Source organism: Rosa rugosa, chromosome 3 (genome assembly GCF_958449725.1).
Source record: "Rosa rugosa chromosome 3, drRosRugo1.1, whole genome shotgun sequence".
Taxonomy (NCBI): domain Eukaryota; kingdom Viridiplantae; phylum Streptophyta; class Magnoliopsida; order Rosales; family Rosaceae; genus Rosa; species Rosa rugosa.
In genome coordinates, this window is record NC_084822.1 from 15,922,482 (window position 1) to 15,993,934 (window position 71,453).

The 71,453-nt window shown below is 42.5% G+C and overlaps 6 protein-coding genes and 2 pseudogenes across 6 annotated transcripts in view; 4 read left to right on the forward strand and 4 right to left on the reverse strand.

The window, feature by feature from the left end:
• The first annotated feature begins 1,076 nt into the window (after window positions 1-1,076).
• Window positions 1,077-2,414, forward strand: LOC133737310 (uncharacterized). The gene has a single exon (XM_062164898.1). It carries the CDS (start codon window positions 1,077-1,079, stop codon window positions 2,412-2,414), a length of 1,338 nt encoding a protein of 445 aa, XP_062020882.1.
• Window positions 2,415-8,365: 5,951 nt separating this feature from the next.
• On the forward strand, window positions 8,366-10,966 carry LOC133740533 (uncharacterized). Its single transcript, XM_062168495.1, has 4 exons — window positions 8,366-8,480; window positions 9,993-10,101; window positions 10,208-10,332; window positions 10,409-10,966. The coding sequence occupies exons 2-4, from the start codon at window positions 10,020-10,022 to the stop codon at window positions 10,640-10,642; spliced, it is 441 nt and encodes a 146-aa protein (XP_062024479.1). The 5' UTR covers window positions 8,366-8,480; window positions 9,993-10,019; the 3' UTR covers window positions 10,643-10,966.
• Window positions 10,967-11,080: 114 nt separating this feature from the next.
• On the reverse strand, window positions 11,081-15,706 carry LOC133740532 (transcription termination factor MTERF2, chloroplastic). The gene is made up of 6 exons (XM_062168494.1): window positions 15,037-15,706; window positions 14,487-14,895; window positions 14,093-14,308; window positions 13,700-13,807; window positions 12,544-12,818; window positions 11,081-12,128 (listed from the first exon to the last, which is right to left on the reverse strand). Exons 1-6 carry the CDS (start codon window positions 15,663-15,665, stop codon window positions 11,720-11,722), a joined length of 2,046 nt encoding a protein of 681 aa, XP_062024478.1. The 5' UTR covers window positions 15,666-15,706; the 3' UTR covers window positions 11,081-11,719.
• An 11,163-nt stretch (window positions 15,707-26,869) lies between these two features.
• Window positions 26,870-29,482, reverse strand: LOC133737311 (proline-rich receptor-like protein kinase PERK13). The gene is made up of 6 exons (XM_062164899.1): window positions 29,478-29,482; window positions 28,949-29,222; window positions 28,670-28,801; window positions 28,100-28,435; window positions 27,810-28,030; window positions 26,870-26,948 (listed from the first exon to the last, which is right to left on the reverse strand). The coding sequence occupies exons 1-6, from the start codon at window positions 29,480-29,482 to the stop codon at window positions 26,870-26,872; spliced, it is 1,047 nt and encodes a 348-aa protein (XP_062020883.1).
• A 20,232-nt stretch (window positions 29,483-49,714) lies between these two features.
• On the forward strand, window positions 49,715-50,486 carry LOC133740724 (pathogenesis-related protein PR-1 type-like). Its single transcript, XM_062168667.1, has one exon. The coding sequence runs from the start codon at window positions 49,748-49,750 to the stop codon at window positions 50,237-50,239; it is 492 nt and encodes a 163-aa protein (XP_062024651.1). The 5' UTR covers window positions 49,715-49,747; the 3' UTR covers window positions 50,240-50,486.
• Window positions 50,487-58,007: 7,521 nt separating this feature from the next.
• LOC133737312 (laccase-11-like) lies at window positions 58,008-60,379 on the forward strand (annotated as a pseudogene).
• Window positions 60,380-61,312: 933 nt separating this feature from the next.
• LOC133737313 (serine protease SPPA, chloroplastic-like) lies at window positions 61,313-65,165 on the reverse strand (annotated as a pseudogene).
• A 4,549-nt stretch (window positions 65,166-69,714) lies between these two features.
• Window positions 69,715-71,453, reverse strand: part of LOC133735208 (uncharacterized) — a 2,738-nt gene continuing 999 nt past the window's right edge. The window contains exons 1-2 of the mRNA XM_062162614.1: window positions 70,186-71,453; window positions 69,715-69,865 (exon numbers count right to left, since the gene is read on the reverse strand). The exon at window positions 70,186-71,453 is cut by the window's right edge and continues 999 nt beyond it. Of these exons, the coding sequence (XP_062018598.1) occupies window positions 69,741-69,865; window positions 70,186-71,278 (1,218 nt within the window). The 5' untranslated portion in view covers window positions 71,279-71,453 and the 3' untranslated portion in view covers window positions 69,715-69,740. The remainder of the gene's footprint in view (window positions 69,866-70,185) is intronic.

Sequence of the window (71,453 nt, forward strand, 5' to 3'; positions counted from 1 at the left end):
AAAAACACCCGTCAAGGCTTAAATTTTCACTGACTTTTCTATTAAACTAAAAAAGGATTGACGAAAATCCATTAAACACAATTGGGCTTTCAAGAATTCTACTATTCTCAAGACTCCATTTTTAATTGATCCAATGAAAAATCCAACTTCAACCGTAACAAGAAATGTCAAATGGTTTCAAGAACACAAAAATGGGATTTCAAATTGCAAATTGTGATAGTGATTGTCGAAAAGAGAATATAGATTTTTAATTGGAAAGTTGGTTTGCTAATGTTATTATCTGTTTTAGTCACACAAAAGAAATGTAAACCTATACCCAATTACCCATATCCATGCCTACACATCCGAGTAACCCAACCAGTGCAGTCCATTTGCTGAAAGCTCTACTAGCCTTTCTGCACGCTTATAAGAGCAAGTTCACCCGTTGGGTCACCAGGTCACCAGGGCAGGAAACTATTCACTGCCACTGGATCTTTGCTTCCACCCGTTGGGTCAGGGTCACCAGTCAGTTACTGTTCATCAAATATTTTATTAATTTTTTTTTGTAAAATGAGAAATGTATGATGTAAATAAATAGTATTGATAAACAATTTGAAAATGCAATCAAATAAAATTTTATTGGTAGACAAATTATATGTCCGCCGACACACTTTTTTTTTTTTTTTTTTAACTCCACCGACACTTTTATCACATATACACCACCGACAAAGTTTTTGAAAAGTGTGAAAATATTTAAAACTCCACCGACACTTTTATCATGTACACCACCGACAAAGTTTTTGAAAAGTGTGAAATTTTTTTGCTTTTCCAACGACAATTTTGTCCACCGACACCACCGACAAGTTTTTTGAAAAGTGTGAAAATATTTAAAAATCCACCGACAATTTTATCACATGCACACAACCGACAAAAATTTTGAAATGAGTGAGAGATAAGCCACCGACACTTTTATGTGTGAAAAAATTCAATAAATAGACATGATGTTTTCACTACATACACACACCATCCGAGCTTAACAAACCTTCACCCTTTTCATATCTCTAGCATTACATATTTCCTAAATTTCCCTCGTTGCAATGAACAATTTGTGGGATCAAATTCGACGGTCTCAGGATGAAGATGATGAAGAGATGATGGCCACCAACGCCATTGTCATCGCTGCAGTCGCAGAAGAATCTGGAAACCAACACCGAGGGCGCGGTTCTCATCCGGGTCGTGCACCAAATGAGGAACGACTTAGAGAAGAAAGGGGCAAAGGTATGTTGGCCGACTACTTTGTCGACCGGCCAGTGTTCAAAGATCCGGTGTTCCGAACACGTTACCGGATGAGTCTCAATCTCTTCAAGCGTATATCTACTGACCTTTGCCAGTATGATCGTTACTTTGTTCAAAGGTCAGATGCTACCGGCAAAGTCGGACTGCTTCCGAAGCAGAAGATGACAGCTGCCTTGCGAATGCTTGCTTACGGTGCAGGGGCAGATCAATGTGCTGAGTATTGTCGGATGACGAAATCCACCTCCGTCGCAGCCCTTCAGCACTTTACACGAGGAATTGTTGATCTTTACTCAGCAGAATACCTCTGCGCTCCTACTGCAGCCGACCTCAGACGACTTCTTGCCAAAGCTGAGCGGAGAGGTTTTCTAGGAATGATTGGGAGCATCGACTGTATGCATTGGCAATGGAAGAATTGTCCGACAGGTTGGGCTGGAGAATATAGTGGAAGGAAACAGATCCCCACTATCATCCTGGAAGCAGTCGCATCTTACGACACCTGGATTTGGCACGCATTCTTTGGAATGCCCGGGGCATGCAACGACCTGAACGTCTTGGCAAAGTCTCCGTTGTTTGATGAGCTTACCGCCGGTAGAGCACCTTTGATCCAATTCCAAGTTAACAACAGAGTTCACAGTCTAGGGTACTATCTCGCCGACGGTATTTATCCTCGATGGGCGACTTTCTTGAAAACTGTTCGAAATCCTACACGCCCCAAGGAAATTGAGTTTGCAAAGGCTCAAGAAGGGTATAGGAAAGATGTAGAGAGATGTTTTGGTATATTACAGTCAAGGTTTGGTATTGTTAGAGGAGCTGCTCGTGGGTGGCATAAAGAGGACCTTCGATACATTATGTTGACGTGTATTATATTACACAACATGATTGTCGAAAATGAACGACCTGAAGACAGCGATGATGAGTTGGAGTCCGATGATGAGGAGGATAACAATATGAGGCCCAGGATTGCTGAGGTATGGGAGGGACCAACCGGTAGAGACTTTGATCCTGTTGGTAGAGATGCTCATCATATGAACAGATTCATGGACCGCTACCAACAAATTATATCTGAGCACTGTCACTCCAACCTTCAGGAAGACCTCATTCAACACTTTTGGGAATTTCAAGGCAATAGGAGTATCTAGATCTGCTATTTGTGTGTGTTTTCTATTAGTTTTTATGTTTTTAATTATGTTTGTGTGGTTTCTACTTTAGTTTTTATGTTTTTAATTATGTTTGTGTGGTTTCATTTAGCTTTTCATTTGTAAGGGTATTATTCAAATAAATTTTCATTTCATCAATCTAATATTACATAAGTGCAAAACCAAGCATTGGAATCATAACAATACAATTAATTAAAATATATAACTCCCTAATTTTCCTAATCCTCATCTTCATTAGGAATCCAATTTGTGTTTGTAGGGTCATCCATATGGTTGGGGTTGGTGGATTCACCTGAAGAGAAAGGTGGAGAAGGGACACCACCGGTGAATGGTGGTTGTGGGAAGCCACCGGGGAAAGGAGATTGTGGATAATACCCACCGGGGAAAGGAGGTTGTGGATAGCCACCGACAAAAGGAGGTTGTGGATAATATCCACCGGTGAATGGTGGTTGTGGGAAGCCAGATCCACGGGTTGCATCTTCAGCTTCTTTCTCTGCAATTTTTTTTTTGTTTTCTTTGCCAGTAATTCTTTTTGGTTGGCGTCATCTTACTTGTGTCCATCTTAATACGCTCTTCCCTCTCTTGAATATCCAATTGCAAGAGTATATAATCTCGTTGTTGTTGGTCACGGAGATGTCAAGCGTATTCCTCATCACGTTTCTCCTTGGCAGACAACATTGATGTTTGGTTGGTTGCTATAGTCTCCACAGCGGCTGTCAGAGGACTGGAATCATTAGATGCTTTCTTTCCTTTCCGAAGAGCTTTTTTGGCAGCCTTCTTTCCTTGAGGCCTCACCGAAGGATTGGGAGTTGCATCGGCGTTTACCTCATCTGCATCTATGTCCAATTGGACATGAGAATCAGGAACGGATTGTTGTGTGTGCATCCGTTCAGTTCCTCCCCTGGAGGTTCCTCCAGCCGAAGAGGAATATATGGTTTGGAATGTCATCAAATTGTTGAAACCCCTTAACAATCTCGTAACATTCTAAACTAATGAAATCACCTTTTTTTGGTTTTCCTTTCGATTTGGTCATCGCAGCTCTCCACAAATCTTGTGCTTGACGTAGCTATTTAATTTAAACAAAAAAGTATAAATCTATTAGTACAAATATAAACGAGGTACAATGTATCAACTATTTAAATATAAGGTGAGTATAATGTATAATTTAAATAAAATGAAGTCTAAAGTATGATTATGAAGTACTAATTTGAAGTATAATTATCAACTAAATTTTAATATATCAACTAATAATTTAAAGTATAATTATCAACAAAATATTTCAACTAATAATTTAAAGTAAGATGTATCAACTAATTAAATTTTAATATACACTAAAAGAATCATAAAAATTAATATTCGTGTTACACTACAAATTCATACCTCATCAATCATATTCGCACCACTCTTGTACCAAAGCTTCACTTGCCTTAACGCACAATGCCAAGCATAAAGTTCGACTTTCAAGGTTTTCCACCTCCCTTGAAAAGCTTGCAATGATCGGACATATCCATCCCAATGTTCGGCATAGTGTTGGCGTACATCTATCCATAGATCATCTTTTCTTCGTTCCGTACCCTTTGACGGATCTTGGCTAACAGCCCTCCAAGACTTGCACAATTGAATGTCTTCGGTAGTCTGCCAACGTGTCCTGTCAATACTTGGATCTGATACTGGTTGGACAATCGTATTGCCTCGTACACTCATATTGGAATCAAAAAATTGTAGAGTATGAAAGCTATGAGGAGAAGGAACAAAAAAATTTTAGGAAGAAAGATGATTTTTTTTGTGTGAGAAGTAAAATAGGAGGTAAGGTATTTATAGAAAATTTTGGTTTACTTTTTTTTTGTTACCGTTGTAATCTAACGGTAATTTTTTTTTTTTTTTAAACATCTGCAATCTCCAGCCGTCAGATCCATTTCATAATCATAAGCAACGGTCCAGATCTGTGGACCGTTGCATTCAAATCTGCACAGGGTCACCAACGGCTACACGCCACGTCGCTGCACAGACCCACAAAAAGACAAAAAAATGAAAGCAACGCGCCTGCTGCTTTTGTCGCCGCTAGAAGACAAGAAACTGAGTTTCACTCCCCCCCACGGCGCGTCTCCCCGAGCTGCTTCTTTTTGGGTCAGGCTGGCATCCTGGGTCACGGGCTCAGTCAGCCTCCTACCCGAGTTCGTGACCTGGGCCTCCCACTGTGGTTTTGCCCCTCCACCGGTGGAATCATGAATAGTCCCTCCATGGTGACCCAACTGCTGCTTTTGACGTGGTGCCCGGGCAATAGGATGCCCGGTGAACTTGCTCTAAGCAGGTGCAAAAAAGCCGTGCTTGCGCGTGCGATTTGACGTTCATGAATGTTCTTTTCACGTGCAAACTTTTTTATCTTCTGCACATCAACTAAATTTTTTAATATGGTGCATGTTAAAACAGTAATTGACAAACGCTTTCCTCAGCAATTGTTGATAATGACGCAAGTGCTCCTTTTCTAGTTTTCTATATGATTGACATTATTTTTTTAAAAAAATACGATTGGTTTTTTTTTTATCGACCATGCATTGATATGGATTTCACTTGGTTACTATAGTACTCGTTGAACATAGATTGAATCTTTGTAAATATTGGTAGATGTTTTCCTGCATGGACACGCGTGCGAAAGGGCCGTAATCGCATATGCGATCTAATTTTTCATTTCATTTATCTACCAAATATAATTAATGTACTACTCAATTATAAATGTTAGGTCTTAATTAAAAACGTTGGTCAACAATTGAAAAAAAAAAAAATCGCTAAGGATTTCATTGAATTTAAATCAACAATAGTAGAAAAATAATAAAACTTTAGCCAAGTCCCTACGTAAGTACGTAACTATTCTATCGCATGCAGCATCCACCAGGATGGGCAAACCCGTGTGATCAACCCTAATGCAATATGCAAATCGAATCAAGCAACAAAAGACACTTAATTACGAATATTAGAATCCTTTGACCATATGCTAAAAAGAATCTTTTGTGTAGTTGCTACACTAAAGTGGCACCTAGCACTACCATCTAAAACTACAAATGGATCAAACAATCTACGCTGCCACATTTTAAGCAATTGCAGCCGTTTGAGTAGTATGTCTTTCTCTTATTCACATCTCAAATGGAGCTCAAATCAACCTTTCTCCACATCTTGCAGTCTGATGCAGTTTTGCTCCTCATGAGAGCTTTGTTCATAATTTTTTTTTTTAGCTGCTTTGTTTCGTTTTCCGGTTTTGAATGTCCAAAAAAAAAAAAAAAAAATAGATAGCTCAAAACGTTTTTCCTTAGGATCGAACACTCTCCAAGCTTCTCCTTACCCTTGTCAATGGTGAATTTACTTCTACATGTCTCATGTTACCAATCCAGCCTTCTTCCTTTCTACCTTCCTACCTTCCTTTACTCCCTGAAACTCCCTGAAATTAATTTATATAGGATTAAGCTCTTTGGATGCTAAAAATGAAGAAGCAATCAACCAAAACACCAAATTTATGAGACTTGCCAAAAATATGAATACGAAATAAGTTTCAGGTGGAAAGCATGACTATAGAAAAAATTCATTTGTATCTCGCACACGTAAAAGTTAAAACCTATAGTCATGTTTATTTATTTATTCTAAAGTCAAATAAAAAAAAACCAAAAAGAAAAAGTGTCAATCAATTGATATGGTCTTTCTTTACTATTCTGTTGTTAGTGTTCTTTACTATTATGTTCTAACATAGATTTGTAAGAATATAATCCTAAATTGTAAAAATGTAGTAGCATATGCCCTATGCTTCAATAAACAATTGCAAAATTAATTTGTAAAGATCATATATTATTTTATTTTTTTTGAGAAGAGAAGAAATTTTTAATCCAAGAGATTACAACGACAGGGATGACTGCGTAAAATCCCACCGACTCTAACTAGAGAAGAGGACCTACTCATGCCCCAAATGTAGAACCAACGGTTACAGATACCATGAGACGATAAGGGCTCAACTCTAACCACATGAATCGCCCTTTTGTCTGGGCTACAGATAATCAACCTATCCCAGGAGTCCCGATACATCCTTACAGCCAACCTGAAGAAGAGACTAACGGCCCCTTCCAACACCATATACCAAAACCGCCAGTATACGTGTAGAGGCGTCTCCCCAATACATTGACAACAAGAAAACATCGAAATTAATACAACTAGTCCCTGGAAATGACACCATAACAATGGAATAACCACAAGACCGTACCAACCAAACCCTAGCTCAAAAGAGTAGGGACTTATTAACCCTAAACAAAACCTAAAAACCAAAATAAAAACCCTAATAAAAAACAATAACAAGCCGCCGCGAAGTACCTCGCTTCCCGAAAGAGCCACCATCGAACTGTGACTAGAGATCAGTGTAGACTGGGACCAATTCCAAAAAGACATCATTAATCTGAATTTGACCAACCATAGCCAACCACTCTTCCTCAACTCCCACCCAGACCACATCCAACCCCTATTCCTCCGCCACAGATTCAAACCACAGACCGCGCACCACCACCCCCAGCCAGAGTTCAAAATGAGACAACCTGTTCTGAGCCACTGCCCTTGACTGCCACTGATCAAAAACAAAAAATCCATGTCTCTTCGGTTCCTCAATCCTAGCCTCCGTGCAACCAGATTTAGATCAGCAAAGGGAGAGATACAATCTCTGGTCAGAGACCAGAGATGTACACCCCGCCATCTGTACTCCGTTGAAGAAAAAGAGATCAAAATCACAGCCGCTACCAACTCCGATCTGAGAAGAAAGAGAACGAGACCAATTTCAGCAACCAAATCGCCCAACCACCGGAGAAACATACCAGCCCGTCCGGCAGCACCCAAGCCACACCGACGAGGCCGAAAGCCCACGCCGGCGTAGAAGCGCTGCCGGACAAGCACAGAAACCAACCTGTTTAATTCCAAACCCTAGGTCCTATTTTCACGGAACTCTCGTTTGGCCTTGCGTTCGAGTATACATAGACTTTTAAAGATCATATGAAGGTATCATTAACTCACAAATGCAAATTAGTACGACAATTTGGTGAATACTACGGGTTCACCTACTTAGTTTTAACCATTGCAGCTTACGAAAACTTTCATTCCTGAAATACCCAAAACCGTGCATAATTCCATACCGACTAAAATTTGACAAACACGGAGAGAGATAAATTACCAAATTGAGGAGTTTTTATGCCCTTCATTGATTGCTCTTTCTCCTTTGGTCCTTGCACAGTTCTTCTCTATTCTAACACCGGAAAGATAAAAACCAAATAATGATCAACTATTAAACTAAGTAAAATAACCATGGATGATAATAAAGATTGTTGAATATTCTTCAAATAATGATCCACAATTACACTAATGGCCCCGGCAACTATCAAGTAATATCATCAATTTACATGGGATACATACGATAAATGGACAATTCAGAAAGGACCAACAAATTAATAAACCTTTTCGCTGGAAGGTTCTTAAACATCCGAATCATAGTTTAATCGCAGTTGCCATGAACAAACACATACGCACACCAAAGCAGAAAGAAACTAGACGGAGAAGTTAACTGAAATCAGATAAACTAATTGTATACATATTGATCCACTGATCTTAAAAATCGAGTAATCAACTTACTTTCTGAATTGATCAAGTATAGTGCGCGTATTTTGGAGATTTTCTGTAGAAAAGGATTAGGAGAAGAAACATTTTACTATTTCTGATAGCACCAAACGAAAACTGCCAGAGTTTGTGGTACAGAAGAAAACGAAGAGGAGAACGTCTTCTGCACAATCTAGAAAAGGGCTGCAAATCAGTTTTTGAAGGAAACTGAAACTGTCTTATCCTCCTAGATTACTCTTTTGCCCCTTGTTTATTTATATCAAATTTTTGTACACTAGAGAGGGGCATTGCAGGGTCTTTGAAAATTTAACCTTAAGCCTTATTGGCTTAAGTAATACTGATATCCGACTACTACGTAATAAGTACATATCTCTCCCTAAACCCTAAATGCGACCTTAACCTTCCGGCAACTAGGTATCCCTTCTCATTTTAAACAATAAAGTCCTTTTCGTTTTGCAATTTTGATTGCTTCTGATTTCTGGGTATTGCTTATGAATTAGTCTTCCACCATTTCGCACTCTCCCTTATTGTGTCACACCATTTCCAATAGTATGTAGATTTTTCTTAGGTGCCATTATTCATTGATTCAATCGAATTGTTATTTTGTTCTGTGTTTAATTTTAAGTCTTAGATAGTTGGATGGGTTCATGTTTAATTTGTTTCCCATTGGGATGAGAAATTGGGTATTTATGGGTTTGAAATATTGCAATGAGTTATGGGGTTATGTTTTCATACTGGCGTATGGTTTTCTTCTGGTTGCATGCAGCGCTTCGTTTCGCCCTTAATGATATGGCATGCATGATTTATCGACGAGCAAATTTATATTCTTAGTGTAAAATCTGAAAAGTAAATTTGTAGACCGTGCTAGGAAATAGGAATTAAGATCCAGGGAAAGATTATTGTGTTTATTAGAATAAGTTGGTTAGTTGGTGGAAGGAATGGTGTGAATAGCATAGATTGTATCACTTTTTCTTTGGGTCTCCCGAGTTGAGGTTGAGTTTGAGCAGAATAATCTGAGAAGGGTATGTGACAATGGAATTGGTTGCTTAGAGACGAACAATACAATTGAAAGGGTATAGGAAGTAAAAATTTTGACCTAAATACTTCCCAGGTGCTTGGAATAGATGCTGCTGACCTAGAGCTGAGAGAAAATTGTGATAGTGCTGGGCCTTAAGGTGGTTAGAACTTATAAAACCAAATTAAATAAAAGGGAGGTGATCAGCATTTGCCAAAAGGAAAATGAGATCGATGATACAATTGTGTGTGCACACAAGGGATCTTCAAATTTATTTGTTTTCCTTTCTCTCTCTTGTTGCTTGGTTTGTTGTTGGTTGTTGAATTTGTTCACGTCCTGTATTTTATGACCTTGTATATGTCAGAGCTTCAATTGATTGTCCATACAAAACCAAGCTTCAGTTAGAAATTGTGGGTTTTTTTTTTTTCCCCATTTGATATTCACTGGTTGATTTATTTTGTAATGCCAATTTCTCCATCATTTCCCTTCTTTTGAAAAAAGAAAAAGAAAGGAAAGGATGAATGTAAGGGGTTGAAATCTTTGTAAGTCTTCAGACTGTTCATTTTCTACTCACTGCTTTTTTACTTTGAGCAAGTGCACCCAGGGTTTCCGCTAGGAAAAGCCAGAGAATGAGTTGTTTGTGACTGAGAAATAAACAAGGGGTTTATTCCAATTGAGTGGTGCTACTAGAGTACTAGTTCAACTTAATAACAATAGGTAGCGAGGGAGTAGTGTATTCAGGAAAAGAATAAAAATTGACTTATTAGTTGGCAAGTTAGTCGACAGTTTCACATAAAGGTAACTGGTTCATATTCATATCTTTGATTCCTAGCCTGCTGGCACACTGCCTTTCTTATTCTAGTTACTTATCTCTGACGTATTGACCGCTTAATGTGGTGATTTTATTTCAGGTTAACTCCATCTTCCAGAAAACAACAATGAATTTTGGAACATCACTATGCCAAAGATTGAATATAAAGCATCTGGTTACCAGTACTCCTGTTTACAGCAGTGCTTCTGGTACAAATTTCATATAACTCAATGAGTTGACTAGTTTAAGTGTTTCGTGAACTCATTATATTGCTGCATCTAACCTCTACTCTTTGACTCCGTGCACTAATTGCAGATGTCACAGGAGAAGGATTGAGTTTGATATTCAGGCGCTGGGCTAGTAAAAAAAATCTTGGATCCTCAAAGAATGGGCGAGACTCTTTACCTAAGAATCTTGGAGTGAAGAAATTCGGTGGAGAGGTAAGAGGATGGGGAATAGTGCAGAAGGAAAATGGATATTTACAATCAGTTTGATGTTTTTCTGTTTGCGTTGCAGAGGGTGATACCTGGAAACATCATTGTTCGCCAGAGGGGCACCCGATTCCATCCTGGAAATTATGTTGGGTTAGGGAAAGATCACACTCTTTTTGCTCTGAAAGAAGGCACCGTAAAGTTTGAAAAGCACAAGCTCACTGGACGTAAGTGGGTGCATGTAGAGCCCAAAGACGGTCATGTGCTTCACCCTATATACGCGAATGCTGCAGCAGCAGAGACGGTGAAGACAGTCTGAGTCCTAGTTTTGTTTAGATCTTTTTAGGTTCAAACTTATTTCCAGATTAATCACCATTCAAAAATTACTGGCATGCCAACTGCCCACGGGTTTCTACAAATCAGTAACTCCTGAATGTATGTTCATTTCAGCTTGATATAAATTTAGAACTCTAATTTGTATCACCCAGGTAGCGGCTTTGCAGCCTTGCGGAGTTGCTGTACTCTTGAATGTTGCCCAGAGTGGTGTATTCATTTTTGTATTCCAGCAAAAGTTCAACCAACATGTTGTCCCGCGGGAGAAAATGACATCCCTAAAATGCTCTTCTCAATCATTATCAGCAAGTCAAATTGAAATTCCAGGTGTTTTTATACTTTCAGTCCTTTCTCAGGAATGACACTAGTCTGGTATCGGGGATGTCTGTTACCTTTACTACCATATGTGTTTATGAAAACAAAAGTGGGGCAACGAAAGGCTCTAATTATATACACAAAGTGTAGATTTACAAGTGTAGATAATTCATATACAGTACTCTAATTAGCTACCTCTACTACCTACAATTCAAGCATTTTGAACCAATCGGAGAACACTATAAACAGATTTCTATAGCAGAGCAACAAATTTTTGTCAATTGCAATACTGCATGAGGAAAATTTCCAATCAATTGCAATACTGCACGAGGTAGATTTCCAATCAATCTCGTCATTTTGTTCGAGGAGCAAACTTGCCAACACTCCACACAAGGGCCCCCGAAACAGGGACTAAACTAAATGCTGATGCCAAAATCCAGTTAACAACAGTCATGACTTGTTGGGAAACAGAACCATGCAGGAAAGGTGGTACATCTTCCATACCTGTACAAGCTTCGAAATAAGCATTTTTCATTTACGCTGCGTACCTAATGGCATCATCCGGCTCCATGGTTCATATTCTTCCCAGTTTGACGCTTTCATAAATCATGGCGATGGATTAACTCTCTTCCTCTTAATTGCTGGACTGCAAATTTCGAGATATAGGAAATCGTGGTGACCTAAAAGTGAGCATTTCTTCTGTCGAGTGTGGCATGACAATTGTGACAAGCAGAGTTTGTAGTAGTAATTATGAGTCTGCCTCACTTTCAGTGTCATGGAACATAGTTGATTCTGCTTCACTTTCAGTGTCATTAAACATAATTGATTCTGTCTCGCTTTCAATGTCATCAAACACTGTTGATTCTGCCTCAATTACAGTGTCATCAAACATAGTTGATTCTGCCTCGGTTTCAGCGTCATCAAGCATTATTCTCTTCACAGGTGACTCATCGTCCTCACTGAGTTGGGAATTAGAGAAGTCCTCATTGGTGATTCCAGATTCAAATCTTTGACGCCTTTCTACTATATTCTTGACCCTTTTGTCAAACTCTGCATCTGTGCTAGCGAGCATGTATCGTAGCTTTAAATTGATATGATTCTCTAGCAGAATTTTGTGCCTAGGAATAATTCGACCCTCAAGAGAGTAGCTGAAAAACCTGAACACAATTTCAATATGGTCAGTCAATGAAAAAGACAAAGGAAGTCAAAGTATTACAAACAGTAAAATATAAACGCGCAAAAATAAAACTAGAATCCACAAATTCCTTTGTGCCAGATTGGCTACCCAAATGTAAGAACCCCATTACATATCTTGAACAAATGAAATGACGAACATAATCTGAAGACAACCATAAATTCAGCATGAAAATTAAAAGTGTTACTAAGAATGATACCTTATTCCTATTCCTGAGACCTTGCTATCCTTTATATATACAGCACAATGATGCTAAGAATGATATCAGAACTAAGGTAATATCTATTGCAGAATGAAGTTTAAGAGATTCTCTAGTTTACTGGACGAAAGTAAGATTCAGAAAAAGAAAGGGTTACTGAAACTAAGGGTGGCTTCACCTTGGAAACTCAATCAGATCTCGCAAAGGGCGGACCATAGTTCTCCTCAGGTATCTGTATTTTGGACAGAGGACATCTGTATTGTATCGGAGCAGCATGGGGAAATCAGCTATCATCTCACCCAATGTGCTAAGGTGTATGCCAAGTGATCGAAAATATTTTACATTAACCTCAAGCTTGTGCACAATGTTGCATCCCAAGAGCTCTGGTCCCAACGCTATAACCTTTCCAATATCTCTGTCACTAACTCCAGCTTTGGTAATCAAGAATATCACCTGTATGACCAGTAACATGTTATAACATCTAAACTGTAAATTGTACTCTCATCTATTTCAAACTGAACCTGGATATTAAATAGCTGTGCGGGAATTGCTACAGTCCAACCAGAGCTATCAATTTCAATCTGCCCGCAAGGGCGCATACAGATTTTCAAACTAATATCACACAAAGTAAGCCTCCTATTAACCATGCAAGACACATCTTTGAAGCACACATCAGTAATTATAATAATCACTGTTTGTAGCTGAATGACTTCAAATCGACTGGAATTTTAAAATAAAATGAGATAATAGATATTTTGATGATAGTAACTTCTAAGGTAACTCTATCCATTAACAGGGAATTGAACAAAGCATTAGTCTCCCCCTCACCCCAACACACACACAAACAACCCTGAAAAAAGAAGAAAGACTAAAAACAGCCAACACACAAAATTACAGAAACTAAGAAAAGATATACAATAGCAACTGTACTGCGACTATATACAACAGTCGATTAAACAATTTGCACAAGTGATCAGAGTCAAATAAGATACTTGATGAGATGGTGCCAAAAAGCAATTGCACTGTGCCTATTTGTCAACTTAGAATGTAGGTCAGGTCACTCAAGACCAAAAACCTGATTTTCTTTATTTTTTTTATCTTTAGACTTGGTAAATTAACTTATGCACATAAGAGAATCAAAACTGCACTTCTACCCTCAGTCTAATCAGCTCACTACAGCATGAAGACAAAAACAAAAATATGTACATATATTTGTACATGCCATGGTGAGTTTTTAGGAAAGGTGGGGTGTGTGTTGATAGTTTAAAAAACCTGATGAGGCTATGAGCTTAAAGAAAAAGAATAACAATAACCTGAATAGGAAAATAACTTACCACTGGCCGAATTTTCTTGTATAGACTGTATGTAAGCAACGGAGGAAACTTTACTAGCATTTTTCCTATGGCATCATCTCGAATGCCTATGTCCTGAAAAAACTTTACCTACAAGATGGTACAAATACACATCAACATCATCATATGAAGCATGATAACATGAATGCAAACATTTTGGGTTTGTGGGTGCGTATTATGTATATGGATGGAGTTTGGAACAACTGCATCAGTGCATTATGTATGTGAAAATGAATAATTATGAGAACTAAATAGGCTAGTTGAGACTGGAGAGAACACAAAATACCTAAGAAGAACTAAGCTAGATTGCTCAAGTTGTTTTTATGATAGGTTTGCAGCAACATCAAAATTAAAGCACATGAGTATCTGGCATACCTTTGGCACAATGGTCTTCTCCAAATCAGCACAGAAAAGAATTGGTTTAATGGTAAGCATCCTCCTCATACCATCTCTGGTAATTCCAAGGTAATACAAATACCTAACTAGGGGCTTCCATCTTTCCTCTATTCCACAACCCATCAGCTGGGGCCTAAATGCTAGTAATTTGCCAACATCCTCAGTACTGAGGCCAAATTCCTTCAAATAGTTCACCTGGATAAAGAAGAGCAGCATCTCATTAGATATTATGCACAATCAGTATGCAATTAACTACACATTCTCCTAAATTAAACCCTAAAACCCATATCTGTTGATTCTGTTCATGATGCTTTCAAATAGCATGATAACTATATGATTCCAACCAAAAGTCAGAGTAAGGAGTGTCAGCTACCTTTTGGTTCATCTCATCTAGAGTATAGTAGCCAAGTACCCTGGGATAGTCAAAGACCATTGTGCCAAAATCCTTGTCATTGATTCCCATATCCAAGTAAAACCCCACACGAGCCATCACTTCCTCCAAACTGTAGGACAAGAGTTGCGGACATCGGCTCATGACAGTACCCATCCAATCCCTCCTAACTCCATTTCTCTCCAAATACTCAACAATCTCATCCAATTCCTCATCGCTGCGCTCCAGAAAACAATCCCCACCTTTCACCAGCGCAACCCCTATAAACCTCCCCTTAACATGAATCGACTTCAACCACTCGGCACGGCGTCTAATTGACCCCAGGTCTCCCTTTGACATACAAATGAGCTTCCCAATTTGGGGATATGAAAGTGAATTATGCTTCAACCACCTATTCACCATGAAATCAATCCAAACCAGTTGCGGACAAATTAAAGTCTCAAATTCCACCTATGAATTCTATAGGTTTCTAGCACACCAGCTATGCATTAATTCATGGAATACTAGTAGAAAGTAGAGAGCATTTGATTACCTGATACAGGGCACAGCCTCGGAGTTTTCAATAACAGTCTTGGCGCGAAAATTAAAAGTGGAATTGGAGAACTCCGGCGAGCGTTTCATGGCGGCGGCCTCGACCATGACGTAATCAATGAAGTCCGTCAAGGTCTCCGTCAAATTGGTGGCGTAGGTGATTCCGAATTTTCCTTTGGTCCTCATAGCCTCCTTGAACATTTCCTTGGTGACCTTCCGGCGGATCTCCAGAGCCCGCATTATCATGCGGTGCTCGTCGTCGTCGTCGTAGCGGAGCGGCGTCGGGGAGGAGGAGTCGCCGGAGATGGAGCCGGGGAACTGAGGAGTGCGCTTGGGGAGGAGAGAGAGCTCGAAGGCTTTGTTCTCCGGAGGGAGCTGGCGGCGGTGCTGGAGGTCGTCAGGGTTAGGGTTAGGGTGGCGGGAGAGACGGTGGAGGAGGAGAGCGGTGGACTTGGAGTTGTGCTTGCGGAGAGTGAGGTCTGGGGGTTCGTCATGATGAGAGTGATGACGTGGCGTTTCGTTGAGACAGGAGATGGTGGCGGCGGTGGAGGTGGTGTTTGGGCGGAGGTGGATGTGAAGGTGGCGGTGGAGTGGAGTGAGTTGAGCGAGTGAGGAAGACAACGCCACCATGGTTTTGCTGGACTTCAAAGAGCTTTCAATCCATTATCTACTAGATTGGACGAGGGAAACTCTTTTTGTTTGGCTACTAAAATAAATTCCATTTTTACCCTCACCTCGGTCTTCCCGCCAGTAGGAGAAGGACTACTACACTTCCGGCAAAGAAACTATTCGGTGAAGGAGCAGTTCTTCTGTACAGTCGTTGTGTCACGTGTGTGGTATCGAGAGGCCAATCAAGGATGAGTGGGGAACAATTTCAGAATTTCACATGACAATTACAAGGAGAGTATATGGATGTATAGTTTTAAATAGAGGATTTTGATTGGTTGACGCACCATACCAAGTGGTATGGTGACCGCACCGAGACTCTCTCAGTGAAGACAACCTGAGTAGTTGGGGGTCGGGGTGTTATGTAATGATTCGGGTTAGCGTTCACATTTTCAAAACTGCAAACATTTTTTGGGATTTGGATATGTAGCTTCTCTAGACACATTGATGCGTTGATACGTTGATAATAGACTAGCTCTTCGCAATGGTGTTAGGCTACAATAGTAGATAATCATATTGTGAGAGAGCTAGTCTACAATTGCATATTTGCATTGAGCTAGTCTATTACTATCAAAAGATTAAAACTAGAGACATTAATGCATCGTAACATTTCCCATATTTTGAGTTACTTGTGGTGTCATTAATGTGAAAAATATAATGAACGTTAGTTTTTCTATCTTATGTTGAAAACTTGTGATATTTGTTGGGAACTCAAATTGCTTCTTTTTATCATCTCTTTTGTTCTTGTTCTAGATTTTTCTGTATCAAATTTGAAGCAAACAAGACGAAGACGAGGAAGGAAACCAAGGATGAAAAAGCACACCAAGAGCATCAAGTATGTGCCACGAGGCCGGCGAGCCTCAACAAAGATGCAAATCAAACACACAACTCCAGGCTATTCAACCTGGTCTCCTCTGATGGATGGGATTATAAAGATGGAAGACATGAATGAATACGAAAGCCTAGTTTCCAAATTCTTCGGTTCTCCAAGAACTAAAAACCAGAAGACTCACATAGCCTCAGAATATATTAAACACAATGTTAATCTACATAGATTTAACTATTTTTATTATCCCATGAGCTCATGTGGCATGGCTGTGGTGAAGGTATAGATATAGGATCAACAATCATTTATGTCAATGTTTATTTAATCCCACAATATCTATAAAAAGAACTTGTTATAGCAGGAAGCCTAGTAGATGGAGCCAGATAAACCAATACCAACATCCATACGTACATATGCAAAGATCTTCAAAAGGGGAATAGAATGCATCGATCATATGAAAACAATCTCAAGTTCAGCTGTTTGAGCCCAAAAGTAATTTTGGCAATATCCTTCAGTGGATCTAGCACAGCGGGCCGATACCTGCGGCCCAAAAATAAACATACTTGGTTTTGGGTTACAACTCCGCCTATTCCGGAATCCATGAGGAGAGCGAAGTCCTATTGGAATCAAGTAATAGAGATTGACTAGGAAACTTCAATCAATAATCCTTCTACAACAAGGAGCAGTCAGAAACCCTAGGTATATATACCGGGTTTCAAGGACGAATTAAGGACCCTCTCTCATATCAATCAATCTTAGCGATTACAAAGCCTCCCCGGAGCAAACCTTCAACCTTGTTGAAACCCGGTGACCGTGCGCCAGTCCTAGTCTCCCAGCGAGCCGACTGTCAGCATCACCAGACAAACCCGGCGACCGCACTTCCAGTCCCAGTCTCCCAGCAAGCCGACTGCGAGCGCAACTGCCACCGTTACTACCAGCGAAGCAAGGGTAACGCCCTCGCAACCCAGCGAAGCTAAAGTCACGCTTTAGCAAAAACCCGTGCTTCTCCCAACTTCCCAGTGATTGCTCTGCTTAGTCTACAACACTAAGTATCGATTCGGTGAACGCAAGAGACCACAACCAAAGTCCTTATCCGTAAGGCAAAAATCCTTTTCCGGAAGGCTAGAGAAGAACCCTGTGACGAGGTTGGTGCTCTCCTCGTCCACAGCGCTTGAAGAAGAAGTCAAGTCAAGGGACTACCCCAACGACTGCACCCCGCGGTGCTGGCACGCCTGCGCAATCACTCGCTCAAAAGAGACAGTTTGCAAGCCAACTGGTTTTGCAAGTCAGGTCAAGGGACTACCCCAACGACTGCACCCCGCGGTGCTGGCACGCCTGCGCAATCACTCGCTCAAAAGAGACAGTTTGCAAGCCAACTGGTTTTGGAGCCAAACATTTTGGCACGCCCAGTGGGACCAAACTAGTGTCTCTTCGTGAACGGTAGCCATTGGGAAGTCAAGCGAAAACCCTTACCAAAAGGTTTACGCTAACTGCCCAAAGCATAAGACCTCCAGTTACAAGCCGCATTCTCGCGCGGATTGTCGTGGTCTTTCTGAGCAACAAGTGACTCAAAGATTCGCTCTTCATCCCCATCCAGCCGAGATGTCGACGGAAAAAGGAGAGAATCGTCCGACCGCCGCTGAGGGTCAAACTGTCACTAACAACCAGGCCAACGAGCCGGTTGACACTGTCGCTAGCTCCAACGCAGCGACAAGTGTGCAAAGAGAGGCTTTCGTTCCGAAGCCTATCCCAGAAGGGGCCTCCTCCGAGGTCGCGTTCGCAATTATCCTGGAGAACATCGAAAACCACAGCAAGAAAATAGCTGCTGACCTTGCGAGGGATAATGCGAGAGCCGACCAGGTCATACGCGAGATAAACCAGCGTATTTCCCAACAAGCGGAGGAAACTAAGCAGCAAATCTCACAGACTGAGAATGCTTTGATGGCCCATGCTTCAGGTATCGTAGAAGAGCAGAACCAGCGCCAGAAAGGAATACTAGAGGCCATTGCGAACCATACGAAGCAAACAACGGCTGACATGGCTGGTCTCCGTAAAGATGGAGAGATCCTCGCAACCGAGGTTGCCATGCAGAGGGCCGAGCTGAACCAGGCTAAGGAGGTATTAAACCAGACCTTGGGTGATCCCAATGCTATCCTTGGTTCTCTTGGCCAGCCATCCGGTTCGGGCAAATACGTGCCACCGAACCAGCGCGAGAAGGTTAGCAGCCATACTGCTATACCTGCCGCAACTGTTGCTGCCACGCCGCTGAAAAACAAAGAACAAGCGCTAGTTATCGGCGGCAGCAAAGATAAGGGTACTGCCTCAAGTGGGCAGGCTACCAGGCAGAAGCACCAGGCCTCAAAGGGCGCTGGAACCTCGTCCGATTCTACGTTCGTTCAATACGACAGCGACGGGGCAGAGAACGTATATCAAGAGCTGCCGGGAAGCTACTATGGGATTGACCAGGCTGGTAATCCGGTTAGGATAACAGCGCTGGCAAAGGAGATGCCCATACCAGCAGTGACTCTTCAACAACCCGCTACAACCCGCGTTGTCCACATAGGAGAAGGGGCAGCGACTGTAAACCAAGCAATACCTGTGCAGCCTGTTCGCCATGCAGCGGCCATACCACCTCCTCCTCCTCCGGGTCCAGAATACGTGAGACGAGATGAAGTAGAGGAGATGATTAGACAGGCTAACCCCAGGGCCCAGATGGATGGGATCTATGAGGGACCTTTCCCGCCGCATATAATGCTCGCGCCTTTCCCCAGGGGCTATAAGAACATTATATTTGCTACTTTCTCAGGGGAAGACTCCGAGAATGCGGCAACCCATCTGGCTAGGTTCAGGGTACAATGCGGCCAGTACCAGAATGATGACATCCTCAAGTGCAGGATTTTTGGCACTTCTCTCTCAGGAGCTGCCTTCAGGTGGTTCTCCAAATTGCGGCCAGGAACTGTAGCAGATTGGCCTGCAATGGAAAAGCTTTTCCGGGAGACTTTCGGGGCCACAGAACCTGAGGTAGACTTGGCCTCTCTCACCCAGATGGCCCAACAGCCCACAGAGTCCGCTGTGGCCTATCTTCAGCGCTTCCAGATTCAGAAAGCCAAGCTGAATGTGATCCTGCCAGAGAAAGAATTGATCAAGTTGGCGATCAAGGGCTTAGAGCCTCGCCAGCGAAAGAAGCAGCATGGCAGCATGATCCAGTCAATGGGAGAGCTCATCACAGAGGTGGGAAGCTTCGAACACCTCCTCAGAGAAACTGACGCCAGGAAGAATGCGTCCAGAGGAACATACGTACCAGGGAAACATCGCACTGTAGCGGCCCTGAGCTACCAGCCGGCTACGTATGATCCTTACTACCACTATCACAGTGAGGACGTGGCTCAGGAGGACGAGGAGGAAGATGAAAGCGACATCGCCGCTTATGAGCTGACAGGGAGAAAGAACCCAGCCTTAAAGCAATTGAAAATCTCCAAGGAACCTGTCAAGCTCAAATCGATGGCCTTCACTAAACCTGAATTCGTGACGTATACATATGATGCCAACAAGGCACACGAGATTCTAGATGAGATGATCGCCGCGAAGATGGTGAAGACCGACTTTGGACCTTTTCCTCGACCAGATCAGCTGAAAGGAAAGAAGTACTGCAAATTCCATAACCTGTGGAACCATAATACAGCTGATTGTGTGAAGCTCAAGGACCAGATTCAGGTATGGCTCAACAACGGTAGTCTTCAGGTGGAAGCTCCAGTAACTGCAGCAGCACTTGTTGACCTAAACCCTTTTCCTGATACTGGGATTAACATGGTCGATGTGAACTGGACCAAGCAGAACCAGAGGAAACCAACTCTGGATTTGTCCACGAAAGGACAAAAAACAGAGCCTAAAGAGGCTCCTGCCCAGAAGAAGGCTAAACCATTTGGTCAAGCCTCGCCCGTAGTGTTATGCTCGCGGTGCAAAGAAGAGTGTGGCATTCAAGCGCCGCACGAAGAGGTCGAGCAGACATTTCGTTTTAGCTCTCTCCCGCCCATTAAATGGGCTTCGCCATCACGAAACTACCAGCCTTCCAGCCCGAGAGAAAAGGAGAGAATGGGGTCGCCTACATCGCTAAAGGACTCCAATCTGTTCAAGAAGCTGAAGGCAGCTACGGCTGATCAGAAGATGGAGGAAAAGGTCGCGAACAAGCACAAAGACATTCTGACCAAGCCCTACATACCACCTGCTTCAACCGCTACCATCAAAGAAGGAAAGTGGTACACCAGGGAGAAGGGGAAGGCAGTGGAGATAAGTCCTTCCAAGAAGCGAAAACTGCAGCGCAGATTCGGTGAAGCCAAGCGCGCGCTAGAGGCTTTAGACCAGGGCCTGATCAAACCTTCACAGTTGGTCAAATCTCCTGAGCAGTATCAGAAGGAGATGGAAGCGCTCGCTGCCAAGCCATTAGTGGCTCCTCGCAGTCTGCGAAAGCCAGCGAGCTCAGAATCTGGGGCATCTAAGCCCAATGTTTTTTGTAGGATTACCAAGGAGAGAACACCTTCGCTGGCCAGAAAGGAGAGCTCGCCGTCCAGGCGACCACACGTCAGGCGCAGGTTGTCTCGCGAGGAACCAGAAGCCAAACCCTCGGTTTTCGAGAGACTGGGGGGCAAAGACAAGACTACCGACACTTTACAGTGGAGACCTAAGAAAGTCCAGAGTTTGGTGGTCGCTCCCCCAAAGGCGGACATTGCTAGGGAACTAAAGCCAGATTCCCTTGAACAAGCTTCAGTGGTTCAAGAGCTCGAACAATGTGAAGTAAAGGGCCTCACCGAGGAATCCTTAGTGGACAGGTTGGTCAAACAATTCAACACGGATATCCCTGTCCACGAACCCAAGCTCAACCTGGAGGACGACATAGATGAATTCGAAACGTCCTGCAATATGGTTTATGTGCTTCCAGCGCGGTATGCAATGCCGGTCGCTGCTCAGGAATGCGTAGAAGCTGAGGAATGTAATACACAGCCTCTGCAGATCACGTCAGCGGTCACGGCACCTGTTGAAGAGGCTGTCTTTCTGGAAACAGAGGACGCCAACAGTAAAGAATTCTTCATGAGCTTCACTAGGCCAACACCTGCTATGGTCCAACACATGAGACCTCTATACATCACAGCAGAAGTTGGCGGTACCAAAGTAAGCAAGATCATGGTTGATACCGGAGCTGCTGTTAATGTCATTACTACCAGGACCATGCACCTGCTAGGGATCAAGAAGGAGAAGATCCAGTTGTCGTCTCTTACTCTCAAGAACTTCGCGGGGACTGTAACAAAAACCTTGGGTTTACTTTTCTTGCGTATCAAGGTAGGTCCAGCAGAGGGAGTTTACGCTTTCTTTGTGACAGACTGCTATGCGGCTTACAGCGCTATCCTGGGCAGAGATTGGATTCACCGGAGCTACTGTGTTCCGTCAACCCTCCATCAGGAACTTATTATGTGGAACAGGGAGACAGACAAAGCTGAGGTGATCAAAGCGGACCCTCGTCCTTTCCCAGTATCCGCAAACTATGTAGATGCCAGGTACTACTTGGAGCCTATCGCTCCATTGCAAGTCAGTGGCATCGATAACAAAGGCCGCCCCACAGGGGTGACGGCCTCTGAACTGGCACAGTGGGGGCTTACGCTCGCAAAAGAAGGCCTAGAAAGGCCTGGCCACGCTGTGCCTAAACCCTTGAACGATTAATGGATTACGACCTTCCAGAGGAAGGGATAGAGGCCCTCCACTCGCTGCATGAAAGATTATCATCATATCTAGTGGAAAAAGAGGCCTATGAGCAAATCGCGACTTTGGAAATCGTTGAAGAGGGACTCTCTGATCAGGAACAAGAGGATGAGGTAGAAATCCAGCTCGCTCCGGCAGCTTTGGACGACACGCCTCCTAAGGATAGAGATCCTACCGAGAAAGTCAATCTCGGAACAGCAGATGAGCCTATGGAAGTGGCTATCAGCGCTTACTTAGAGCCTAGAGAGAAACAGAGGCTTATTGACTTATTACTAGAATTCAAGGACTGCTTTGCGGAAAAGTATGAGGATATGCCTGGCCTGTCACCGGACTTGGTCTGCCATCAGCTACCAACACTCCCTGACAAGAGGCCTGTGAAACAAGAGCCGCAACGAATGAATTCAGAGACTCAAATTCTCGTCAAAGAGGAGGTCGAAAAAATGCATAAATCAGGCATTATCAGGGTGGCCAAGTACAATCAGTGGCTATCTAACATAGTGCCTGTCCGAAAGAAGAATGGTAAGATGAGGGTCTGCGTAGATCACAGAGACCTTAATACTGCTACACCTAAAGATGTCTACCCCATGCCGGTCGCGGATATGTTGGTAGACGCCGTTGCGCGGCATGAATTACTGTCCTTCATGGACGGCACTGCGGGGTATCACCAGATTCCGGTTGCAGAAGAAGACAGACACAAAACCGCGTTCCGCTACCCTGGGTTCGCGGGCGTTTTTGAATATGTGGTTATGCCTTTTGGACTGAAGAACGCTGGAGCGACTTACCAAAGAGCCATGAACCTAATCTTCCATGACATACTTGGAAAGATTTTGGAGGTTTACATTGATGACGTGGTTGTCAAGTCTCAGAAAAGAGGGGATCATATCACAGACCTCAGGAAAGTGTTCGAGCGCATGCGACAGCACAAGCTTAAAATGAATCCTGCTAAGTGCGTTTTTGGAGTTCAAGCAGGAGACTTTCTGGGGTTCATTGTCCATCAGAGGGGAATTGAGGTCCCTGAAGACAAAGCGAGCGCAGTTATCAACGCATCTCCGCCACACACGAAGAAAGAGCTACAGCGCTTGCTTGGTAAAATCAACTTCCTGAGACGCTTCATCTCTAACTCTGCAGGTAAGATCCAGCCTTTCTCTCCTCTGCTGAAGCTGCAAGGCCAAAGCGAGTTTGTCTGGGAGCATAAACACCAAGAGGCTTTTGATAAAATCAAGGCCTACCTGGCGAGCCCACCAGTGCTCGTTCCTCCTAGGGCTGGATTCCCATTAAAACTATATATTTCAGCAGCTGAGGCTTCCATTGGCAGCCTGCTCGCCCAAGACGATGAGGATGGTGTCGAACATGCTATATTCTATCTTAGTAGGACACTCACAGACTGCGAGACAAGGTACACTCCGATGGAAAAGCTGTGTCTCACATTGTACTTCTCAGCATGCAAGCTGCGCCACTACATGTTGTCCTTTACCACTTGCATCATCGCTCAGACTGACTTGGTCAAGTACATGCTGTCGCGGCCTATTTTGAGAGGCCGCATTGGCAAATGGGTATTGGCTTTATCTGAATTCTCGCTTCAATACGTGCCACAAAAGGCAGTAAAGGGACAGGCTATCGCAGATTTCTTGGCACACCACCCTACCTTGGACATCCCCGTAGTGAAGGAGCTAGAGATAGCAACTGTAACCATAACTCGGCCAGATTTAGCGCGCGTCCCAGAATACGCTATTCGGTATCAAGCCACAGTCTCCTTGCAGCCCTGGATACTGTTCTTTGATGGTTCAAGAACGGAAACGTTAGCAGGGGCAGGGATTGTTCTGGAGAATCCAGCGGGCGATCGTTTTTCTTATTCTTTCCAGTTGGAGTTCAGATGTACAAACAATCAAGCGGAGTATGAGGCCCTGATCATTGGCCTAGAAGTTTTGCTAGAGTTGGGAGTCAGGGACGTTCAGGTACACGGCGACTCTTTGCTTATCATCAATCAGCTCCAAGGAAAGTACAAGTGTGAAAGCCTTTTGCTTATACCCTATTTGCATCGCGCCATTGAGCTTCTGGATCAATTCGAGGAGGCAGATTTGGAGCACATACCCCGTGAGCGCAACTTTGCGGCCAATGAGCTCGCTCAATTGGCTACAGGCATTACATTGAAGTATGGCGTTCGCGAGCGCATCCTGAAGGTCGAGCGCCGCACACTGCCTTCGTGGCTCGCGCGGCCTGACCCACCAGATAATCCAGTTGTCGCTGTTCTCGAGCCTATTGACGTCGATTGACGCATTCCGCGGATTGACTACCTCAAGAATCCAGACCCTACAGCAGACAGGAAGACTCGTTTTCTCTCCTTGAATTATTTCCTCAGAGGTGACGAGCTGCGACGACGTGGGGAAGATGGCGTAGACTTTCGCTGTGTCTATGGCCGCGAAGCCAAGAGGTTGATGCGCGAAGCGCACACAGGAGTATGTGGAGCCCATCAAGCAGGCCCCAAGATGCGTTGGCTTATCAGAAGACATGGGTATTATTGGCCCAGCATTTTGAAGGACTGTATCGCGTTCGCGAAAGGTTGCCAAGACTGTCAGGCGCATGGTCCAGTGCAGCAGATTCCCAATATTCCCATGCAACCTATTATTAAACCTTGGCCTGCCAGAGGCTGGGCTTTGGACTTGATTGGAATGATTCACCCTCATTCCTCACTCCAGCATAAGTTCATCATTGTAGCCACTGACTTCTTCACGAAGTGGGTTGAGGCTGAACCTTTGAAGGAAGCTTCCGGCGCTACCATTCGCCAGTTTATTTTTCAGAATATTATTTGCAGGTTCGGCATTCCAGAAGTGTTGGTCTCAGACAGGGGGGCAGCATTTATGGGCGGTGAGGTAGAGAAACTTGTCACGGACTTGGGCATCCAGTTCGTCCACAGCACACCTTATTATGCCCAATCCAATGGTCAAGCAGAGGCCAGTAACAAGATCATTATCACCTTGCTCAAGAAGATGCTTGTTGAAAACCCTAGACAGTGGCACGATACGTTGTATGAGACCTTATGGGCTTATCGTACCTCCAAGAGAAATTCCACTGCTACGACCCCCTATGCACTGATGTTCGGCCATGATGCCATCTTACCGTTGGAGATCAACGTCCAGTCTCTGCGCGTCCAAGATCAGCACCATTTGATCGGGGAAGATTATGTTCAAGCGATGTGGCAAGAACACGAAGATCTCAGCGAGCAACGCTTGGCAGCTTTGGACAACTTGGTCTTGGAAAAGCAGAGGATTGCTCGCGCCTACGATAAGAGGACACGTGGCCGTAGTTACAAGGAGGGTGACTTGGTGTGGAAGGCTGTTTTGCCTTTTGGCGAGAAGTTGACCGGTCGCGGTAAATGGACTCTGCGCTGGGAAGGGCCATTCGTTGTTCATCGCATTCTGGAGCGCGGGGCCTTTCACCTCAAAGATTTGGATGGCGACCTTCACCGCAATCCCATTAACGGGCGTTTCCTGAAGAAATACTACCCTAGTGTTTGGGAGTTTGACGATCCACCGGATCAACCTTCTTCTCAGACAGGGGGGCAACCTTAGTCTCCCCAGGTTCGCTTCATCCATATTCAGGCCTTTCCTGTGGCCTTAGTATCCTGTACTTGCTTCACCTACGCATACTAGGGGGGCAACACTCTGTACATTGAGGCCTTATACCTGAGGCCTTTTTCGTTCATTCAGGACTTATTTGAGGCTTTTCGTTCAAAAATTTCAAATTTCAATTGCAATGTTTCTTTTCTTTGACATTATGGTGTTAAGAATGCATGTAATGGCCTATACCTGAGGCCTGATGTTATACTTTGATTTGCAAAAAAGTGTTAAAAACTTTCATTCATAAAGTGGCTTTGCGGCCAAAAGCAGTACAAAGTACAAATCAAAATAATTACATTTGCGGTTTACAAGGCCAGAAGTGGCTTAGAGTAAAAACCAAAAAGTTACAGATCTACTGAGAGTTTCTGGATCTTGTGGCAGCAAAGGGGCTGTGCTCGGGCATTCCTACTCTCCCTCTCTTCACCCACATGCCTCCTCTGCTTTGAGTTGCAGCCGCTACCGTCTGTACCGGACCAAAAGGGAAGGAAATAATCCATTGCAACCCTTTGGGTTGGATTACCCTCCGGGATGGAGATGGTCTTCACAGAGAAGCGCAGCTCACAACCACATCTACCTCCAGGGGAAAATAATAAGTCACGTAGTCAGACCCTGGAGGCAGGCTACGGAGCAAGAACAGGCGACCCATATTGGTCTTCCGCCCTTCTTCCTCCTGCTCCACGCGGGCAGTTTGAGAGAGGAGACCCCTCAAAATCTGGTTCCGCCGCTACGGGAGCACCACATGTTCTTTGGTCTAAATGAAACCGGTGGGTTTCACCGCGACTTCCAGAGACCAAAGACATGAGGTTGGACCTGAGGTTAGGCCATAAGACCTACCCAGGTATTGAGGTTAAGCCATAAGACCTAGGGGTTTGAGGCTAAGGCTGATATCGTGAGGAGAAGATTTTAGAAACTGGAGAAAGAGAAGTAGAGATTGCGATACTATTTCTGGGAAAGCCATATTGCGTTTATGTCTATCATCTCTCCAGAGTGCAGGTATTTATAGCGCCAATCTCAGTGGCCTCAACCGTACGATGGGCAGTTGTGATATTCTCACTGTCATCAATGAGCGGATCAACAAGGTTAAATGCGAAGATCTCGGAAATGAAGGTAATTGAAAGCGCGTGGAAAGTGGGGGCAGTCTCCAAGGAGGTAACCGCTCCGTTTCGAGATTATCTTTTCAATCTTTTCAAACGGTTTTAAAGCAATAAAGGCAACTTAAAGCGTTGAACCGTTTGAGAGAATAAGTTATTATTTGGGCCAAGCAAAGTGGGCTAAATAGTAAGTTAATAATAATAATAATATTGTTCATACAAAATATGGGCCTAATTCTAGGGGCCCAAAAGTCTTCGGCCTGCATGGGTCAGGCGAAGGAAGAGTTCGTCCAAACGAAAGCTGGCGTCCGCAGCAGCTTGTGCGGCTTGTTGGGCTGCCACGCGTGCCTGAGCCAGTTCCTGGGATAGCGTCTCGAGAGCAGCGAGGGGTTGTTCCAACTGAGGCTCTGCATGAACGAGCATAGCAGTAACATCGGTTAACCGGGCTTGAAAGGCCTGAATTTGGGACCTCAAGTGGTTCCTCTCGAGCGTCAGTTCCCTGATGAGGTTAGCTTGGTCACCCAAGAAGTCGGGCGCGGTCTCCGTTTCCTGAGTAAGGTTCTGATAATGCATTTCGGTCTGCCTGGCTTGCGCATTCGCGACTGCCCGCTCGTTGAGCCCTTGAGGAAGATCCTGCAACAGTTGATCGATTTCCTGGAATTGTTCCTCAGTGATGGCTCCCTCGCGGAGGAGCACCCTCAAGTATTCTAAGACCCTCACAGGCGCACCAGGATTCAAGATATCAGGGCCCAGGAAGCGGCGAAGGCCTTCTCTGACTTCATCTACGACCCCAGGGGGGGTCACTTCAAGTACACGAGCTAACCTTTCCAAAGTAGAGGGAGTAGGAGGCTCAGCGACAGGTACTTCTGGCACTGGTTCAGGTACCTCCGGCGCTGGTTCAGGAAGGTCTTCCAATTCTTCAGCTTCAGCGACTTGGGGGGCAGGGGGAGGAAGTTCCTGATCAACCACGTTAGGAATAGGCTCAGCAGCTTCTGCTTCTACTGCTCCGACTACATCGTCCCCAGTTCCAACGACGTTTGGAACCTGGAAGAAGACATTATCAGAATACTTGAACCAGGAAATAATGATGAAATAGTTGGTTAGGGGGAATACCTCTTCGATTGGGGGCTCATACACAATGATCGCGAGCATTGTCTCTGGGCTAGCTTCGCTGGGAACAGGAATTGAGTCAGGCGCTATCTGTTCCAGGACAGGAACGTCGCTTGGTTCCTCGCGAGGTGCGTCCAGTAGCAGTACTCTATTTTCAGCCTCCGGCGAGCTGTCATCTATGATCTGCACTGGTATCGAGGCCAATTGTGCATTATCTACAGTGCCCGCAGGAGGTGGAGAGTGGTTCACAACAGTTGGCGCTGGAGCTTGGGAAGCAGATGTGCCTTCACCAACAGTTGAAGATCCTTCTTCAGCATGTCTCGAGGACCTGTGGCGAACCTGCAAATGAGAATTGTTACAGAGTCGCACAGAATGAAAAGAAATTTCTAACAAGTGCTTAGTGTGCTTGTGTCTTACCAGTCGGTCAGCGATTGGTTCATCTTCTGCCCACAGGTCAGTTCGAGGATCAGAACGAGCGCGCTTCCGAGCCGAGAGGGCAGCGATCTGTTAGAGGCAGGGGATTAGGTATGACTCGTAAAGGAAGCATGATTTGTACAAACAGAGGGCTCTTACCGTTTGCATGTCATCATTATCAGAGGAGGATTCTTTGTCCTCAGGCTCTATCATTACTGCCTTTTGCTTCCCAGACTGGCCAGCGGCTTGGGAAGCGTTGGCTGCGTGACTGCCAGAAAGTGGCGCGCTCCCCTGGAAAAGCAAAGTTTGAATTTAAAGGGGGAGGGATAAAAGAACAAAAGGGACAAAACATGAGTCAAGATTAGTTACCTCTTGAAGGGGTTCGCGGATTACGATACCAGCTTGGGCCTGACGTGGGGCTCGCGCGGGTCGCGGAGCCGGTTCAGCAGCAGGAGGAGGAGCTTGTGCAGCGTCTTCAGGGATGCGAGCAAGTTGATCAACGTCGACGGCGTAGGGATATCGCAGTTCCCCGAAGATGGCAGCGAATACCTCATCATGCTGTTGCCGCCAGCAGTTAACAGAGACTTCTGCCCACCATGCATCATATCCTTCCTCAGTCGCGTCCACAGAGTCGATCTCTTTGGCCCAGTCAGGAAGATCAACCAGCGCGAGCGTGCTTTGTGCTGGCGGAGGCCCAGAAAGGGGCCCAATTCTACGCCAAGAAGTGTTGTAGTTCCAAGCATCATATAGAGGGAATGGCACTAATTGGACAAGACCAAGTTGACGAGCGAAATGGTTGGGAGCGTAGAGCTCATAACTGAGTTCGTCAGCGGCAATCCTGATGTCGGAACAGGAGATCGCGCGGCGAAAAACCAAGCGCGCGCGATCACTGTAGCGAGAGGCGCCAGGGAGGAATCCATGTTCAAGCGGAGCTGGGAATCTTCTACTCAGCACTAAGTCGCAGTACGGCATCTCGTGCAGTAAGTACAAGTATGTGAAGCACTCAAAATAAGGAGGGGATGTGTACCTTTCGCCGCGACTGAGCCATCGACCCAAGAGTTGGTCAGTAGGCGGAAGCAATGGGATGTCGTCGCGACGAAAGTATGGAAAGTAAATTTGAATCCAGAAGTCAAGGATCCAAAAGGGGCCAGAAATGCTAGTCTCAAAGGGATGCATTGTGGCTTGATACAAAGTATGGTAGAGGGCACCTAATACTGGTTGTCCTAGTCCCACACGGTGGCCGTTGTAGAGGGCCGTCGCCAGAGAAGTCCAGGCACCAGTGGGCTTACAGGAGGAAGTGCAGAAAATAAATTTACAGAGCCAGTACTCCAAGAATGCAATCCCGCCAGTCGCATTGTGCTCCTGGCGGTAATAGGCCAACCACCGCGGATAGGAGCTGCTATGGGCGCCGCGACCATGTTGGGCCATGGTGGAGGTGAAAGTATCAGAGTCGAATTGGCCATGCAGATAGGGTTCACCATCAATGGGTAGGCCAGTAATGGTGAGAATGTCCAATAAAGTGACACTCATTTGGCCAAATCGAAAATCAAAGGTGTTGGTAGCAGTGTTCCAGAAACAAAGAAAGGCAGCGAGTGGCGAACGATTGCCACCGCGCGGAAGACGAAAACAAAGATCGATAGTATGGGTGATACCTGTTGCGTTCCAGCGGGCTAGATCTCGAGCGCGTGCTTCCCGGTACCAAGAAAGCTCTTCCGCACTGATGGAGGATGGCCAATGCCCTATTTTTGATCGATGGTTAGGGGCACTCCAACTGGTAAAATCCCCAGGAGTCCTTCGGAGGACGGGGATGGGGCGACGAATAGGTAGACCATAAAAGGCGACGGCGTCGGTCGGGAAAGCATCTCGCGGCGTTGGGCCCAGTCCGGCATGGTGATTCGAAAGCCGGAGGAGCAGAGGTCTTTGGATAGTGGTCTGGAGAATCAGGCTGGCGCCAATCCCAGTTCCCCAAGAGCGTGCAGCCTGTTCATTCAGTTCTTCTTCTTGGTCGATAACCATCTTTTTCGGGGGAGCCATTTCTGGGTTTCGAAAAGGAAGATGTGTGCCAAGGAGGGTTTCTGGGTTTAGGAGACTAAAAGAGTTTCTGATGTGACAGGTCTGAAGTGGCTGCGGATTTAAATAAGAGATTTTGTGAGGGAAACGATGCGACAAAAAGGCGTTTCGCGAGTGAAAAGACGCAACCCTCATTAATGACATCGTTTCGAGCATCGAACGAGTCGTTTTAGTCCCCTTCAATCAGTTACACTTTCATGGGCCTGATTTCGAGGCCTGGGGGGCAATGTTTGAGCCCAAAAGTAATTTTGGCAATATCCTTCAGTGGATCTAGCACAGCGGGCCGATACCTGCGGCCCAAAAATAAACATACTTGGTTTTGGGTTACAACTCCGCCTATTCCGGAATCCATGAGGAGAGCGAAGTCCTATTGGAATCAAGTAATAGAGATTGACTAGGAAACTTCAATCAATAATCCTTCTACAACAAGGAGCAGTCAGAAACCCTAGGTATATATACCGGGTTTCAAGGACGAATTAAGGACCCTCTCTCATATCAATCAATCTTAGCGATTACAAAGCCTCCCCGGAGCAAACCTTCAACCTTGTTGAAACCCGGTGACCGTGCGCCAGTCCTAGTCTCCCAGCGAGCCGACTGTCAGCATCACCAGACCAACCCGGCGACCGCACTTCCAGTCCCAGTCTCCCAGCGAGCCGACTGTGAGCGCAACTGCCACCGTTACTACCAGCGAAGCAAGGGTAACGCCCTCGCAACCCAGCGAAGCTAAAGTCACGCTTTAGCAAAAACCCGTGCTTCTCCCAACTTCCCAGTGATTGCTCTGCTTAGTCTACAACACTAAGTATCGATTCGGTGAACGCAAGAGACCACAACCAAAGTCCTTATCCGTAAGGCAAAAGTCCTTTTCCGGAAGGCTAGAGAAGAACCCTGTGACGAGGTTGGTGCTCTCCTCGTCCATAGCGCTTGAAGAAGAAGTCAGGTCAAGGGACTACCCCAACGACTGCACCCCGCGGTGCTGGCACGCCTGCGCAATCACTCGCTCAAAAGAGACAGTTTGCAAGCCAACTGGTTTTGCAAGTCAGGTCAAGGGACTACCCCAACGACTGCACCCCGCGGTGCTGGCACGCCTGCGCAATCACTCGCTCAAAAGAGACAGTTTGCAAGCCAACTGGTTTTGGAGCCAAACACAAGCTAGCATAACCAATCGTATGTTGCAAATTTATGACCATGATAATGAGTTAATGAGCACAAGAAGAACAATAAGTTCAAGATTGGAAACTACCTGGTATTCCTGCCGTAAGACTGATCCTCGTCATTCAGTTTTCATGACATGGTAACCATGAACATTTTTTTTTTTCTTTAGCCGAAGAGAATAAACATGCACTAACAAAACAAAACTCATAAATATCTATCAAAACTAAAAGTTGAAGACACTGGAAGAGAAAGAGAGAGGATTGAGCTTGAACATGTGCGAAAGCAACGACAAGATCATCTGCCAAATGGTTTAAAAAGTGTGTAACCCGTTGGAAAACATCTTGTCGTGATCAACTGCAACAGTCAACACAAATGAGTTAGACATATATGCATATGTCAAGGCAAAAGAAATTAAATGAGATAACAAGTACATATCCTCCACTTAATAAGAGGATTCCCTTCAAGCAATCCACTGTAGCTACCTTAACCAGTCTTATGTTTCTTAGAACGCCAGTATTTCTATTTTTTTGGTACCAAAAAGGGAGAAAATAACCCCAAACAGAAGAGTATCTAAGAAAAATCTGAAACAGCTACAATCCTAAGACTAGGAACACCAGCAGCGTTGTCAAGATGGATAGAACCAATCCAAAATGGAGAATCATCAACATATATATGATTTCCTAATTCAAGGCTATGGCTCCACTTAACCAAGCAGCCCAAGCTATATGCCGCTGACTCGCTGAGTACTTTTCCCTACATATGCATATGCTCTTCAACTCATAAGAAGAAAACCTCTTTATCAACATTCTGTAATTATCAATAAAGGTTGCAAGGGGATATGCTAACTATCATCACAGTATTGTGATTAACAAGCTGCACTGCAATAATTCAATCCATCTCAATGACAATATCAGCTATACTATTATCACCACAAAGTTTTAGACAAAGTAAATAACCATATTTCTGCATTAATGAATTGGCCTTGACGTAAATTGGCAGCAAATCCACCAAGTCAGTCTCCTTTCCAATCACGAAGCTCCACTTCTTCCAGATCAAGGCCCAACAAGAATCTGGTCAATTAATCATCACGACTGACAAAATAACTCATAAACAGACTTGATTAACACCGAAAAAATTTCCCATTAGATTAGTAAACGAGTATAGTCACTCAACTGAGAGTGACCTTTCTGCTATTTGGTATTCTTAGCAGTCAAGTTACCAGTCCTGCGGGTTCTACAATATGAAACAGGTGTAGGGAGAAACTCCTGATTTTCTGATTATTGAGTGAGTGAGTGAAAAATACAAAGCAGGACCGGTGCATATTATCCATTGATCAATCACATACCCTAAATAGACACAACAATGAATTTGAAATAGGTCAACTTCAATTCTCTGGAAAAAAGAAGAAGAAGACAAATTCAGCCATAGAAAATGGAAGGAATACTTAAAGGGTCCTTGATCCATAAGAACAAAAGTCCTAAAATATTTTCCCACAAGTTGAGGGTCTGGAAAATATTTCCCCATCAAGACACTACACCCAAGATTGATACAAAATTACAATATTATCCCTCAACTATTCCGAAACAGTTTTACACTTTTAGTTCTCTCTCTCTCTCTCTCATACGAATTCAGTTTCTCTCACTCTCTACAATCCATGCTCTATCTCGCTCTCTCGCAATTGATCAAGTGACATCAAGAACTTATTTGCAAAAGCAAAAGTCATCATGTTAGTTCGGTGACCTAATGCAGCAATATAAAACGAAACAATTATTGACCCTAAAAAAATTTCTCCCGACCCTCAAAAACTTTTTCCTGACCCTTAACAAATTTTTCATGAACCTCAAAATTTTTTGTTATCCAACAATTCTGAAAAACTTGTTCTTGTTTAATAGAACTGAATTGGGAGAAAATAAGCAGTGTCTTTCATTGATAATAGGGGTCTCTTTATATAGAGGATTACAACCAGAGAATAAGAATCTTACAAGGAAATTGAATCGTATATTGAATAAGTATCTCCGAGAATATCTGTAAGACTAATCCTATTACAACTCAGACAAGTACTAATCAGAGTTTGGGTCAGACACACAAACTAGGTCCTTAAACACTCTCCCTTGTGTCGCCCAAATGTGGTGCTCCTCTCGCTGCCTCGTCAAAAACCTTGCCGAGTAACAAAAATCTAATGGGACAAAAATAACCTCAGTTGAAGGAGAAAAAGAGTACAACACACCCTTCACGTTTCGAGACCATACATGTAGACATCTTCCCCTGATGACTACGGTCATGGGAGTTTGGATAACTTCTGCAAACGATACTACCAACATGTTTCTCGAAAGTGGATTTAGGCAATGACTTTGTAAACAACTCTGTCATATTGTCCTCAAATTGAACCTTGTATGTTCACTTTGATATTGAGGAGAGTCTATTGTTGCTGATGATACTTGGTGTACGTTGTCGCCTTTGATGTAGTCTTGCTTCATTTGTTCAAAGCAAGCAGCATTATCCTCATAAATGCTCGTAGGCTCATCTATGGTAGACTTCAAACCACAATTGCTTCGAACATGCGTAATTATGGATCCAATCCATATACATTCACTAACTACTTCATGAAGAGCAATAATCTCTGCATGGTTCGAAGATATAGCGACTAGGGTCTGTTTGTAGACCTCCAAGATATCGCGGTCTTACCCATGGTGAACACATAACCCATTTGGGAACGATCTTTGTGTGGGTCAGAGAGATACCTAGCATCAGTAAAACCTTGCAAAACACTAATGTAGTTTTGGGATGGGGATAAAGGACGCAGGCCAGTGTTGGCGGCGTTCCTGTGATAAATCAATCATCTCTTTGTAGGGATAGGACAAACTCATATCAATCGTATCACTTAAGTATCTAAAGATATCTTTAACACCAGTCCAATGGCATCGTGTTGGCGCATATACTTAACTAACAAGTCACTGCAAATGAGATATTCGATCTTGTGCATTGAGCTAAGTACAATAATGGGCCTATTGTACTCAAGTAGGGCACTTCTACCTCTAGCACATCTTCGTCATCATTCTTCGGACAAAGAGAATTCTTTTTAGGATCAAGACTACGGACGATCATGGGTGTACTTGAAGGCTTGACCTTGTCAAAACGCCTAAACATCAACACGGTGCTCAAGTTCCAAATAGAGACAAACCGGTGTTCGCCCAAGATCCTTCATCTCAAAATCGGATTTCAAGTGTTCAGCGGTTTCCCTTAACTCTTTAAGGGCTTCCAATGAAGATCATGTCACCAACATGAACTGCGATAGAATTCGGAACTTGTCAATGAAATGTGTGGCCACTACTACAGAAAACTAAATTGGGGACACATGGATTTTGGATACAATGACATCATTTTTAAAATGCGTCCTTGTATTATTCTTAGGACGTTTTAGTTTTTCCGAAAACACAGAGGGAGAGCATGGCCACCCACTCAGCTAAACTAAGGCACCTCTAAGTTTGGTAAGGTCCTAGGTTCGATTCGCTGAAACCAAAACATAGAGAACAATAATATAGAAGTATATATATCAGTCTCCCAAATCACAACACTCTGCAACAAAATTGAAAGAGAAAACCCTAAATTTTCACTTTCCCGGGTTCTCCAAAATTTCCCTTTCTGAGTTTCAATTTCCCACCATGGAATCTCGCCAAATTCACTTTAGAATTCACCCCGTTCATTTACTCAAACCCAGGTATCAGAGTAGATCGATTCATTCGATCCCCAAAACAAACAGACCCAAGCCACCGCAGCTCTTCGCTCTTCGCTCTCCCCCCCCAAGCCACCGCAGCTGCACCGCGCCTCTGCTTCACGCCTCCACCGCGTCTCTACCTCAGACTCCCTCTGGTCCGCGCCTCTGCCTCTAAACGGTAAGTTCTAATTTCTAAACTTCAGCCGCAATGAATCTTGTGTCTGCTAAAATCAATCCCAAAACCATGTCATTGCTTGATATCCTTTGAAACCATGATGATCTTCTGCACACAGGAAACTAATTTCGTTGTAAAGATTCTACCTTTAATTCATTTTCTGACAATTTCCATTGAAATCGATAGAGTGAGAGATACGATTGGAAGTTTGAATTGGTATTTCACTATTTTGGTTAGTGGGTAGTTGGGGTACTGACTACTGAATCTACTGATCTATTTTGGATACATGAATTGGTGTTGGTTGTTGAACTATTGATTATTGGTGTTGGTGTTGATTGTTCTTCAGTTCTTCGCAATGTTCTTCAATTAAGAGGAGGCACTATTTACTCTTGTTGCTCTGTTTTGTTTTGCAGAGTCTATCATATGAAGTGTTTTCGTATTTCAAAACAACCACCACTTGTTCCTCACCAACTCATCCAGAATTCATATTTCTGCAAGAACCAGGTATTGTTCTCTCTATTCCTCGATGTACATTTGTATTATTTTTGAGTATTTTGTTATAGCAATTTTTAACTAGTTTTATTGTGCAACTATCAAGTAACCTACTATCTGTGAGTTTAAGAATCAATTTTGTTGAGTTGTCACTTATCTTTGTATAAGAATGACTTTATTGAATCACAGGTTTGACATTTTCAAATACTTGTCAGAAATTTTACATGGAAGCAAATTCTGTTGGAATTGGAAAGGTACTTAAGTTCACTGTTGTTTAATTTTTCTTTTCTTTTCTAGTTCTGTTTTAGAGTGAGTTTACTCTTCTGCTTATTTAATTTTCATTGAGACCTCAAAAAAAGGCTGATAATTGGTTTTGTACAGGCTCAGAAAGAGACAAGTCCAACTACATTTTCATGGTTCTTCTGCATGCTCAGTAAGAACCCTCTAATAAGGAGAAAGTTGCACAAGAAGTGAGGGATGTCGTTGGTATAAATCATGAAGCTAACATTGATGAATTTGTGGCAGATATAACTGATGCAGCTCTCGAACAAATGCATCATCTTCACGCTACTCTAACTGAGACTTTGAGGCTATATCCTGCAGTTCCTCTGGTACGTATGTATGTATACTCAAATATCCAATTAAAACTTCCAAAGAGTTAATCAAACAACTCTGTAATAAAATCTGATTATATGCTTGATTGAATCTTGATCCAAGTGTGAGTCAATACAATTATTATTGTTTGTACATTGGTCTTTTTATTAATTAATTAGTTGCAATCTGGTTCCATCATGCTACTAAAATTTGATGTGAAAATCATATAATGTTTCATGTTAATCCTTCCTTTATTATTTCAGTAATTGGCTTCCATACTTAAAATACCAGCTGCTGAAACTTGTTAGATATTCTACGTACCAATATTAGGCTTCAGACTCAGGTTTGTTTTACTGTATAATCTTGAGTATCCTTATAATTTAAAGTTTTAGTGCTCATTTTTCAATCTATAACCTAACTTCATTCCTTACAGGCTATGTTGCTTAGCTCAAAAAATTATTGTGGATAGTATCTGTAATATCCTGTACGCTGGAAGTTAGAAACCATCTTGATATGCTAATGTTTCTGATCAGGATAGTCCATAATATTTGAGACCAAGTAAAGGTAGCTTTCATTTATATACATCTTTATATTATTCTTTCAAGTTTACTTTGTATATTTTGATATGCTTTTCTGTACTTTACAAGTAAGGAATGTTGCGTGGTTCTGCATGATTTAGATGCTTGTGTGTTTTGTTGTGGACATCCATATGTGGTTGCATCTATTAAGTTTTGGATTAAGATGCTGCTATGTAGTACGTTTTGTAATTTAATCAATTAATAGTAGTGTTATATTGCTCACTTGCACTAATGTAAAACTTTTTATATCAGGTTGAGGACTAGCTAGCAAAAGAAAGTTCAAAAGGCCAGTAAAGTACATTAACTACCGAGATTATACATGGTAATTACTTTTGCCTATGTCCTAAGTTTGGGACATAGAGATTACATTTTGAAATATGACTGCTCTCTACAAGGGCAATCACATAGTTCCAGATGAAACTTTGTTTTGCTTCTTTCTTTTGTCTCTGCCAAAATTCATGATTTGCCTTAAGAAAATCTGTCTTAGTTATTAACGTATAGGTGATATGTGGGCTGAGTTTCAAATAAGTTTATAGCTTAGAAAATGGAATCAATAATACCGTGGTATGGTATTTATGCAATTGAGGACTTTCTATGAAAAGGCTAGAAGGTTTATGGTGCCATGCCCTCTACTTATTACGTTCCAACTTTTGCTTGTGTTTCCAAACAACTGATCTTGTAAGCTCTTTCACTAATAATTTGCTTACTGTCTCCAACTGTGTGATTCAAATTCATTTATATACATGTGGGAATTTGATTTTGTCTACCCCATAAAGAAAATGCAGTAATATAAGTTCTCTTCTTAGTCGAATTGAGTGGTAAAACATATATTTCTTCTCTGTTAATTGATATTATGCAATCTTGACAAGATTGGGCAGCTATCTACAGCAATATTGTTGATTTTCTGGTATAGGTCTTGTGATTGAAGACTGAATTTTCTGCTTTAGTCATATTGTTGATTTTCTGAAACTATTGTAATGTAGGTACTTCTATGCATCAATTTTAGCTTCATGAGTATTAAAAACTAAAAAGATGTGCTAAGCAGCAGCTTGAGTTTCTTCAAGTGTTTCCTCTGTCATCAGTCTATATACATGTTCCACGCTCATGATGCTCCTCTAGGTAACTACTACTACAACTGTCTTTCTGGACAATGATTTGAGTTTTGTAATTGATCTTTTTGGTTACTTTTTCAGTTTTATAGATAAAGGTGGTTCCAGACTTCCAGTGCTATCCGATCATGGAAGTCCTACTTTAGGTGCAGGGTTCCCCTATACATTACTTAATGAATGTTGTGCTATTCGTTTCCTTTAGATAAAGATCTGTACATTTGTATGTATGTCTATTGTCATATAGGATTAGATAAGATTTGAATGTATAACTAGGAATTAGTTACTAGAATGTGCTTGTAGTCAAGTATATTGTAACGAGTAATAGATACAATGACATTTGTTTTGGGATTGTGAAGATTATTTGTATGTTAATGTCTTCCTTTCGTTTCAAGGACATTTTTTTTTGTGTTCTATAATAGATATAAGGACGTTTTTTTAGCGTCCTAATATACATTAGATGACCCTTTTCTCGGATTTAAGGACATTTAAAAAATGTCCTAATATACATTAGAGGACGCTCTTCTAACGTCTTTAAAGACATTAGAGGACGCTTTTTTAGTGTCCTTAAAGACCTTAGATAACGTTTTTTTTTTGGATTAGAGGACGGTTTTCTGGCGTCCTTATAAACATTAGAGGACGTTTTTTGAACGTCCTCGTAAGTGACTTACAATGACTCCTTGATAGATGACGTTTTTTTTGCGTGTCATCTAAAGTTTTCGATGACGTTTTTCGAACGTCCTAAAATGCTTTTTTTGTAGTAGTGGCAATTACATATCTGTAATACCCGGTTGTTTTCTTTAATCAAAGTAAAAACATAATTATGGCATTGCTTTACTTTACATGATGGCAGCGCTTTACCTTTCATGATTTCAATGCTTTAACTTTCATGATTAAGCATAATTGATACGGCTTTTTGACCACGTTCTTAGCTAGAATGAAGCTCCGGCTTAAGCACTTCATTTTCTCTCCAAAAAAAGAAAAACATATCTTTTCTCTCTCTCTCTCTCTTCCGAAGCCACCGAAACAGAGCAAATTTCTCCAGCCTTGTTCTCCCTTCATCGACCATCTCTAGACGTCGGACCACTCCCCTTGGCTTCGCCTTGGGTCGCTTTACCTGCTGGACGTCGTCATTCCCTCCGGCACAGCCTCAAAGTCCGGCAAACCAGCTCGATCCGGTTGCACCCGAAAACGAACCAACTCATCCTCCTCGTGTTTCCGGCCACCAATTCCCCCCAAACTTCATCCTCGAGCTCGCCTCAACGTCCTGAAGCTCCCAGAAGTGGCCTTGCACGGCGGCGCTACTCGTGGTGGCGGCTGGAAGCCAGACCCGATCAAATCGAAAACCGAAGCTTCGATCGATATATCTCGCGCTACAGGACGTTGTTTTGAGTGTTTCTTGAACTGGTGAACTCAGAGTGAGGATCTGAACAACTTTCCAGAAGGTATCGAGGCCTGAAGTTGCAGTTTTTACGTCGAACTAGGAGCTCGCCGGTTTCTGGGTTTTTTCCGGCCAACCGACTGGTTGAGGTAATTTCTATTCCTTCCGGTCATTTTCAGCTTACATGCTAGTTAGGAAAATCATTAGGCATGATGAGATGAAGAAGGGCAGCCCGGCCCCGACACCATTGGCGGTGGTCGGCGGCGGCTCTGCCACTAACTCCGGCGGCCATTTCCGGCCACCTCCGGGGATCAAAAATATGGTTTCTGTACATTTTCAGATTCTATATTTCAATACGATCATTTTGATATATTATACACAATTTTTGGATATCATATGATTAAGTTATGAATTTTACGATTTCGATCGATTTCGATCGTTCGATTTGTGATATGTGAAGATCGGACCGTCCGATGGACTTGTAGTTTTGATATGTTGATCTTATGACTGTCCCAGTGGCTTTGTGTGGTCATGGGCGAAGATCCGACCGTTGGATCTTCGTATAATTGCTAAACAGTGATTAGGGAGGCGATTCGTGAGAATCCGTCCTTTGGATTTTCGTATAAATTAGCGGAGATGTTAGTAAGGACGATTCAGGAAGATCTGACCGTTGGATCTTCGTAATGATTTTTGGAGGATGATCCTAAAGGCGATCTGTGAGGATTCGACCGTTGGATCATCATTTAATTTCGATCCGACCGTTGGATCATCATTTAATTTCGATCCGACCGTTGGATTGTCGTTTGATTTTGTCTTTGAGTTATTGGCTAAGTTAAGGTCATGTCTGATTAGGTGATCGACGGTTTGTTTTGGCGGACGATTCGTGAAATTGTATTTTGAGCTGTTAAGAAGACGCAGCGGGAATTTAGAGGTGAGTAAACCTCACGTGGTTCATATTACGAACCGAATAAATTTAATTACCTTATTTTGTCGTAATTGCGTGAAAATATTTATGGAATAAATATTTGTTTTAAAATCATATGGACTTGATCAACTACGGTCCATGGGTAAGTAAAATGATTTTTACTATACAAATGAATTTCTCGGTTTTATTGCATGTGAACTATAGTTGGTATTAGTGATTATCCCTGAGCGGATAATTACGTATATATATACTTACGTGATTATATGTGAATGGTGTGACATTGAAGAGTGTGGAATTGGGATGATTAAATTATTATGAATTGACATGTGACTTACCATATTTATATGTGATGAACATGATTGATGAGTTCTTGTTAATATTCATGATTTACATTGGAGGATGTATAGAGTTAGAGAATGTAGGGTTCTGAGGATGAGGTGTCCGAAGTTCGACGGTTAAGGATAACCGGAGTGTTTGTGTGCTGAGGACGGGGATGTCCAAGGTGCGACGGTTTATTATTAACCGAAGTTGTGTGCTGAGGACGGGGATGTCCAAAGCGCGACGGTTTATTATTAACCGAAGTATATGGTGCTGAGGACGGGGATGTCCAAAGCGCGACGGTTTATTATTAACCGAAGTATGTCGCATTACTTGCACCTAGGCCAAGGTGACTGGTAGCGATGTGGTTAGAGCTCTAACGTGCTGTTGGGATGGACCAAAGTGGTGTTATGTGGGTTGGGTTTTTGCAGGACCAGTGTGGTGTATTGTGATTTGAGGATTGTGAAAATGTATTCCTTGTGGTTTTACATGAGTGGTTTGATGTCTCTTTGCAGACGTAATACTGTTGAATTTTACTTGAACTGAAATTTAATAAATCAACAGTTCTTTCTTTTTACTCATACGGGCTGTCAAAAGCTTACCGGGTTTTGTGTTGTTGCAATCCCGGTACACTATTCAAACGGTGTAGCGGATAACCCTGCAGGTCAGGAGAACCAGGACGGTGATCGGGCTGCTTAGAGTAGTGTTATGTGAATTACAACATTATATTGTGAGGTTTGTTATGCTCATTTAGAGCTTTACAATTTTACTTTGTAAGAGTGAATTGTAATAATTAACTCGAGGTTTTCGAGTTTTTTGTGTTGAGTGGCGAGTGGTGTGTTTGTTTCTGAGAAAAAAATTCAGAACGTTATTTGTATTAATTGTTTATTCATGTTTCGGATTTGAATTGGTTATTCAAAATTCGGGGCGTGACAATATCTCTTCCCAATTAAGTAGTCACTTAGTGAGCATTTCAACCTCATTGTAAACGCGCTTCGTGGTCTAGAGCCACTTGACTTTGGTAAATGAAGTTCACCAAGAACCTTTATATATATTCTGTATCTATATCCCCATAAAGATACGTAGTGACTACATTCGTAAGCTGCATATTCAGCTATTCGGGAACTATCAAACTGACAGGGTAGTGGAGTGCAATGACATCCATTACGAGAGAATATATCTCCTCATAGTCGATTCCAGGGCGTTTTGTGAGAAGCCTTGGACCATAAGGCGAGATTACCATATCTTTTTCTCATCACGCTTTCTAATGAAGACCCATTAGTTAACAGGTTTTATGTTAGGAGGTGTTGGCATCACTAGCTCGAAAAACCTTCCTCTTCGTTAGAGAATCCAACTTAACCTGGATCACATCTTTTCATTTAGGCCAAATTTCTCTATGTTGGTATTCATTCATCAACGGAACGTGGTTCGATATCATCAGACTCAACAAACTCATGTGCTATGAAATGCGCGAATACATCATCAATCATGATGGAGTTTCTATCCCACGCCTCATGTACACTAGTGTAATCTTCAGAGAGCTCTATATTTTCAGGAATTGGTTCTGATGTTGAGGCGTCCCCCAACGATAACCTTAATCCAAAACATTCTCATGAGATGGATTTTGAGTGTCGATGATCAAAGGATCAGGTTGTGCCAAAGCATCCTTCGAACCCACGGGCCTCCCACGCATCCTGACTGGGGCTATGGCCTGTAACGCCAGACTGCCACTCTCTATGGCATTGGTTCCATGCCTACCTCCGTATAGGGTGGCACTACGTCCTCACGTAAGGACGTCAATCCTTGCAGGCACGTTTGCAGCAGATATGTGTGATCTCATCACTTTAGCGGGGATCGAGACGAGACATAGTGGGGACTGACTACGTCAACTGTCCTTCCTGTTGAATATCTGTGTTCATATCGCCCCACGAAAGAAGAAGGGGGGGTAGAAGAAGGGAGGTTGCAAGTCTCCGAGAAAAAGAAAAAGAATTGAAATCTTAAAAAAAAAGTACACAAAAGTGGGAACTTTAATGAAAAATTATCTTGAAAAGGACAAACGGGAGTTGCCGGAACTTTTGGCCGGAAGTTGGCTAGAAAAGATGCTTCTGGTCGGTGGTTGGCTGGTGGTGGCCGGAACTGGCCGAACTGCCCTAAATAGTTTCTGTCTGGTTTTTCTGCCTGCGGTTCAGTGACTTAAGTTGTCGGTTCAGTCACTTTTAGATCGGTTCTTAAGGTTCTGCTTTCAGTTCCTGAATCCTGGCGTCGAGGCATTGCTGGTGACATCGTTTGGTGGTCGTAGACGGTCTGGAAGGTGGCGAACTAGCAGAGGATTTGTGGCGGACGGTTTGAAGCTTTCGGAGGCTGGTTTGGTAGTTTCTTAGCCGATTCTGGTGGTTCTGCTGCCAGTTCTGAACTCCTGGGGTTGAGGGCTTCAAGGTGTGCGGCAGAGGCAGAAAGGGTTCCAAGGTTTTGTATTCAGATTTAGGGTTTTGGCTTCTTGAATCAGGATTAGGGTTTCGTGCTGATAACGTGTTTTAGCAAAACTTAGGGCTGGGATTTTAGACCCGAAAAACCGAGGAACCGGTCCGAACCGGCCGGTTCGGTGCGGTTCGGGTCGGTTTTCTCTCACAATTTTTTTTTTTTTTTTTGCGGTTCGGTTCTAAAATAGTACATATAGGTTCGGTTTCGGTTCCTAACTTTTGTTTCTTGTTTTACCCGAACCGATAGGGTGCAACATATATTTACACTATTCTGTACTTTATGTACTATCTTTTTCTCTTTTTCTCTAATAAAATACAAACTCTACTCCCATTTCTCTCTCTCTGTCGGCCCAGCTGTCCCCCTTTCTCTTTCTTTATTCTTTTTTTGACTTTTTCTGTATGTCCTTTCTCTATTATGTTCCTAGCTGATCAATAGCACGTGATGTTCACTCCAATTCCCTAAGTTTCTCCAATAGAAAATTGCCAAGAAAATCAAAAGTCTCCTTAATCTACTCCCCACCAATTTTTTTCCATTTTTTATGGCCTGTTCCACCGATAAATGTGTCTCCAACCGTGAGAAAAGGAAAGGCCAAGAAAGATTCCTTTTTTTCTTTTTAATCATATTCATACCAACCCCATCTCTTCCCTCTCTTAGCCGCAACCATATTCTTCTTCTTCTCTTCTCCTCCTCCTCCATTTCTGCTGTGTTCTTCAATGGAGAAACTGAGAAAATTGCAGAATATAATGTGGCTGGCTTTGCTGCTGTTTTGCTGGGCGTACAGGAACCGGTTACAAGCCGTAACCGAACCGAACTAAACGGTTCCGGTTCCAAGTCGGTTCCGGCCAAAAAATGTAACAACACCGAACCGGAAAAACACCATCGGTTCCGGTTCCGGCAAAAAAATCAAAAAACAGGACCGATCCCAGCCCTAGCAAAACTGAATTTGGAGAGAATAAGCTGCATGTGTCTTTCATTGATAATAGAGGCCTCTTTATATAAAGGATTACAACTAGAGATTAAGAGTCTTACAAGGAAATTGAATCGTACATTGAATAAGATATCTCCGAGAATATCTGTAAGACTAATCCTATTACAACTCAGACAAGTAAGCAGAGTTTGGGCCAGACACACAAACTAGGTGTCCTTAAATAGTTCTTTCAATCTAGGAAAAATTTCTTGACCATCAGAACAAAAAATACAGAGACTCACAACTTGTACTAAGAAAAATTTCTTGACCCGGCTCTGAGGAAAAAAAACACAGGAGCAAATTTCCTGACCCTCGAGAAAAATTTCCTAACCCTTAAAAAAAATTTATTGAACCTCAGGAAAAAAAAAAAAAAAACACAAAGGCAAATTTCTTGACCCTAAGGAAAAGTACTCTATTATTGACCCTTAAGAATAAAAACATAGATGCAAATTTTCTGACCCTAAAGAAAAATTTCCTAACCCTCAAGAAAAATTTATTGATCCTCACAAAAAAAAAAAAAAAAAAAAAAACACTGAGGCTGTCAACTTGTACTAAAAAAAATTTCTAGACCCTCAGAATAAATTTACAATCACATCATTTGTTAATTGTCGAACTATTTTTTACTTTTTTTTTTTTCTGTTAAATTCTCGGCAACCAAATAGCACAGAGTAATTCAGACCGCTGGAAAAGGACCGCTAATATAGACTAGAAGGGTTACCTTTTGTTCTGGAATCGATTCCTTCAATTGAGAAGGAAGGTTCTGCATGGCAACATAACAATGGCATATATGTCATGCATTAATACGTACTACTATTACTACTATTTTGAATAGTTATTGAAAAATTAGTTTTGACATTAAGTCGAAGCAAAAGCGCAGGACGAACATTGAAATCTCGAAGCAAAAGCGCTCTCTATGGGTGGAAGAAACGCCGACGACTCTTTGAGAGAAGAGTCAAGTGTTTCCTATTTTTGGGTTTCTCTAAAACTCTTGCAAAGTTAAACTTTTAGGAGAATATCATAAATGGTCACTCAACTTTTACATGTTCGACACTTTGATCACTCACTTTTGAAATATATCATTTTAGTCACTTAACTCTAACTTTTTTTATTCACTTTAGTCACTCTGTTAATTTTTTCGTTTAAAAAAAATTATTTGCCAATCGTGAAAAATTAAGAAGTCTGAATTGGAATGATTGTGAGAAGTGATTAAAGTGAGATTTTTATAAAATTACCCTTTAAAAAATGCATATTTACAAAAACATCGTCTATTTAACTGAGATTTTAACAAAAGATTTAGCAGTCACTAAAGTGATTGACAGAGTAATAGTTGAGTGACCAATGTGGTATATTTGAAAATTGAGTGACCAAACTAGACTATTTGTGAAATTCTCCTTCTTTTTTTTTTTTTTTAGATATTTAAATCAAGGTACAATTTCGTAGTTCAATAGTGGATGCAGTCCCGTCACTTTTTCTTTGTTAATTGCGGTCCATTGACTATTTGTTCTGTCCAATTTGCCCCTTCAAGTCAAGAAAGGAAACAAATTTAAATTACCTGATTTTGCGAAATTTTCATTATGATTTTCATTATTATTATTTTTAATTTTTCAAAGATTGAAATTTAAATTATTAATTATACATAATCATTCCAAAAATCATGAATAAATATAAAATGAACATAACTAAACAATATAAAACTTAAAACATTAAGTCAACCTAACTACGAGGTATAATTAAAGAACTTGAAATCAATTTAACCAAAAAGTAGCAAGCATGAGTGTTTTACCTCATGGAAAGGCATATATTTTTACCTCGCAAAGAGAAAATATGGTATTCTAGTATAAACCTAACTAAAAGGTGGAAAGTGAAGAACATTAATTAAACCTACCTATAAGGTACATATAATTATAGAACACGAAATCAATATAAAAAATAATATGAAAATCTAGACCTCATATAGAGGTATAATTATTTTCACCTCATAAAGAGGTATGTTTTTCACTATATATGTCTAAAACAAAGGTAAAAGTTGAGCCACGTACTATACCTAATATGAGGTATACTGAAATTTTGAGCTCTTAATACATATACTACAAAAATTACGTAATGTTTACCTTAGAATAAGATTCAATAGTGGTTTGTCAACCAACAATATACGCACACACACGCATGTTCTTTTCTAGGTTAAAGGTAAGTTAAGAAGGAAATGTGAAAAAAAAAAATGAAGAAGAAGGAGAAGAAGAATAGCTACCATCGATGGAATGATTTACACCAAAAGGACCACAATCGTTTAGGGCCGACAAGAAAATACCTTGACCATAGAAAGCTTAATGCTAAAGAAGGAGAACCACGTTCAAAAAATACTTGACATTACATATAAGAGCCACGACCATAGAACCTTTGGTGTTGAAGAAAAACATTATCAAAATATTGCTTTAGAAAGATTCTTAACTTATAGAAGACATCTTTTAAGTTAGAACAATTTTAGGAATGATTTACATTAAATATCTTATTCAATTTCATATCAATTCCATAATTTTATACCAAATCAATAAGAATAATTTAAGAAAGATATGCATCAAATATGATATTAAATTACTAATCAGATTGCTAATTTTAATCCTATTAATTCTTGCTTTTTATGTGCAAAGACATTCAATAAAGACATATTAGTCATGTAAAAAAGAAAAATCAATAATGATTGAGTCAACACGATGGAAAAAGAAATAAATTTGAGGTGGCAGCTGAGTCATTGGACCGCAATTAACAAGAAAAATTGATGCGGACTACAACCAATATAGAGTCTAATTTTTGGACTTTAATCTAAAGGGAAATGATGGAAAAGGTCACATTAGAGTGTGAAATGATAAAAAGGTCACCTAGTTTCCCACTTGATAAAAAGGTCCATTATGAATTGTTAGTAATATTAATTTAGTCCTTATTAATAATAAAGTGATGTTAAAAAATGTCAGTTTTTAATTTTTTTGATTCCGATTATGCCCTTCAAGCCAATTCTCTCTGTATATTCTCCTCCTCCGCACAGACACAAACCTTCTCTCTGGAGTGTCAATGGCGAAGAACGATGCGTCCTTGGGATCAATGTGCCAGCAATTCGGCAAGCCTTCGACGATCGACGTCTCCAGAGATAAGAGCCAAACGCGCACATGAGGCCTTATGATGATCTCCTTACCAACAGGTGTGACTCTTTTCTCAATTCTCCCTAGCTTTTTTCAAATATGGTATTTGTAATTGTAGTGAATTAAAGGTTGTGAAACTTGGATTGGAATCAGGTACTAGACCTCTTCATGCCCGCAGCCGAGACCACCGACTCTGATCGGCAAAACAACGCTGTCTTAGATGATGCGACGCCGCTGCGCTCCGTAGCTTCTGTTTCTCGGTCTCCGGCGCTGCCGTGGGAGAGCGACTGTGAGGATCAGGTCAAGGAGGGGATCGTTAGGTTTTCAACTGATGGCGGGAGTGGCAAGAAGAAGAAAAAGACAAGGTTTTGGTTGAAGAAGAAACTTGACAAAAGAAACTGCATAGCTATAACAAGTACCAAAAAAAAAAAACCCACCAACAAGTAGCACCAGATTGTTGCAATTATTCACGAACTTAAAACGAAGACCATAATTCTTACTAAGTGAGATTATTATACCAAATATCAGCAATCACAAAAAGCATGACATATCAAGTTACCCAAAAACTTAATCAAAGAAGAAGATAACAAATCAATTTACCTTGAGAGGCTTCAATCTTGGTCTCAGAATCAATAAGGGAGAAATCAATCATGGCTCTAACAAGTCTATAATGGACCAAGAGTTATTTTACACGCATGATGCCTGAGGTGCTAAGCAGCGAGTTATAGGGCCTCATCACATTTTGACAAGACTAAAGACTTCATTCAAGCTTTGGTGATTCTTTAACTACAAAATAGAAATTAGATTGATGAATGAGCAGCTTTCCCGGTCATGCCAAGCAACAAGAAAATATTCCTTCAATCAATCTTGCCAAAAACAGCCAATGAAGAAAAAAAAAATTGCAATATTTCCATGAAAATTTTCAACGAATTGAAGCTACAGGAAAAGTAATTCGTATGATAATAGAGATAAAGAAACCAAAAATTCGATCAAGTTTACGAACCTGCGGGTGTTTTTCGCTTGCCGAAGATGAAACTCATGGCGGTGGATAGGAAGAAATCAAGACGTCATCGGCAGCGAATCGAGGTTCTGAGGCGGCGGCGGCTTCGCAATCGTTGAAAGTGGCTGCAACTCGGGACTCGGCCTGCACCGATCCGATCTGTTGAGTTTTCAGTACTCCGCTCATGGCGTCGCTACTCGTGGAGTTGTGGCTCTGCTCTAAGGTGTCGATATAGAGGAAGCTCGAAGGCGCCGCTCTGGAATTGTCGGCGAACCACTGCGAGCTGCTCCCTCCGCCATTAACGAGTTTCTGAGTCTCCGATTGGTGCTTGACTCGGTGGCAAGAGTGCAGACAACATTTCGAGCATGATGATTCAGACGGACATGGCTGGTTCTGATCAGAGAGAGAGAGAGAGAGAGATTTTTGTTAATGGTCCGAGTCCGAATGGATGAGGGTTCAAACGGGCTTGGGTAACAGGAATGAGAGAGAGCTGCCGTGGCAGTTTTTGTAATTTAGTTCAACTCTAGTGGTAGGTCGTAAAGAGGTGACCTTAATTATCATAGGGACATTTGTGTATTCTGAATTATAATAATTAAGCTACTTCAAAATAACCTCTTTTATCATTGGCCCCATCTACTTGAATGTGCACTTAACAACAAGAAGCTTTCGAAAGCAATATGTACGTTTTACATTAATGTAACATACATGGGAATTTTGGTTATATGGTTATGCAAAGGTGAGTATATTAGCGACTTTGGTGTTTTTTGTTTACCTTGCTCTCTTTTCGGTTTCATTTTTTACCCAAATTAATGCCAATGATCATTACTGAATACCAACTTGTGGGTTCTTTAGTTTTTTCCCTTACATTTCGTTCCTCTTAGGTTCAATCCTTACCAAATTTAATGCAAATGATCATGATGTAACCATTGGTCGTTAAGGCGTATTCTCAAAATAGCGATATCTACAGCTGTGGCAGTTCTTTCCTCTCATTCTTTTTAGTTGTTGTAACGTATCATGAATGTTCTGTAACTTTTATTGTCCATAGGCATGCACAGTAGCACATAATTTCACATTCGCCCCTATATATACCACCTTATATAACTCATAGACAGATCAACCAGCTCCTAAGAAATTAAACAAACCACTATTATGGAATCGTCTAAGATTTCTTTCTCTCTCATTTCCCTCACAGCCATAGCCCTACTCGATTCGATTCATGCCCAAGACTCACCGCAAGACTTTCTTGATGTCCACAATGCGGCTAGAGCCGAGGTGGGTGTGGCGCCCTTGACTTGGGACGACCAAGTTGCACGTTTTGCACAAGACTATGCCAATACTCATGTAGGCGACTGCGAACTCGTCCATTCTACCGATATGCTATACGGTGAAAACCTTGCAATGAACCCCGCCATTGACATGTCGGGCACAGAAGCAGTCAACCTGTGGGTGGGAGAGAAGCCCAACTACGATTACAACTCGAACTCTTGCGCCGCCGGCCAGGTGTGTGGACATTATACGCAAGTCGTTTGGCGTAACTCGTTACGAGTTGGGTGTGCCAAAGTGAGGTGCAACAGTGGAGGTACCTTCATTGGGTGCAACTATGACCCCCCGGGAAACTGGGTAGGGGAGAAACCTTACTGAGCTATTTTGAAATGCATACGACATGGTGTGGAGTGGGTACTTCTAAGAATAAAATGGATAATAATTAAAGATGTGACTGTATCATTCCGTGAAGAGAATGAATTAACCAGTTACTGGAATTATTAATTATATATATATGTACTTATGCGCAAGCATAAGCGTAAGCCCCCATGTACTGGCCCTCTTTCAACAAAAAAAAAAGGCCATCCATTTATGCAATTCAGCAATAAATTGTATTGTTCAATTTTCTCTTTTGGTTTTGTTTGTTTGGGTAGTTCTTCTGAGCTGGTTATGTAGTTATTCTAAGCAGCTGGCTATAACTTATGTACATACCTCCAATAATATGGAGTATTTACTACATCACCAAGCATAAGTAACACCCTCTTTGGGACATCCACAAGCCATGGTGAGGCCCAACCGAGACTTGCATCTTGTAGCCCTATGTTCAGGCTACGCGGCGGTATCCGGAAGTCACAAATCCGCCACCGGGAAGCCACCTTTCCGCCCTTGCCAAGATGCCACCACAACATAGCTTTCTACATGCTTCTAGGCTTAATAGACTAGAAATATGTGGAAACTTGTCCCACATCGAAGAACAAGTAAATGAGAGGCATTCCTTCATCTATAAAAGGAATGCCCCCCTCCCACAACTCAACATCCCATTACATCCCTTGTAATCTCGTTGGGCCGCAAGGCTCGACACACTAGTACAACATTCAAGTGGACGTAGTCTCCCGCTCATGCGGAGGCGAACCACTATACATCTCGTGTCAACTCTCTCTCTCTCTTTTACTTATCGTTAAATAGATCCCCACGGATCAAAGCATTAACATTTGGCGCCGTCTGTGGGAAGCCGGCACACAAAGGCTTCGTCACCTACCACGAGCTTTGGCCGATCAATTGCTCAAAAACACCAACATATGGGTTGGTCAACACCCGGCGGAGTCAGTCAACGCCAGTCAAGGTTGGTCAACGCCCAACCCATGAAAGTCAACGCTGGCACTACCAAAAAAAAAAAAAAAAAAATTTTGTTGGGCGGCAATTTTCTCTGGGCACCCAGAAAACTGCTCTGGGCACCCCTTCCTTTTTTCAAACTTTTTCCCGCCAGTTCCTCCTACCTGCAGCTCCGTCCACCTTCGACCGAGCTCGTGGTCTCCGTCAGGCTCCACCGAGCAGGTCCGCCCTCTGGTCCACCCTCTTGGTCCGCCCTCCGCCGGGTTGATCACCCTCCGCCGGGTTAATCGCCCTCCGCCGAGTTGATCTCTTCCTCTTTGGGCTGGTCCTCCGCCGAACTGGTCCGCCCTCTAGGAGCGAGTCTCCGCCGGACTCTTGGCCACCAGCGGCAAAGTCTTCGCTCCTCCGCCACGCTCCATCAGCGGCGACTTCCTCCATCACCGGTGCTCCGGACTGCACCTCCGCTCCGCCAAACAGAAACTGCAGATCCGCCGGACTCGCAGCTTCATCACCATAAACCGCCCACAAAGGCATCCTCCGCTAGCCAGCACTAGTCTCCGCCCAACTCTTTCGTCTCCGCCGGACTATTTCTCCGCTGACCGAGTCACCCTCCGCCGGAAAACGAGCTCCGCCCAATTACATCAGCGGCAAAACACCATCCGCCGGTTCGCTTCTCCGATCCGCTGGACTGCACCACGGCAATCCTCCGCTGGACCGCTCCGCCAGGCACGGCACCCTTCCGCCACTCACTGCAACTCTGGAGGTCCTCCGCCAGGTGCTCCATCGCTCCGCCGGGGATGCTTCGCTGCATTTCTTCGTAGCTCCCCCGAGCCCCGCTCCGCCGAGCACCATGCTCCGAACCTCCACCGCTGAGAACCAGGTCCTCCGCCAGCGTTGGCTGCCGGCACGAGCTCCGCCCAACTTTCGGACCGCGAAGGTTGCCCGCTCAAGCTCCACCCCCAGCGCACCGCTCACTGCAGCGCCCCGCTCGGCCACACTGTTCACCGCCAGCCTCAACCCAGCGGCGGTGGCTAGTTCCGGCCCTCCGTCGAATTCTACGTCCACCCACTGCTCACCGCCACACTGTTCACCGCCAGCCTCAACCCAGCGGCGGTGGCTAGTTCCGGCCCTCCGTCGAATTCTACGTCCACCCACTAGCAGCGGCCAGCCAAGCATCTTCCACCGCCCAACTTCTTCCGCCGGCGAACACCACCGCTCGCTCCAGATGCTCACAGCCTTGACGGAGCATCAGTAAACTCCGCTGGTGTCCCAGGGCTCCGCCGGAAAGTTCGCTGAGCAACTCATCCGCCGAGCTGTGTCGGCGGCAGCGCCAAAAATCCTCCGCCGAACTCCGTCAGCGGCAGCGGTAAATTTCCTCCGTCAATGCTAAGCGCCAGGCACCATCCGCCCAAGAAAAGTTCCGCTGACCTCATGACCTCCGCTAGCCACACCCCACTAGCATAGCTCCGCCGGCAACATCTCATCAGTAATCTCCGCTGAGTTCCAGGTCACCGCCGAGCACCTAAGCCTCCGCACTCCGCTGGGCAGCCTCCGCTAGGCACCACCAGCGGGAAACAGATCCGTTTGCACCATCAGGCGGTAACCAGCTCCGCTAGCTGGTTAAGAATTGATATGCATCTTGATCTGATATGCAACAGCAACCCAAACAGGCCCCGAGCTTTTATGGCTGTCAAACTCTGCAAAACAAGATAAGCCTCTCTCTTTATTTTATTTGGTACACACGGTTAAGCATGCTGGCGGTATCATATCCACTCAACTATATTTAAACAATTTATGGTTTGCTATTCTCCCAGGGTGTTGTTAAGAATTAATAGTATACATTGACTCTATATGGGTCAATTCATTCATGCTATTTATCAGAACAATAGTATACTATCCATGCCGCCAGTCAATTCACTTCTCCATGTGCTAGATGTTGGTTTTGCATTCTCACTCTCAGGATATATTACATCTGGTGCTAGTCTATTGGGCGCATGCTTTACCCTTACGTAATCATGGACACATGCATGTTTTGGGGGGCTAACTGTCAGTACAAATTATACATACCTTGGTTTCTCTACCTTATAAAGCATCAATAAATTGGTATATCAGTAGACTCAATTATGCATGTACTCCCACTAGAAGCGCATGTTTTGACTCCAACATGGCAACAAACTTTGGGTCATATTGAATTTTACTTCAGCGGCACACTACTAAATATGCCATTTGTCATCACCTACTATTTTGCTTATACACGTACTTTGCTCAAAATTTTATCAAGGTACATATGCAAATTATTGATGTTGATTTTACAAATCCACATATTAATCATATATTTTGTTTCAAGGAAATTTCTATTTCTATTGCGCATTCAACCGCAACTACGACTTGACGGACATTATTGGAGTACTTTATCCGCCACAAGCAATGGACCGTCATGCTCGGCCAAACTCCGCTACCATCCAAATTGGCACAAGATAAGTAACTATGTCTTATCTCTTCCGCTCTTGCAATTAGAGCTATACATGTCTATACATGTCTCCATGACCCTTAAGCATGCCTACGACATGTTCTTGGCCACTTTATTACTTGTACATGCTTGCTCTATGTGTTTGTCATTTTTTCATGCAAATACATACTGTACACATCCACGGTCTACGACCAAAACCGCCATGCGGTCAGGCAACGCCTCATAATAGCCATTGATCCGGCAAGCAAGGGACTAGTTAACGCAGCCTACGGCAGCCATTGATCCGGCAGTTAACCCCGACGCTTGGGTACCACAGATTGGGATCGCTTCCCAACACCCTCTGCTCCGTGCAGCTCCCCCTCAACATACATGGCTGGGGAGTCGGGGACTCTCTAGCGGGGCCTACCGGAGGCCCGCCCCATTGAGCTTCCGCTCACGAGCTTCCCGCTCATGCCTTCCCGGCAACCCATTGAGCTTCCGCTCATCCCCCACGAGCTTCCCGCTCATGCCTTCCCGGCACCCCATTGAGCTTCCGCTCACGAGCTTCCCGCTCATGCCTTCCCGGCACCCCATTGAGCTTCCGCTCACGAGCTTCCCGCTCATGCCTTCCCGGCGCCCCATTGAGCTTCCGCTCACGAGCTTCCCGCTCATGCCTTCCCGGCAACCCATTGAGCTTCCGCTCATCCCCCACGAGCTTCCCGCTCATGCCTTCCCGGCGCCCCATTGAGCTTCCGCTCACGAGCTTCCCGCTCATGCCTTCCCGGCACCCCATTGAGCTTCCGCTCACGAGCTTCCCGCTCATGCCTTCCCGGCGCCCCATTGAGCTTCCGCTCACGAGCTTCCCGCTCATGCCTTCCCGGCAACCCATTGAGCTTCCGCTCATCCCCCACGAGCTTCCCGCTCATGCCTTCCCGGCGCCCCATTGAGCTTCCGCTCACGAGCTTCCCGCTCATGCCTTCCCGGCAACCCATTGCGCTTCCGCTCATCCCCCTCGAGCTTCCCGCTCATGCCTTCCCGGCAATCCTCGAGCTTCCCGCTCACGCCTTCCCGGCATTCCCAATCTTCACATTCATGTCTACTCGACACACCACACATTAATGGAACATGGAATTCTTCTACCATTTGTCGCTCCCGACAAATTGAATTCTTTTCGCGTTCCATTACTACAAGCGACAACCAAACAAACGCTTACCTTCGCAGCGCTCATACAACGTGCATTTATCATATGCAATCCATATGCTCACACGACCGTACGCGCTCTCGGGCTTGTACGTCATAATCGATCGTCCTCGACGCCATTCGCGTGTATACATCAACATGTATCACGCACCTCATACGTTTATATATGCCAACGCATATCCATACAACTCACATTTGTTGCCCACATGCAACGAGCATCCTACATATGCCTGTCTTCTTGTCTTTGTTATGCAGGTTCACGAGTCCCTTCTTGCTTACGGAGTTCGGGGACTTGTAGGGGCCCCGTGCCGCCCGGTTACTTATGCTTGACGACTTCGTGGTTATAACTCCCCAACCAAGAAGCTACTCTTACTCGGGGACTTCGGGGACTTGTACATACCTCCAATAATATGGAGTATTTACTACATCACCAAGCATAAGTAACACCCTCTTTGGGACATCCACAAGCCATGGTGAGGCCCAACCGAGACTTGCATCTTGTAGCCCTATGTTCAGGCTACGCGGCGGTATCCGGAAGTCACAAATCCGCCACCGGGAAGCCACCTTTCCGCCCTTGCCAAGATGCCACCACAACATAGCTTTCTACATGCTTCTAGGCTTAATAGACTAGAAATATGTGGAAACTTGTCCCACATCGAAGAACAAGTAAATGAGAGGCATTCCTTCATCTATAAAAGGAATGCCCCCCTCCCACAACTCAACATCCCATTACATCCCTTGTAATCTCGTTGGGCCGCAAGGCTCGACACACTAGTACAACATTCAAGTGGACGTAGTCTCCCGCTCATGCGGAGGCGAACCACTATACATCTCGTGTCAACTCTCTCTCTCTCTTTTACTTATCGTTAAATAGATCCCCACGGATCAAAGCATTAACAACTTATAAGATCTGGCAATCTATTACTAAGTAGGATTTTTTTTTTTTGAAAAGACTAAGTAGGATTATAAAGGTTTTAAATTTTGTTTTTGTCCAATATTTTTCGTAATCTTAATCATATATAGAAGAGAAATTACACATAATGATTTATTTTTTGGGTTCTTGACCAAAAGCACCAAAATAAGGCAAAGTTATCTCATTTACCCCAGCAACAGAATTTTAATCCCACCTACACAATTTCACATCAAATGACCATTTTGCCCTAAGCCTAATTATTAAACTACAACATTGCTACTCCCTTTCCTCTCTCTCTCCTCTCTCCTCTCTCCAGACGACCTCTCTCTCTCTCTTCACTCTCACACTATGCCGGCAGTTCTCTCTCTTCCTCAGCACGACGCCGGCACTGCCACGCCATGGAGGCTCCGGACTTGGAGGAAGAGATCGGAGCTTTCTCCAGTTGCGGCGAAGACACTCGACGGCAAGGTCCAGCCGCAATTCGGACTCCGATCGACAAGGCCCAGCTCCGATTCCGATCCGATTCTGATTCCGGTCCAATCCGGATTGACTATGCCTCCAATTCCAATCCGATTCTGATTCTCGTCCGATCCCGATCGACTATGCCTCCAATTCCATTTAGATTCACGATGGAGGCTCCGAGGTGGTAAGAAATCGGCAGCGTCGTGGTTCAAGTCTCACGATTGAACTGTTCGAAATCCGATTGGGTGCCCATAGCTTTTCTCTGGGTGCCCATATCAATTTCTAGTTTTTTTTTTTTTTTTTTTTTTTTAAGTAACGGGACAGAAGGAAAGAAAAAGAAAGTTTTGAATGTCTATTGCTCCCTAATAGACGTCTATTACCCCTCTATTGGGGGGCAATAAACGTCTATTAGGGGGCAATAGACGTTTTGAATTGATGTAATCTCCTTGTTTTTTTTCTTTAATTAAAGTTTTATTTGTGTAGTTTTAGGAAGATTAATTACCATTTTGGTAATCTAAACGTCTATTGGGGGGCAATAGACGTCTACTGGGGGGCAATACATGGCTGATAGTCGTCTATTGGGGGGCAATAGACATCTATTGGGGGGCAATAGACGTCTATTGCCCCTCTATTAGGGGGCAATAGATGTCTATTAGGGGCAAACAAACTTTCCGATGGGATTTTCAGCAATTTCCGGTGGGCGGCAACCGGTGACCGAAATCCGGCGACAGGTGACTGGAATCCAGCGACCGGTGACCGGATTCCGGCGGCCGGTGACGGGCTCCGGCGAAGTCTCCTATAGTTTCTCTCTCTTCCATTTTCTCTCTCTCTCTCTCCCTAAGTAACAAAGGGGTGAGGGGTAAAATGGTATTAAAAAAAAATTAAAAACAAAAAAAAAATCTTAATGGGGTATTAGGAAAGACTCCCTTAGGCCCCGTTTGGTTGACCGGAATTTACAGTGGGAAAAGGAATTGTACTAGTTTTCCTTTCAAGGATGGAATGGAATTGATTTAGCATTTCCATTTGTGGTGTTTGGAAGGATTCAAGACTTGAGATTAGAAAATGGTTTGAGAGAATTAATTTGTTAATGATTTTCCAATAATGCCAAATCGAATTAAATATGGAAGATTAAAATTGAATGAATGGAGATAAGAATTATTAATTGACCAGATTTTATGAGGGGCTAAACAAGTAAATTTTCAATTCCATTGAGTGAAGGAATTGAAATTCCACACCCTAGATGGTATTTCTATTCTGCCTCTTTTATGGAATTGAACTCCGGTCAACTCATTTATTTTACTTTCCTTTCCAGACTTATGACTTAACCAAACACGACAATTTAGTGGAATGGGAAACTATTTCACATTCCAGATTTGATTTCCTAGCTAACAAACGGGGCCTTAGAGTGTATTGGGTAAGAGGGAATTAAAAAAACTTAATGGGGTAAGGGAGAAAAAAAATCCCTAGAAATGGGGTAAATGGACAAAACCCCTTATCTTTATAACAAATTACATATAAGTTTAGGTTCTTCTCTTCCTATTCAAGCTTAATTAACACCCTTTTTAATACTCTATTCCAGCTAATCATATTTTGCTTGCAAATTTCGTATGAAACTTCTGCAATTTCCTACTGTTGATTAACATCACCCCTCAATTTAACAAATTAAACTTATAGTATGTTAACGTTTTCTATTCTTCCCAGCTCTATACAACCACTAGACCTCGACCGATCATGCCACACCAAACATACTTGACATTGCATACAATTAAGTAGAATTGGTGGCTTCAAGAATGGCAAAAAGCAACAACTTCTGCTGGGCATTCTTACGTCTCTTCTCATGTTCAGTTGCGTTCTTTTTCATTCCAGCCAAAGCTGCATTGAAGACCTACCAGTTCGATGTGAGTGCTTCAGGAACCTGAGCTTCCTCTACTGATTTTGCTTACACTTTAACAAAACCTTACATATATGTTTTTCATTTATTTGCAGATTCAAGTGAAGAATGTGAGCAGGTTGTGCCATTCTAAGCCAATTGTTACAGTTAATGGGATGTTCCCTGGACCTACAATCTATGCTAGAGAAGGCAATACACTTCTAGTTAATTATGTTACCAACCATGCACAGTATAACATGTCAATTCATTGGTAAGACTTTTCAGTGTTAAGGCAAAAGGATATTATGATAGGATGCATCTATGAACACAATCTGTGTTACTAATGAAACATCTGGTGGATTTATTTTCCAGGCATGGTCTAAGGCAATATTATAGAAATGGGTGGGCAGATGGACCTGCTTATATAACACAATGTCCGATCAAGACTGGAAACTTTTACACCTACAATATGACAATCACAGGGCAAAGAGGAACTCTATGGTGGCATGCTCACATATTTTGGCTGAGAGCCAATGTCTATGGAGCAATTGTCATCCTGCCCAGACAGGGGACTGGCTTTCCTTTTCCTCAGCCTTACAGAGAAATTAATCTCGTGTTAGGTGAGTCTGAGTTATTGTTAGCTCTCATAAGTGCCTTGCACCTTTTTCTTGTACTAAAAGATATTCACCTATATATCTAATTGCAATATTCTTTTGAAAATGGCACAGGAGAATGGTGGAATAACTATGTTGAAGAGGTTGTTAAACAAGGGAACAGACTGGGATTGCCTCCGAATATGTCAGATGCACACACCATTAATGGGAAGCCAGGGCCGCTCTTCCCATATTCTGATGAAAAACGTAAGTCAGGCCAATCATGTTATGTTACCACTGCAAATCTAGGCCAATGCATATAACCACTGAAAATAGTATGGCAATGGACATAAAATATGAGTACGTGATAAGATGACATTTCAATGAGTCAAACTGATAACTTGGCTAGCACTTCTTTTCATAACACAAGTTACGCAACTATTTGGACCGACAATTTTGCATTCTCATTTCTCATTTTCGCCAGATACCTTTGAAATGGAGGTTGAACAGCAAAAGACTTACCTGCTGCGGATCATCAATGCTGCACTCAATGACGAGCTATTCTTTGCAATTGCTGGCCACAATTTGACAGTGGTAGAGGTTGATGCAGTCTATACCAAACCATTTACATCTCAGGCAATACTAATTGCACCGAGCCAGACCACAAATGTTCTTGTTTAGGCAAACCAAGTCCCTAGTAGATACTTCATGGCTGCAAGGTCATTCATGGATGCACCTCTTTCCATAGACAACAAAACTGCCACTGCAATCCTAAAATATAAAGGCATCCCTAATTCTGTGCTGCCAGTCCTTTCCCAACTTCCAGCACTCAATGACACAGCTTTTGTACTGAGCTACAACGCAAAGCTGAGAAGCCTAAACACAGCAAAGTACCCAGCAAATGTACCTCTTAAAGTCGATAGACATCTTTTCTACACAATTGGTTTGGGAATCAACCAATGCACTACTTGCCTGAATGGAACACAGCTCACTGCTTCTTTGAACAACATCACATTCGTGATGCCCCAAGTTGGACTGCTTCAAGCTCATTACTTCAACACCAAGGGGGTATTTTCCACAGATTTCCCTGACCGGCCACCAACACCGTTCAATTACACTGGTGCACCACTCACTGCAAACCTTGGGACTAAACTAGGCACTCGGCTAAGCAAGATTGCCTTTAATTTGACAGTAGAGTTGGTGCTACAAGACACCAATCTTCTCACAGTGGAATCCCATCCAATCCACCTTCATGGTTAAAATTTCTTCATTGTTGGGAGTTGGGACCAGAGTTGGTAACTTTGACCCCAAGAAGGACCCGGCTAAGTTTAAGTTGGTGGATCCTCCTGAAAGAAACACTGTTGGAGTTCCCACCGGTGGTTGGGCTGCCATAAGTTTCAGGGCTGATAATGCAGGTAAATACATCAGAATAACCACATAACCTGCTGCATTAAACTTCAAAGCTCAAAGTTACTAATTGAGCAAAACTATTGTATTCAAGATATTTTACTGACCCAATGAAAAATATCTGCTCATGCATAGGGTGTGGTTCATGCACTGCCACTTGGAGCTGCATACTAGCTGGGGAATGAAGACTGCCTTTGTGGTAAAATATGGGAAAGGCTCAAATCAATCTATCCTGCCTCCACCTGCAGACCTTCCACCTTGTTAGTTCCTTCCTTGTACCGGATCGACTAACTCAGAACGGAGTTATTAGGAGGAACAATAAGAGACTTATTTGGGGTCATTTGCCTGAAAATTCTTGCAATCATATCGAAAATGCAGACTTCTGCAAACATTCATTTAAAACTCATGACTGAAGAGACCAATAAAAGTGTACCTTGTATCAGAGACTATTGAATGCTAAAGTAGTTCCTCTTTTGTGCAACAAATTAGCCAGGATTTTTATTTTTAACACTATAAGATCTGAAAATGAATGGATTGTAAGATTTTTATGGACTTATCAATACTCAGTATGGAATCTAACAGCTTAGCTATATACAAATGAAAGATGAAAAATAAATTTTGTACTCAAACTAAGAACACAACATGCAGGCACAATCAACATAAGCATGATGATAAAATGAACGAAATATAAAACATACACCTCTTATCTGAGCAATCCTTTATGCAGTACCTCTCAATGGGGCAGAAAAGAATGTAGTGCTTGTAATTGCTACAGCAGGGACCTAGGACTCTATATAGGCATTGTAGGGCTTAGTACCTCCCATAAAGGATTCCAAGTCCTAATTAATATAGGCCTTTGTCCTAATTAGGATTCTAAGTCCTAATTAATATAGGCCTTTGTCGACATGTTACGGATATTTATGTTATGAATATTTATGATACAAGTAATGGCCAAAATATGAATTGTATCCATTGTATCCATCATGAATAATAAGGACATAAGAATATCATTACATTGCCAATTACTTATTCTGCAATATATGTAGCTAAGTTGTGAGTATTGATAAGTCCATAATCTTAAATTGATTTAATAACATTGACAGAATTGCAGTCGACATTAATTCAAACTCAGCAACAAATACAATAGTATATTGCTAATCGTAACATAATCATATATGAACACATGCACAAAGGTTCACTTGGACATTTTCTCGAACACATAGTGGTCATTTAGAAAGCACAATGAAAGAATTTTGCATTACAGAAGATTTATGTCATGAACATAACTTGCGGATCAAAAACGTAATGCAAACGTAATTTCACTTACTCTTGCTTTTCAAGTGAATTTTGATGGGGCTATTACTAATAGAAACATCTAATGGAAGTACGGGTGGTTGTGGTGGTAGTGCTCAATGAAAGTAGAGGTCTGTTGGGCAAGGATGGCTTAGCTTTTCAACAAGTTGAGTAATACTACAAGTGTGTAACAAGGTAACTAGTATGAGCTCGTGGCTACTTGATTCTACTACCTAACTACCACACCGCCGTTCTAGTCATTGTGGCTGTTGTTGTATTTCTTTTGCTCCTTTTAGGTTATTATGATTGTAAAAGTGTAACGGGCGGCATAGTTTGGGAATGAATGAAAGAAGCTGTAGATTTCCTTTTCTTGATTTTGTTTCTTTGTCCAACTCTATCCAATATGGTCAAAGCCATTTTATGGAATGCTGCATCTCTATAACGACTGAAACATTATATTGAATTAATATATGGCTGTACAATTGAGAGCCCCTGTCCAATTGGCTGAGAGCCTGAGAGTCTCAGACGGGCTCCATTACCATAATTATCGAGGGACACATCCTCTATCAACGTGTAAGGGCCTTCATTTTCTATATAACCCAAAGAAGAAAGAAATCAGATTAAAGGGAACTAAGGTGATCTCTTATCAAACTGAAGATGGGGTTGGCACTACAAGCTCCCTCCAGTCTATGAAACATGATTCCATCCATCCGGGCTTGAACTCCATCAGAAAATGTCAAGTCTTGCAGCAGTGTCTTTGGCGTTTGATCGACTCCAACCACAGTACTCCCTACACCACTTAAAGGTTCTGGCAGTGAAGGGGAGGGTCTTGCAAGTTTCACTAGTGTAATCTGGAATAATTGGAATCAAATAACTTTTACTGACAAGTACATATAAAAGCCACAAGAAGATCATTACACACAAGAAATTATGAAGCTAAATTGCTGCATTAACTCATTATTATCTCTACCATATGCCTAGCCACTGAAATAAGATTTTTGTCACCAACCTCTGTGTCTTGTGATATATTTGCCTTGAGCTTTGCTATTGCAACAGCCCGAGGAAGTCCACAATAGCATCAACTAAACCCCTGGAAACTGCATCTTTACCAGTCCAAACTCTCCCTTGTGCAACTTCCTCCATTTTATCTACCTGGCAACATAACAATAGGGACATATTTAAATTCCAGGTAGAAAAGAGTGAAAGGAAAGTGACTAAAACTAAAATGAAGATTCAATCAGAACATACAGTCATTGATCTGGGAGACGCTGCCTTGTCCCGAAATTGCTTATACGAATTCTGTGCAGACTTAGCAAAGAGTTCAGCTTCCTCTGGCCTGAATTAGGAAGAAAAAGAGAATTAATAATTGTCTCCTTCCAGGATTATAAAGGAGATCACACAAAATAGTGTATGCAACGAGACAGTTTACCTGAAGGGTCGTTGTTCAGCTGCAAGAACCTTTGCAAATTTTTCCCCATGGTATGATTTCTTTGTTGAAGCCAATCTTCTAGGTTAAACTTCCCTACAAACAGAAAATTAAATGACAACTACAACTTGCAGAATTTAAAGGTCTTATCTGAACACCAACAAAAGGGTATGAAGACTTTTCACGGCAAACAGATAAAAAAGATCACGAGTATTACAAATATCTATTACGCATTTAGATGCGTCTGTCTCTGTGCTTTTACTAAGGTGGATATAGATCACTTTGATACTATCCAATCAACTTCCTCTTTTAATAGTCCTACTCCTACCAACATTATTTTTTCTCCAAGTCAATTATATAACATATATTCATATTCACCTGTGACAACTCCAATGGAACCAGTTGAGGTTAGATTTTCTGCAACAATGGCATCTGCTGCCATAGCCATATAGTATCCTCCACTTGCTGCCACATCAGACATTGACGCAATAACCGGTTTTGATGCAGCCAAAAGTTTGATTTCCCTCCACATCCTGCAAACCATTAAGTCATTAACACATCAGGGTAACCAGTTAACTGCATGCAGACATAGACAGCGCGACAATTCTTCTGCCAAACAGTATTTGACAACACATCAGAGAATTATGTAGTTTAGGATCACATATGTTACATTAATATATACTAGCACTTTCAAATCAGAAGCAAGGGCATCACCTCCAGGGCAGTCAAGTCGGATAATAGCAGCCTTGTATCTTTTTTATTCTGGAGATGGACAAAAGAATATCATAAGACGCAGGCTAAAGATTGGAAATAAGTAACCAATGGTTTTTATTGATCAGACCATATGAATCACCACAAACCAGAATTCACATACTGATGACTACCTGTAATCAACGATCAACCATAGGAAGCTTTTTCTCTTTTTGTCCTCCAAGTCTTTCCTTCAACATTGAAGTAACATGGAAGGAATGCACATTACTTAATACTTCCTGATTATTATCACATAAAGAAAAAGGCTTTCAAGAACAACCACTCCCCTGATGACTTTCTATCAAATTTCAACAACTGAACAACGTAATCATTACATATCCAAAATTAGTAACCCGTAAAAGCCCTGCATTACTGCATAGTGTACAAAATTTAGACCAGGTAATTACCCTGTCATTGATTCAATACACTCTGACAAATTTAAGGAGCATCGAGGGAAACTGAACTTTAGACACGCTCTCAACTCTCTGTAAATATACTTTCTATAATATCTGGATCCAAAACATATCAATATAGCCTTCTCATTCCCCAGTTCTCTAAATGTTTGATCTATGGAACAAATATTGGTTCTCTAAACATTAAGCATACCTCATCATCATACTGTATGTTTGTGATCCAGCCCTCTTCTTTCAGCTTCTCTACTTGGTACACCCCTTCATTAACAGACTTCTCAATATCTTCTCTCTTTTTTCCGCAGAAAAATTTAGGAAGTCAATAGGTTATTTAAAGACCACAAGATTAGCCAAATACCAAATCTCAAAGCACCTCTTGTAGAAGAAATTATGTCCAGCCATTTCCCATATATGTTATCGAGCAATGCTGTCAGCATCTCACAATTTTTTTTGGACATGATTGGGCGCGCAAGTTGCTCGACAGCACTTTTATATTTACCAATCCTTTCCACTTGTGGCTCAACTCCAATTTTCTCAAGAACAGCTGAAAAACAAAATTCCATGCAAACCTCAGTTAGTAAGTGATTTCAGTCATCAGTATCCAGGCAAAACCGTAAAATTTATATTTCGAAGTTAATATATAAATGGGGAGAAGAATACCAGAGGAACTAACCTCTTACAAATGATGCCTGAACACTGAGACCAAACAAAGAAAAAAATAAGCACTTGGAGGGGCATAAATCTCTTGACAAGCAGAGGCAAGGTAATATTCTTTTTCGCTACAAGCAGGTGCATATGCCACAACAAACTTACCTGCAAGAATCTCCATATAAGCTCAAATGCACATCTTCAAACACAAATTGAAGTTAGAAACACATAATCACAGTTTGCAACAATTAGTCAGTACCTGATTTCTGCAAGTCCAATATGTGCCTCCGAATTTCTTCCACTTTACCCCAACCACAGTTCAAGCTCTCAATTTGAAGATACATACTGACACCAGTAACAAAATTCTCACAAATTTGAGGCAGCGATAATCCACTGGAGTATGGAGAATGGACTTTTTAACTGATCAGTTATCTGAAAAACCAAAAACCACAGCCCTTTCAAAATCAACACCAAACACTGTAAATACACGTACAAAAAATCAAAAGCAAAAAAATGTGAGAATGGATCAAAACCTGGCCGCACAATGTCATGGTCAAGACACGTTTCCCTTCTTGACCCGCACCCGAGGATAAGCAAAGAACACCCGAAGCTTAAAGACGAAGCTCTTCCAGAGGCTCGCCTCCTGAAACTGAAACTGAAACTCGCCGCTCGGATGGTCCTCAGGCGCAGAAATATATGTGAGAACTTATACCAGAATTATAGAATTGATTGAAAGTTTTTTCTGGTCATAACAAGATGAAGAGTAACATGGGAGAGACGAAAGATGCAGAGAGAGAGAGACGAATGGGAGGAGAGATTTTATTTCTGTGAGAAAGTAGTATAAACTGTATCAGATAATGAAAAATCAGAAGGATTCATAGTTATATAAGTTAGTTCGTGTGGGAGTGGTGGTGATGGTGGCGTGCCTACGTCTCCTACAAAATAATCGTTTTTCGTTACTTTCCAAGCCGAACTCGCCTGAAGCAGTCGTTTTTCGTCACTACGTACCAAAAAACAACAGTCTAAAAGCTCGTCGTTTTCGTCACTACCAAAATAAAATCCAGTCTCAAATCTCGTCGTTTTCTTGGCCTTGAATTCTCCCACACTGTCTCAAAGTACCTACTTGGCCTCGAATACACCCACGCTCTCCAAGTACTCCAATAAATACAGAGTTGTTCTTTAATTTTGAGAATACACGAGGAAGTTTAGAGTACGTGCAAAATGAAGCCATTGTTCCAGAAAATAAGCTGCCTCTTTAATGGTCCTCCTCCTGGTGACCAAGATACAGAAGCTCAACCAGACACAGCAGATGCTCCTAGGTACCGCAACTTGGATTGGGCAAAGATATTTGTTGTCTTCTGCTTGGCATCAGCCATTGCTATAGCTCTGCTATCAGCTCAAGTCTACTCTCAGCTCCCTCTAACCTTCTACTTCCTCTCATTCACCCTCATTTTCTCCTTTACCTGTTTCTTCATTGCTAAATTCATTCACTTGACCCGTCCCCAACCGGCTCAAGTACTAGACCGATTTGGCATTTTCTTTGGCGTGACAGCATTTTTCATTTCCATTACAATTCCGTTTCCTTTGTGGTTCAAATGTACCACCGGTCTCATGTATCTGCTCTCCTGGCTTGCAATTCTAGTTTGTAAATGATGATTATATTTTGGGGTCGCTCTGTCTCTTCGATTATCATTCTGTTTTACCTTCTTCATTCATGGGGTCTATTGGTTAATTTGCAATCTCATTTTGTAGTTACTGCTATGCTTGGCAAGAAAGTAACATAAATATAAGCTCCTAGTTCTACTACGACTTGTTTAAGTCAGAAAGAACGAGAATGTTTGGGAATTTTCAGATGTTTTTTTTCTTCTCCAAGAATGGAGTATATATACACATTGAGTTACACATTAAAGGATAAAACTATGCAACAGAATATCTAAAGTTGTCTGCCATCATTATCTGCCATCATTATCTGCCATCATTATCTGCTAAAGTTGTCTGCCATCATTATCTGCTAAAGTTGTCTGCCATCATTATCTGCTAAAGTTGTCTGTCATCATTATCTGCTATTATTCCACCAACTCACTGTCTACCACACTTGTCTGGATGGACCACTCTACCAACTCATGCCAACTCACGCCAACACTCCCCCTCAAGTTGGTGCATACAAATCACAGATGCCCAACTTGTTAAGTGAGTCATAAAATGCTTTACTCGAGAGAGCTTTTGTAAGAATATCTGCCAACTGTTCTTCAGTAGGAACGAAGGGAAACAAAATGATCTGTCCATCCAGATTCTCTTTAATGAAGTGTCGGTCTACCTCCACATGTTTCGTGCGATCATGCTGAACAGGATTGTGAGCAATTTCAATTGCAGCCTTATTATCACAATAAAGTGGCATAGCCTTTTCCTGCCTGAACCCCAAATCTCTTAACAAATTTCTCAACCACAACATCTCACAAAGTCCTCGGGCCATTCCTCTGTACTTTGCTTCTGCACTAGAGCGAGCCACCACCTTTTGTTTCTTGCTCTTCCAAGTAACCAAGTTACCACCCACAAATGTGAAGTATCCCGAAGTAGACCTACGATCTGTAATATTACCTGCCCAGTCTGCATCTGTGTATCCAGAAACATCCAAGTGGCTGTGTTTTGAAAAGATTAATCCTTTCCCTGGAGCAGCCTTTAAATACTGCAAAATACGAAATACAGCATCCATATGGACCTCACTGGGATTGTGCATAAACTGACTCACCACACTAACTGCATAGGCCAGATCTGGTCTAGTGTGGGACAAATAAATCAACCGTCCAACTAACCTCTGGTATCTCCCTTTATTTGTAGGTACTTGGTCCACGTACTCTGCTAACCGATGATTCTGCTCGATAGGAGTATCAACAGGTTTACAATCCAGCATACCTGTTTCTGCCAACAAGTCTAGGACATACTTCCTCTGACTCAACACAATACAATCCTTTCCACGAGCAACTTCTATTCCCAAGAAATATTTCAAATTACCCAAATCTTTCATCTCAAATTCAGAAGATAACTGACCTTGTAACCTTTGAATCTCCTCAATATCGTCACCTGTCACAATCATGTCATCAACATAAATAATCAAGGCAGTCATCTTACCACACCGATGTTTAAGGAATAAGGTGTGATCTGAGTTGCTCTGTTGATATCCCATTTTCTTCATGAACTTGGTGAACCGGCCAAACCAAGCTCTGGGAGATTGCTTCAAGCCATAAAGCAACTTCTTCAATTTGCACACCATCTGCTCCCCAGTGGAAGTACCATATCCAGGAGGTAAATCCATATAAACCTCTTCATGCAGGTCACCATGCAAGAATGCATTCTTAACATCAAACTGTTGTAAAGGCCAATCAAGATTAGCAGCTAACGAAAGAAGTACCCGAATTGTGTTAATTTTGGCCACTGGTGCAAATGTCTCATCGTAATCCACTCCATACTTCTGAGTATAGCCTTTAGCCACTAATCTTGCCTTGTACCGGTCCACTGAACCATCTGAATTGTGTTTTACTGTATACACCCACCTACAACCAACTGTCTTCTTCCCGGGTGATAATGATACTAACTCCCACGTACAATTCTTCTCAAGAGCATCCATCTCGACTGTCATTGCCTTCATCCACTTCTCATCTTTCATGGCATCCTGCACTTTACTAGGAAGAGACACAAAAGATAATTGATTCACAAAGGCTACATATGGTTTAGATAACCTATGGGTCGACACATAATTAGCAACAGGGTATTTAGTCTTAGCACTTAGAGTAGGTTCATAGTGTTTCGGAGGTTGACCACGGGATGAACGACTGGGTAAGGTTCTAACAGGAACACTACCTGACACAGAAGGACTATTAGACAAGGAAGGATTGGGACATACCTCGGGTGATGATTGAGCAGGTGAGACCGCTGAAGAGGAGGGAGAGACTGAAGAATTGTCTAAAACACCATCAGAAGACGGCAGAACCTCATCTTCCACTTGATCGGAAATTGTCTCCCCGGCCGACTGGTCAGACTGATCAGGTTGACCAGTTGGTAATACATTGCTCAAAGTTTCTTCTCTGGATGAACCCCTGTTTTCCCTATTTTCCTTTTCAATATTAGACGATGGGTCCTCCAACTTTGAGAACTCAGATGCCAGCCACTCATCTTGCCTATTAGACAAGTCTTCATAATAACAAGACTTCTCCCCCTGACTAGGAGTCACAGGAGGCAAGAAATAACAAACATCTTCACTGAAAGTAACATCCATGGTGACATAAAACTTCTAGGATTGAGGGTGATAACATTTGTAACCTTTCTGATGAGACCCATACCCAACAAACACACACTTAAGGGCTCTAGCATCCAATTTTGTCCTTTGATTTTTATACAGATGAACATAGGCAACACAACCAAAGACACGAGCAGGAAGAGTATTAGATGATGGGATAGAAACATAGTTAGACAAGACCTCAAGTGGGACACAACCTTGAAGAGGGGCAGATGGAAGGCGATTGATAAGATGAGAAGCACACAAAACAGCTTCTCCCCAAAGGTACTTAGGCATGTTAGCACTAAGCAAAAGAGATCGAGCCATATCCAAAAGGTGACGATTTTTCCGTTCAGACACCCCATTTTGCTCAGGTGTCTGTGGACATGAAGTTTGATGGATTATGCCATGGTGTTGGAAATATTCATGAAAAGAATGATTAATAAACTCACCCCCATTATCAGAACGAAAAACCTTAACATGAGCATCATATTGAGTACGAACAAGACTATGAAATGCTGTAAATGCAGAGAAGACAGAATCTTTGGACTTAAGTAGAACCACCCAAGATAGTCGGGTAAAGTCATCGATGAATAACACAAAATATCGCATTCCAGAAAGGGTAGAATGTTTAGAAGGACCCCACAAGTCTGAATGAATTAACTCAAAAGGCATAGTACTAGAATGAAAACTCGAAGGATAACCAGACCTATGACTCTTAGCCAGAGCACAAGTTTCACAATGCAAGCTAGAATCACTTATTCCCAAAAATAACGAAGGCATGGACTTCTTCATAACTCCAAAAGATGGATGACCCAAACGCCTATGCCACAACCATAACTCACTCAGTCGATCAGAACTCGATGTCAGGGCTAAAGGTTGTTCTTTTTTTTTTGTTTGTCCTGCGTACATGCAATCCAAATGAAACAGTCTCCTCCTCAGGTCTCCCTTGCCCATGATCACCCGATTGCATAGATCCTGAAAAACAACATACATTGGATAAAAGGTTACTGAGCACTTATTCTGTGAATTCAATTGAGATACAGATAACAAATGATGAGACAACGAGGGCACATAAAGGACATCATGTAAAACAATGGATGGTGTAACCTGAATAGACCCAATACCTAAGACCGGAAAAGACACACCATTTGCATTAGAGACATGAGATATAGAAGGAGATGACATAGACACAAAGAAAGACTTGTCGTAGGTCATATGATCAGATGCACCTGAATCAATTATCCATGTATCACTACCAGTAAAGTCAGAAATATGTAAAGCAATACCAATTTTACCTCGAGTTTCCTTAGTCAAGGAAACAGTACCCTTAGAGAGGTCTTGCCCTTCAACACCATAGAAATCAGGTTCTGGCACCAGTTGGACTGCTGCTTTGCCTCTCTGACCTCTACTTCCTCCAGTATTACTTCCTCCTCTCCAGCCTGAATGGTTAGAATTAAACCTTCGCAGCTTAGGACATTGATTCTTGAAATGACCAACTTCCTTACAATAGTTGCAAGTCATTTGGTTATTGACCGGAGCCATCCCTCGGCTATAATTCTGATTCTGTTGGTACCCCTGACTCCGAGGTCGATAGTGACTTGGAGATGGAACATGAGATGAATTCCCATACTGAGGAAACAAAGATAAAGGTTCAGGTGATCTAGCCTGGACTGCTAAAACTGAAATTTCAGTATGAAGACCCTTTGCAGCAACTTTGTTGGCTTCATCTTTTCGAATATAGGCAAAGGCTTGCTCCAACGTTGGAGGAGTTGCAAGACGCAATAACTCATTCTTTGCCCCTTCCAAATGAGGATCTAGACCAGCAAGAAAGACATGAACACGCATCTTATCTTGCTCACTCCTGTAGGAAGTGATGTCTGCTTCACAAGTCATAGGATTAGGATTTCTCTGATCAAGCTCCTGCCAGATTGTCTTCAAATTTGCATAAAATGTTGCAACAGGCTGTCCACTTTGAGTTATTTTGAAAGCTTTGACATTTAATTCATGAACACGAGCAAAGTCACTTCCATCATAATAAGTAGCAGCAACAGAGTCCCAAATTGCTCTAGGAGAATCAAAATTAGCAAATAACTGCATTACCTCTGGAGTCATTGCTTTTAGAAGAATTCCCATCACGTTAGTATTTGCCGTGTCCCATTCATCAGCTTTTGGTCCTGCAGCAGGTCTGGCAGTGCTACCAATAACATAACTCCACTTTCCAATCCCTTGAATATGGATCTTCATAAGCCTTTGCCATAACTGATAATTTGTGCCATCAAGCTTGACACCAAAGCTTGAGTTATCTGTTACATTTTGAACAATCACAACTTCACGAGCCACAGATGTAGCTCCTTCAGCCTGAGAGTCTCTTATGGTCAAATCCACCATCTTACTTCCTTTTAAAACACCCCGTCAAACAAAGTAACAAACTATAAATACAAAGGAACCAAACTTTTTTTTTTTTTTCACGTGCCTTCTTCTCTCTTTAATAAAGAAAGGCTATTGAATAAGAAGAGAGTGTAAACTGTTGGGTAAAAACGGGAAGATTAATAAAGGTGAATAT

Coding starts and splice junctions, on each gene's coding strand:
- LOC133737310 (XM_062164898.1), top strand. CDS start 1,077: ATGAACAATTTGTGGGATCAAATTCGACGGTCTCAGGATGAAGATGAT.
- LOC133740533 (XM_062168495.1), top strand. CDS start 10,020: ATGAATTTTGGAACATCACTATGCCAAAGATTGAATATAAAGCATCTG. Junction 10,102..10,207: donor TGTTTACAGCAGTGCTTCTG/GTACAAATTTCA, acceptor CACTAATTGCAG/ATGTCACAGGAGAAGGATTG. Junction 10,333..10,408: donor TGAAGAAATTCGGTGGAGAG/GTAAGAGGATGG, acceptor TTTGCGTTGCAG/AGGGTGATACCTGGAAACAT.
- LOC133740532 (XM_062168494.1), bottom strand. CDS start 15,665: ATGGTGGCGTTGTCTTCCTCACTCGCTCAACTCACTCCACTCCACCGC. Junction 13,808..14,092: donor AGAAGACCATTGTGCCAAAG/GTATGCCAGATA, acceptor ACCATCTTGTAG/GTAAAGTTTTTTCAGGACAT. Junction 12,819..13,699: donor ACAAGAAAATTCGGCCAGTG/GTAAGTTATTTT, acceptor CTGGTCATACAG/GTGATATTCTTGATTACCAA.
- LOC133737311 (XM_062164899.1), bottom strand. Junction 28,802..28,948: donor CTCCTCCTGCTGCTGAACCG/GCTCCGCGACCC, acceptor TTGCTTTTCCAG/GGGAGCGCGCCACTTTCTGG. Junction 26,949..27,809: donor ACTCCCTCTACTTTGGAAAG/GTTAGCTCGTGT, acceptor CATTGATGACAG/TGAGAATATCACAACTGCCC.
- LOC133740724 (XM_062168667.1), top strand. CDS start 49,748: ATGGAATCGTCTAAGATTTCTTTCTCTCTCATTTCCCTCACAGCCATA.